The sequence below is a fragment of the Eriocheir sinensis genome, unplaced genomic scaffold (genome assembly GCF_024679095.1).
Source record: "Eriocheir sinensis breed Jianghai 21 unplaced genomic scaffold, ASM2467909v1 Scaffold650, whole genome shotgun sequence".
In the NCBI taxonomy this organism is placed as follows: domain Eukaryota; kingdom Metazoa; phylum Arthropoda; class Malacostraca; order Decapoda; family Varunidae; genus Eriocheir; species Eriocheir sinensis.
Window position 1 is genome coordinate 170932 of NW_026111999.1, and position 72089 is coordinate 243020.

Here is a 72089-nt window from a genome sequence, read left to right on the forward strand (position 1 = left end):
ATAATAAAGATTTGAATTCATCTATATTTTTTATTTGAAATATCAATATAGTATCGTTTTCGCCTATCGGGCTTATCGCTAGCTAGTATCGGAATTGTGGATTAATATCGGGTATCGGTTATCGCCTCTATTTGTGTTTCCAGTTAACGAATATCGGTTATTACCGATAAGATTTTCCATTATCAGTTGTCGGGAATAAGGTTTTCTGTTATCGTGCCCAGCTATGCTCATGTATGCTTCACCTCTGCTCTGCTCATTCCTTTCAAAACTTCCTTTACGTCCAAGCTCGTGAATCATTCTCCTCACTGCCAATGCTTCTGCCCATCTTAATTTGATCATGGCACGATGGGGTGTAGAATTTCCTCAAAGTTACGGTTAGCTATATGTTTCATCAAGTACATTAGTTCAGGTGACATAATGCTCTGCTGTCTTCACAAGAATGCCATGTGATCGCCACAAAGGAGGATAAGACAGCCTAATAGTGTTTTTTTTATCAATTCATTGTTTTTTAAATCTGCCACATCAATATATTGTGCCAGAAATAGGGTAAGTTTTTGACTGAAGAAATAAACCCAAAAAGTCAAAAGTAGCAGCAACATTTGGCTGATAAGTGGGAGATAACAATACAGATACACTGGGCCTGATAGAAATATTCCAGTATGTATTAAACTAAATCAAACCAGTCTAACTTATCATAATCAACATGAGCATTAACCACTGCATTATCATCACAGTAGTTTTTTATTATTTTTATTAAGTTAGCACATTAATTGTGGTTGAGTGCTCCATGAGAGGTAAGTTTTATTTTGTTTGGTATAAGAGGTATACTGAAACCTTTGGTTAATCATTATTTATCTAGGAACTAATCAACACAAAAGAACTTAGATGTATAGGTATGTCAACTAGCATGTTACCTGTTGCTATTTACATTTTTCAGATTTATCATAAACATAAGCTGCTTTTATTTATAACAAAAGAAAAGTGCATGATGCAATCCAGGCCTACATATGCCGCTGTGGTATGGTCATCATACAGAGATAAGTATATAGAAATAATAGAGGATTCAAATACTGAGGTCAGATTGATGCCTTGTCTAGCACAATAATTATATAGTGCATGAGGAGAGGTTGGTGAAATTTAACATTGGTCAGCAGATTAGAAATAAGAACAGACCAGTATGCTAGTGTGTTGCATGGCAAGCTTGATGGGTTGTATGATTTGGCTGGGATGTGGCAGATGGACCTCAATGCCAGGAAGTGTAGTATGAAGCTCAATGTCAGGAAGAGTATGCGAGTGTAGAAAGAAATAACCCCCAACAAAAATACTCTGACACTACCCTTAGCAAGTCTACTTGTGAGAGAGAGATACATTTTGTGAGCTCTGATCACTGTCCAACGAACCACTGCAATCATTCTAAAAATTGCTCAAATATAATCACGTCACGTCTATCAGCCTGCCCTGAAGTCTGCTCTTCTGAACTCAATCATGGTAGAGGCTGTGCTGTCCTCACTCCTGCCAGTATACTGGCCATGCCTGCCTCGATCCTCCCAGCCTTCCTTCTTCCAAGGTATTCCAAAATTTTCGGCTTGTTGTATACATTGTGAAAATCAGTCTGGAATTTTGGTGGTACAGAGATGACACAAGTGAACAAAGTCTACAAAATATATTGATTCATGGTACTTTCTACAGTGAAACTCAAAAATATGCAAAACCTCAATTTAATGGCAGCTGTCTCTAGATTTGAATTTTGATATAGTTATCTAACAATACAAATCATGATTAATATGCAGTAAAGAACAGCTGGAAATGTTTATAGGTCTTCAAAATTGTACTAAGTAATAACTCAGGCAGCCTCTGGAGAAATATTATTAGCATCTAGTTTCAAAAGATACAAATTATTTGAAGTTACAGCTTATTGAATGTATTTTGCAGTGACATAACAAACCTATAGTACACAGCTGTCCTGATAACTCACCTTTTTTTTCCAAATTTTGCAACATTCACGATCTTTGCTTCAGCTTCCATCCTGTAGAACATCATCTCTCTTCCTTTACCTCTTCTTCTTAACTGAAACACGGGTCTCTGGGGCTACTGACAGTAATCGTCAATAGTGATGGTAGGCTTTCTTGTGGGGTTTCTTGGACAACTCCAGTCCATTAGTGGCTGCCGTGATGGATGTCTCTCGCTATCGTCATCCTAGCTTTCAATCCAAGCTGGATGCTGCATCTTTGTATGCCAAGATGTCACTTCCTCTCGTGCCCATGACCTTGATCCTACAGAATTTTCCACCATTTGTCTAAGACTTCTGTCATACTCCATATGAGGACAGAAAAGACCCTTGTATGTGGACAGCATGTGTGAGGGGGAATAGAACTGGTGAAAACGATACAAATGCATAACCTCGAAGAATCTGATTTAGCAAGAGAGGAAATAAGTTTTCAGTTACTGTTTTGAGTTAAGGATAGACAGAAAATATTTAGTGTAGAGGAAGGGGACCGCTGAGTGTGGTCGAAGACTAGGGAATAGACGATGGAATTTGTTGAGTTGATAGGCGGAGAAATTGACTTTTTCCTCAGAGAGGGAGACAAAATAGTCGTACAGAATACAGGTGCTGAGAGGTTTAGGAGAAGACAGTGGCAGGATTACCACAGCATAGATAAATCAGCTTGAAAGGAAACACGAGATAAAAACAGAGGAATAGAATTCCGAACATCTGTTCCTTATTCTATGACAACTCTCGGCAATAAACATATTTGGTCTATCCTCAACTCACAATTTCATCTCACCTCTTCCTAAATCAGCTTCTTTGAAGTTGTGTGTTCTGTATTAGTCTTTCAGTTTTTTACCCCTCACAAATGATATCCAGGGGCCTTGTCTGTCCTCGTATGGAGAGCGCATTTCATATAGGAGGGGCTTCACTCACATAGCTGTTTTGGACTCGATGGAGTCAAACCTAAACTCTCTTCTTCTATAGCAAACTCTGCTGCAATGTTGCCCCTCTGTCTTCTATAGACATTTTCATGATGATTGCCCTTCTGAGCTTGCTAACTGCATGCCTCCACCTCTACTGTGGCCCCTCTTCACATAACATAAGAATATGGGGAAACTGCAAGAGGCCGGGTGGCCTACACAGGGCAGCTCCAGAATCCCCCCCACTACTCACGGTGGGTAAGGTGTAGTTACAGGGGTTACAGGTAGAGGCTTGATCCTCGTTATACCGGTGGTACTAGGCCGCATCCAGTACCCTGTCACCTTACTGCACCCACACCTCACTGCCACCTGTCGTCCTCGTCCATGGAGCTATCCAGTCTACTCTTAAAACAAGCTATCGTCCCTGCACTAACTATGTGATTGCTGAGTCTATTCCACTCCCCCACCACCCTATTACTAAACCAATGCTTGCCTATATCTCTCCTAAATCTATACTTTTCTAATTTAAATCCATTACTGCGAGTTCTATCCTGTTGGCTAATTCTCAGTACTTTACTTATATCGCCTTTGTTGTAACCCTTGACCCATTTGAATACTTCTATCAGATCTCCCCGCACTCTTCGTCTCTTTAGTGAATGTAAGTTTAGATGTTTCAGCCTATTTTGATATGGGAGGTCCCTCAGCCCCTGAATCATCTTGGTCATCCTCCTCTGAACTGATTCTAGCAAGTTGATGTCCATTCTGTAGTGTGGGCACCAAAACTGGACAGCATAATCTAAGTGTGGCCTAACTAACGCTAAATAGAGTCTGAGGATGACCTCTGCACTCCTGTTGGATAACGTCCTGTTAATAAAGCCTAATACCCTGTTAGCCCTATTCCTCGCACTAATACATTGCTTCCTTGGTTTTAGGTCAAAGTTCACTAACACTCCCAAATCCCTTTCACACTCAGACCTGCCTATCGCTGTGGAGTCTAAACTATACCCGTGTAATGGGTTGCGAGCTCCTACACTAAGTACGCTACACTTGGTGATGTTAAAATTCATCTGTCATTTCTCTGACCAAGCTGACAGTTTGTTGAGATCCTCCTGCAGTGCTCTAGCATCCTCCCCTGTCCTAATAGTGCGTCCTATTTTGGTGTCATCTGCAAATTTACCTATCTCACTTGTTATCCCATTGTCTATGTCATTGATGTAGATAATGAATAGAAGCGGGCCTAAAACTGAACCTTGAGGAACCCCACTGGTAACATTACCCCATTCGGATTTTTAGCGTTAATGGTAACTCTCTGTTTCCTGTCGCTAATCCACGCCTTAATCCAATCAAATACCTTCCCTCTTATCCCATGAGCCCTGACTTTATTTAACAGTCTCTGGTGAGGTACCTTATCGAAGGCCTTACTAAAATCAAGATAAACCACATCATAGCTCTCATTATTGTCAGCTGCCTCGTATACTCTATTGTAAAAGGATATAAGATTAGTGAGGCACGACTTTCCTTTAATAAACCCATGCTGTGAGTCGTGAATTAAATTATGTCTGTCTATATGGCCCCTAATACTATCAGCTATTATTGACTCAATCATTTTACCTATAACTGACGTCAAACTAATCGGCCTATAGTTCTCCATAGAAGACTTGTCTCCCTTCTTAAATATTGGAATAACGTGTGCCTGCCTCCATGAAACAGGCACCACCCCTGTGTCTAGTGACTTCCTAAATACTTCTGTTAGCTGCCCACTTATTTCAGTTTCGCTTTCCTTTATTACCCTGGGGAAAAGTTCATCTGGTCCTGGCGCCTTAGTGACTTTAAGTCTATCTATCTGTCTAATCACGAGCTCCCTACTTATGTTGATGTCGGTTAATTCTTCTACCTCTTCTCCCCTGTAGATCTGTTCTCCCTGAGGTATACAGTATCATCTAATCTTTCTTTGGTATATAAATACAGTTAAGAAATATCTATTTAACGCCTCGTTCATTTCCTCATCACTATCAATCAGTGATTCTCCTGACTTAAGCGGCCCTATCTTATCCCTAACCTTGGTCTTATAAAGCTGAAAGAAGCCCTTTGGATTGGTCTTTGCTTCCCTGGCAATTCTAATCTCATAATTACGTTTTGCCATACGTGTGTTCTTCTTTACTGCTCTAGCTAAATCGTTGTAACTATCCCTTAGGTGAGTTTCCCCCCTTTTAATTCTAACATATAGTCCTCTTTTCCTTCCTATTTCAGTTTTTAGCCTGTCTGTCATCCATCTCGGGTAATTACCTGTTGACCTGACTTCCCTGTGAGGTATAAACTGTTTCTGTCCTAATTTAATCTCCCTGACCAGACTATTGTACTCACCCTCCAAGCTACTGACCTGACTAGTGACCTCACCAGAGATTACCGCCCCTCCCTGCTCTGGGTCCTGACCTACTTCTGATCTCACTCCTCTAAGCCTCTGCAGCTGCTTTCTTAACCCCTCATAGTCTGCCTTCCTGAAGTCAGGTATTAATGTGTTGTTACTGCTTACTCTATCCTCCCATTTAATATTAAATCTAATTTCCTTATGATCACTGTTACCTAATGAATCCCCAACCTCAATGTTGCTTATTATGTCCTCTCTATTAGTTAACAACAAATCCAAAATATTTTCTTCCCTCGTTGGTGTTCTAATTAACTATTTAAGGAAACTATCCTGTATCACATCTAACAAATCCTGTGCCTCTTGGTCTCCGGATAAAGTATCCCACTCTATGTTCCTATAATTGAAATCCCCAATTACACACACATTCCTGTATCTTGACGCCCTACTAATTTCTTGTAAAAGGGGTTGGCTACTGTCCCTGGTAAGGTTTAAGGTTGGGCGGTCTGTAAAGTACTCCGATGACAAGCTTCTTCCTACCTATTGTTTCTGCCCAGAGGGATTCTGTATTGCTATCTTCCTTGATTGAGTTGTTAAGAACACACTTAAGATTGTCCCTGACGAGGTTGGAGGACGTTCTACTCGTCTCTATACCATCCTAATTCCTTATGCAGGTTAACTCCAGAGCAGCCTTCCTTCATTTATTTCCTCCTGCCTATCGAGACACTTCTCCATCTGAAATCAACCTCTCTCTTCTGGCCTCTCATTTTTTACTAATGCTGGAACAGAGAGGCAGTGGCTGAATGGTTAGTGTGCAGGTCCTGCGTTCACCATGTTCTGGACAATGCGGGTTCAAATCTTCTGCTACCACCTGGGATTTTTCAGTCATTGCCAAGTGGCATAAGGCTACCCACGTGCTGTCCTGAAGATCACCTATCAACCCCAACTCTAGAGGGACTGTCCAAGTGAATCAAGAATGAGCTCCGGCGGGCAGCATGAGCCAAGAATAAATGGTGCTGCTATAAACACTTGCCTGCGCCATGACGGGCTTGGGTCGACCACCAGGCCCCTGAAGAAAGCCTACCAGCGCTATAGGCCAGAGTGTAAAGAAAAAAAAAACTTGGCTCGGAGTTTGTCAGCTCTTTTGGGGAACAGTGCCAGATGTTTGACTGGCAACTGGATTGTCCTTACACTGTGAACTACACATCTCTATCCAGATTGGTACAGGTGCTTATTGGAGGGTTGCAACACCTGGCCACACCTGAAGGAAAGTAACACCAATATTAGAATAGCCCTCCACCCTCGACATGCTGCAATGTCATTAAAAACTTTAATTTGATTGTTACAAAGGTTTCACTAATGCATTTGTTATTCACTAATATACTGATGGGATAATTAATCTTGTTTTATTTTATAATTGTTCCAGTTCTTCTCCAGAGCCACTGACCTTTTTTTTTGTTAATCTTAGACCTACTCATATATTCCTTACCAATTTTTGTCACATAAGTAGCAACACTCCACTATCCCTATGCTCAGGGAAATGGCTTATTAAATCAATTTGTATAATCAAAATTTCTAATTAATGTGACTGGAGGAAATATAAGAAAAGCAAATGGCAAACTGACTAATGTTCCTGGAAATATACCCATGATCAGTGGCAGTAAACAAATGAAACAGAAAACCTGATGGAGTACAAAGATTAGGAAGAAAACTACGTAGATGACAGAGCTGGGATAACTGAGCTTAAAATTGTCTGACATCTGATCTAAATCTAGCATGGACAAGCTGGAAGAACAGCAGAAACATGAACACAACCAGTAGACTGGGCATTGGCAGATACCAGTTGTTTGCTCTTGTGAATGTCACAAATAATATGGAAGAGGTAGTTACGTACGTAAAGAGTTTGCCTACATGGAATTGTACAACAGTCAGGGTGGCCAAGAGGAAGGTGGCGAGTATGTTTTGCTGTATTTGGAAAGTCCCAGTTTAACTGTAGATAAGTAAATAAAGAAAACGAAATGTGGAGGAGTAAATCATGATGAGAAGCCTTTGAAAAGACCTTATAATTAGTTCAGAAATTCCTATACTTGAGTTTAATAAAGTAGCTCAAGTATATACAAAATGCTTTCAGAATCAGAATTCCCAAAGCCTGAATAAATGTTGGTGGGCAGGAACACATTCACATAAAGGCTGTGTACCGTGCGGGTTACCCAAAGTCTACTTCCCACGGTCTCCTGAATGTGTGTGCCTGTGTTAAAAACTCAGCCCACCTAGCTGTTCATCCTTCCTTTCAGGATGCTTGATAAATGGAAACCTGGGGAAGGTAAACTCTGGTTTTCATCATATTCATTCTCTAACCAATCATCAGGTTCTGTGTTGTTCCTCCACAACTACTGTTGCTATAGTCTTACTGAATTATTTTGAAAAAAAAATATCAAGGAGATTACACAGTTTGAAAGTATTCAGGTCTGAAGATAAATATGAAGAAAACTAATGACCCTCCTTCAAAGCCTGTATGCCGTCAGTATTACTAGGAATACAGTCTCCAGGAGTGACATGCAGTAATACTTGTATTTATAATAGTTTCACTAACAAAAATATACTTAAAAGGCCCTTGTTTGGGAACTATGACAAACTGCAACATATTGTTTTTGTTTCACTAACAAAAATACACTCAAAAGGCCCTTGTTTGGGAACTATGACAAATTGCAACATTGTTTTTGTTTCACTAACAAAAATATACTCAAAAGGCCCTTGTTTGGGAACTATGACAAACTGCAACATATTGTTTTTAAGTTACCATTTGCAAAGGTTAAGGAGGCATATATTATTAGTTATTGCCCTCTGACTGGTCCGTCTAATACTTAATGGCCCATATAATTATAAATGATCAGACGGGATGGCCCAGGCTAGGCACATCTGTGGTGTTGTGAACAATTATTAAGGTTGCGTCACCACACTAATAAATTTGCTAACATTGTCGTGTTCAAAATTCGAGCCAATTAACTTACGGTGCAACTGTGCCAAATTTGACCGGTCCAGCCCACTCCTGAGTCCTGACCCCCGGATTGCCACTCAAGTGTCGGTCCCTGGCAACAAGTACCTAACCATCTAGTTACTATCCTCTGGGAATAAACATGCATTGTACGGGATAGAAGGCCAGCAGTGCATGTCTATGTGTCATATGACAAGACCCAAACAGGTAAACAGCAATCGCGATGCTAACTTTGGTCCGTGTCGCAGTAAAGATTCCACTGTTCCAAAATGTCCCTGCCTAGACACACGACCCAGCTGGCCTATTCACACGAGCGAAATACAGCCCATGATCAGGATCACTGATAACCCAGGGCAATGATTAGATAACTATCTCCCTCCCTCGATGCACCTTCATAATGGCTGCTCAGCATTTCATGCAAATGAAGATAATGAACAATAAGCAAAATATATACTAGGGTAAAATTCTTTGTGTAATTAGATTTATATATTAATATTTTCACCTGGTTAGGTCTACCTCTTTATCAGTCTACCTACCTATAGAAAATCCACTTCCATACGTGTGTGTGTGTGTGTGTGTGTGTGTGTGTGTGTGTGTGTGTGTGTGTTAAGCAGTGACAATCACTAACCTGCAGCAACTGCTGGATCATTCAGTCCAGCCTGGCTGTCGTTCAGTCATCCCGGGGAGTGTCTGTTCAGCCGCTCGTCTGCTGGGGGTATATAAAAAAGTATATACCTGTGTGATATACCTATGTGGAGAAAAGGAATAGCCTATATGCTAGACAATCCTTCCAGGCTGTGTTATTGTATAAAAAACATTTATTCTAGAAAGGTTTTATTTTATGGTGTTTTTCACACACCATATATAAATGAAAAGCATATTCAGGAAATAAAATATACTGACAAGGAAAGGGTAACAGCGTGGCAACAAATCGACTCACTGGGGCCTCGCCCGCTGCACCCCGACATCTGAGCCAAGGAGGCTTGCCTACCCTTGATATAAACCGTTCACTGACGCACCGCTGAGCTACAGTCACCAGTCTCACACACACACACACACACACACACACACACACATCGATGTACGGGACACGACGGTCTGTTAGTGTTCTGGGAATGTCTTAAACTCACCCATATGTCTGCATCCCTAATTAATTAAGTCGCGTTGTGGTGTTTTTTGCTTTATTTTTTAGCACATATCGGCAGCAAAATGATGGAAGAGGTGCCACTCACCCATGCGGTCAGCAAATTATGATGGGCCGGGAGGGAGGACTACAGTTTAACGCAAAGCCAGGCACATTACCTCGCCAGTGCATCTGCAAGACTGTGGTCTGTTAACTGCAAGGATACTACATAGTCCCCATGCTTGGATGTAGAGCCTTCTAGAATTCTTGATTACCAGACATCTAGCAACTACCCACGAACCGAAGCTTCAACCACCGGTTCAGTTTCCGTTCGCCGCACGGCATCTCGCGTAGTGACTTGTCTGGGTGTTGTTATTAGGCTCTCAGTCGCCTGGAGAGGTGCCACAACACAGCAAATGATCGTACTGGATCTCTCAGTGTATGTTCAGAAGAGGACACAAAGGCTGCTTGAACATGGAAATTAGGCCTCTGCGAGGTTCCTTCCTTATCGCCCTTGTACTAGTGTGTGTGTGTAGGGGGGGGGGGGGTCGTAAGGACTGAATGGAGGATGTTGCCGTCTGACGATCATTAAAATGTTAATCTATTAACATTGTGCCAAGAAAGAGATTGACAAATATCCTAATATACAAAGTTCAAATATTAAAGTCGAACTATAGTGAACGGATAAGATATTTTCGAGAATAAGGCTTGTCAGCGTGAAGCGTGATGTTTTCTTATTAACATATAGACTACCTATTAAGTAAACTACTGGATTCATTCATATTATTTAACGGTTAATAACACCATCCGGCGTGCCTCGTTCCGCTGATTTACTGATTGAATAGTCAACATTCATTACTGTTGGCTTGTTAGGTATTTGGTTGGAACAGTTGCCATGACAACATAACGTCATATATAGACTGTGTGTGTGTGTGTGTGTGTGTGTGTGTGTGTGTGTGTGTGTGCCACGCACGCCAAACAAGCCTGATTGAGAATGACACGTGTAGAAAAGCTTAAAAATTCGGACACTTGAATCTTAGTCATGCGTACTTTTTCAATCAGTGCTAACATTGTCAAATCTTATCAAAAACATCTAAATAAAAATATAACTATTCAAACATATTAGCGTCCACCTGAATTCGATTAGCATTGAATATTCTATCAACAAAGATCAAGTACTGCGTGACTGTCACGGTGACTGCACAGGATGCTTCATAATGAAAAAACCTGCTCGGGACTCACCTGCTGGAAGCTGAAGGGCATGACGCGGGTGTCGGAGGAGCCGCCGCCCCGCCTGGAGCCGCGGTGCCGCCTCGCCGCTCGTCTCGTCGGGAATGAAGATTTACTTCCTCTTGAAGCGGTGCTCCAGGCCTGGGTCGAGCACCGATTCGAAAGTGTTAGTTGAACCCATAAAGAAAATTAGCAAGCTGTTTCTATTTTTAACTTTAATGCCCATCTTAGGTCCTCCCCTCCCATACACATACTCGTACATAAAAATGCCCCCTTGTGTGTTCAGACGTTCCCAGAATTATTGAGTAAGCGGCAAGGAGCACCTGATAGCTATGAATATAAGAGAGAGAGAGAGAGAGAGAGAGAGAATTATCCGTAGTTGGCAAAATAACATCATCTCAGGGCGCCTCCAAGCACACACACACACACACACACACACACACACACACACACACAGTCATATCCATGCGCCCTGAGGGAAGGGTGAGGGGGCCCCCATTCCGCCTCTTAATTGTGCGGCGAGTATAGCTACTTATAATTATAGTTGAATGGTTAGTTTAATAGATAGTTTAATAGTTAGTTTGTTAGATCGTTAGATGGTTAATTACTAGAAGTTAGTTAGTTAGGTAGTTAGGTAGGTAGACACTAGGAGATTCAAGGGAGTATACGCTACAGCTGAGCCTGGCCGCGGTGCTCATCTCCTCATTGGCTTCTGGGCTTGTGGTATATATATAAACCACAGTTTACCTTCTCCAGGTTTCTCCAGGTATGCACTCATTTGTCGACCAGCCAAAAAATTAGGGCAAACAGCAGGCTGGGCTGGGCGCCAATTACTTAGGCCGGGATTCGAACCCAGGCCCTCAGATTAGTAGTCAACCATTTTAACCAATTCACCACGAAGGCACCGATCATAGCTTTATTACAAGTGCATTACTGAATAAGAAAGATGTATTTCATATATATATATATATATATATATATATATATATATATATATATATATATATATATATATATATATATATATATATATATATATATATATATATATATATATATATATATATATATATATATATATATATATATATATATATATATATATATATATATATATATATATATATATATATATATATATATATATATATATATATATATATATATATATATATATATATATATATATATATATATATATATATATATATATAGATAAACTTCTCTCCGGACAGCGTACATGTAGCACGCTCGTGGGTGTTATGGGCATCACAGCAAGGTTTGTAGTTTCCAAGTTATCTCAGCTCGCCAGAGGAAAAATAACAGTCGTAGAAAACTGGTTGCCCCGTCCGTCATGCCCGTGAAGCTGCAACCTGTGGTTTGTGACGCAATTATGAGGCCACATCTAAGTGTAAATACAGTTGTTTGCCGAATATCAGCCTTTTGTATGACATATCGAAACAATGAATGTATGTATTTGTCATATAATAAAATTCGAAATATAGCAAAGATCTCACTTCATCCCTGAAATGACGAGGACCATGGAAATATTGCAGCAGTCGGACGGACGGAAGGACGGACGGACACACACACACACACACACACACACACACACACACACACACACACACACACACACACACACACACACACACACACACACACACAGGGCAGTAGATGTGTTTCTAAAGTCGGGATGTGTTTAGAATATATTAGTCGGTCTGTCAGAAATGTCGCTCCACCGGCGGTCACTCGTGGTGACAGCAAAAGACCTTATCTAAGGGAGTCACAAAGGGAGCAAGCGGTCGTGACGCTGTGGGTGACTCCCGAGCTGGTCACCGCGTACTTGTAGGCGGCCTCGCGGCTCCCTGTGGATACCAGTGAGAGGATTGGTGAGGGAGAACAGGTGAGGGCCTTCAGAGGTGCACCATCGCTCACCGCACTGAACTGTTCGTATTTGTCAATAACTAACCTGACATCTATTAATATTTTTGTTTTTTAGAAGCATAGCTGTCATAGTTCACAAGAGATTAATACACTAGGAACTTTCCTTTGTTGAGAAAAAAATGTCAAGGAAGCCTTCAGCCATCCAGGTAACCACACCAAGAAGTCATTGTATATTCTTTTCCGTAGATCAACACAACTGAGTTACGACAAATCAGATCATGTTCGCTGTTACCTATTTATGAATTCCTAAAAAAAACTAATTAACATCAAGACAATTATTTGATTCCAAGTCATTCTTTACGTGTAATGCGGCGTTCGGAAGAAGCGGGTGAAGGACTGCTGCCCCAGGCCACCGGTGCGGCAATAACCCAGCAATGCCACATTCAAGGGCGGCCTGTCTGCGTGTGTTTGCCTTTTTCGTCATAATCACCGGGCGGCCCCTCGATGGTGATGTCCCGAGGGCTGATGGCGGGAGCAGCAGCACTGAAGAGTTCTGTGGCGTTATGTTTAACGTCTTGGCTCCACGAGATTATATGCCGAAAATGACCCACAGTTTGCTGCCTGCACTTTATGTCAGGCATGTATGGCGTCGCAGAATCACAGAAGTCATGTGAGGTATTCTCGTCACAGATTTCATGCGGATACTTGCTGATGGGCCGTTACAACGCCAGAAAACGGGCACACAGATAAAGAAACCCAACCGGTTCTGGCACCAGCGCTACGAGTGATTTAGATATAAAATTGTAGGGGACGCGTGGCTGGTGGGGCTGAGGCCGGCCATTAAGGGGGTGACTGGGCGGCCACTTTTGATGCTCACCCAACTAGCTCCTTCAAGGCATGACACTTATTACTAATAAATTTTACTTTCGGTGCAATGATGGCCACGCTGACCACACACTGGCTCCCTCCCCTCCCCTCAGAGATGGGTGTGGCCAGCGCTGGCGGAAGTCGAGAGTGAACTCAGAAAGACCCAGTATTTATATATTTTGCATCTTACGAATGCTGTTAAAGTTGTCTGATAATGTGAAAACATACATGAACTTTAGCGTTCATAATTAATGTGTTCAGTTAATGTGCATCTGCCACTGAAAGAGGAGCTGCGCCCCCAGCACAAACTACGCCACCGGGCGGATGGCAGGGCGGGTGTTTTCTTGTCCCCGGCCATACAGGCTTCGTGATGCGACAAATGATCTGGTTCAGTCCGGGGCCCCATCCTGCCCTGCTCAACTCACTCCCCTTGGTTTTTGTAAGATAATGTCCGCGGGCAGCGAGCCTCATTGGTGGCTTTTGTGCCAGATTCCCTCCGTTAGAAAAGGATCATCCAGGAGAATGTACCGTAACTGATTGTTAAGACTGGTGGCACAAAAGACTTTCTTCATTGACTGTCCACAACGCTTTCACAACGAGGGGGTGCAGGCCAGTCCCTGAATAGTGAACATGTCACGCAGTAAATCGGTCTGCAGATCATCTTCGAGAGGAGTTTTGAGCAAGTTGAAAGTTATATGAACACGGACACGTAGTTGATAAACACTCATAACAAACCTGCTCATCTTGTAGGAAGGTTTACGAGAAGAGTGTTGATCAGTGAAGAAATATGGCAAGCTGACCATGTCCTGGGGGGATCTTAACAGGCTAATGGACCTTTGAATTGGGTTTTAGAGAACAAAAATGACAATCGGTACAAAACGAGGATTACATGCTATTGCGTAAACAAATAGAGCTGAGGGCAAAGAAGGAGATAAGTAGGGGGAACAGGGGCTCAGGCAGGGAGCAGTGAAAGAGACGTGAAAAGAAATGGTGCGCACGTGTTGAGGGGACGAAGCAACCCTTGTGGGGCGCTGTGTGCTCACCCTTGCCCGGCGGCGGGAGAATAATGGGGACACGGTCGCTGAGAGCCTCTGGGAGCGGGGATGGCTTGCTGATATGTCGCAAGGGTTAATCCCATGCTCAAGTGCGGAGAAAGGTTACATATACCTTCCCCTCCACGACAGCTTAATGGTCAGGGATGCAATGCAGTACCTCGGATGTCACGCTGGCTCGTGTCCCGCGGTGATGGGTTCGTAACCACTACAGGCTCAAGGACCAATGCGACGGATATGTATACCGAGGCCACGCTCAGCTACACCGGATGTCCCCAAATATACCTTACTTCTATGTAGCCATTTATGCCTGATCTGTACCGAGATGTGTGAATTAATCCCGGAATACGTGCTCTCGCGGCGGTGAAAATCAACTTCAGAGCATAATGATATGTACGAGAAGTGTAAATACTCTTGCTGGGTGTTGTCTTCAGCCTCCCGGGTGTGACGTGAGCCGCGCATCGCAGGGATAGGAGATTGTCAGCTCGTCAGTGCATCTTAAGACTAAATGAATAAAAGTATCAGTGTATCTTTAACTTAGTAACTTACTGTCGAGAGAGAGAGAGAGAGAGAGAGAGAGAGAGAGAGAGAGAGAGAGAGAGAGAGAGAGAGAGAGAGAGAGAGAGAGAGAGAGAGAGAGCATCCTATCATCGTGTACTACCACAAAACTCATTCTTCGCGATCCTCCATGAATTTTTAATGAATTTCTTTTCTCCTATTTTGGGCAATCCTAGTCACAGGGCGCCTCGTTTGTTTGTTCTCCGTCCCGGGATGGCCTGGCATAAGGGGCGGGGCGGGTGTAGAGCGGGGCAGGGCGGAGCGTTGCCGGGGGGGGGGAGGAAGGGTCGGCGGGGTAGGGCGAGAGTTGGTGTCGGAGGGAGGGTGGAGCCTTGGGTGGACGATGGGTGGAAGTTATTAGTGGGAGGAAGTGGATGCTGTGGACGGGTAGACGTTGGTGAAGGGATGGAGGAAGGGAGAGACTGATAGTGGAAGATGTAAATAAACGTAGGGTGGAGGTTGTTGGTGGAGGGATGGATGGATCGGTGGAAGGTGGTGAAGTGAGAGTGATGGTCGAGAAGCCGTAGCGATCGCGTAAAAAAAAAAAAATAAACATGAAACCACTGTTATCCAAGAAATCTAGTCCTTGTTATGCCACGCTAGGGCTTCAGGAAAGGCATGCTCAGGTAAAATGTTTTCCGTACATTTCCAGGTAGGCACACCTCTAGGAAGCCAGGGGTACGGACGCCCTCCGCTGCCTGAAGCTACAACTTCCTTAACTTATTTGAAGCCATCATCGCATCGCCTGGGCAGAAAAAAAGGGCCTAGCAAACCACGGAGCCTTGGTGTGGAGGCAGTTTTCCACCTATACGCTTTATTATCGTCCGCCTCCTTCCACGTAGGTCATATCAGAAACCGATGTTACTGTTGTGATTTTAACCAATGCATAGGAACATTGATATAGTCCTGATAAAGTTTACATATTTCGTTTTAACATTATTTCATTATTATACTTAATAAAAAATTCAACTTTCCAGTGTAGTGTCTTTTCTTATGAGAGCTAATTGGTCTGGTGCGTACAAATTGGCAACAATATCCCACTGCAAGACTCCACTGAGCGCACACGACGCCCCAGCACTGCGTAGCGACAGACTATACGCATCAGATCGTTACTTCTACGTACAGACAACTAAACGCCAAATGGCGGGAAGCACACAGCTCCTGGCATTGTTCGGAGGCTTTCAAATTGGTCAGAAAGATGACACTTGAAATAAAACGCGGTCGCAGTACGAAAAAATTAACACTGATTTTCTGGACTCCTGAGGCAGGGGCGGGGCGGGGCGGGGCGGCGCGTCACCTGCCCCATACATGTGTTGGGGTGCCAGGGAGGGGCGGCGAGGCCCATAATATCTCACCGCTGAGGCTCCCCGCTGTGACCACCAAATACCTGGACAAATTGTTTCCTGTAGGCCTGTCGGGGGCGCAGTCGGTCATGGGCACAGGCGGTGGTATCTCTACGCCGGGGCTGGACGACGAGTAATTAGCTCATAATTGCTGTTGATAACGGTTACGAAGCAATCATGACGAGAGGCGTTACCTGCTAAGTGGTCTCTCGCGTACCTCTTGTGACATGATGATAACACCCACACGCACGCACGCACATGCCCGCAGTTACACACGCACACACACACACACACACACACACACACACACACACATAAAAAAAAAAATGCTCCCTTGGTGTTGTGGTTAAATTCTCAGTCTGCCATCACAGTATATCGAGGTTCGAGCCTTTCTCAGGTCGAAAGCTGCTTCTGCTGACAAGGATTGGCTGCTGTCCCCTCAGGAGGAAGGGAGATGAACTGGTAGGCGAGGTCCCACGTATACTCAAAGGTCAGTTAAATGAGATCAAAGCTCTCTGGGAGGGTATCGATTGGTCTTCAAGAGTCCATCACGTGATCAGACCGTGAGTAAGTTAAACACACACACACACACACACACACACACACACACACACACACACACACACACACACACACACACACACACACACACACACACACACACACACACACACACACACACACACACACACACACACACAAATATAGTACTTTTAATTGAGTGGTATATAACAATGCTTAAGAATAACAATGTTTTGGCATAAAACTAAAACGTTCTAGCTCTCTTCGCAGAAACTGTTTTTTGGAACAATCAAATTCTACATAAATGCCTAAGCTGAAATTGTTTTCCAGACGGACTGGCAAGAGAAACGCCAAGGCATCTCCATAGCCACCCTGCCCTAAAATTACATCATTGAGACGGCCACACGGCGCCCATCAAGTCCAAGGCCACGGCCGCCCCTATCCCGCCGCCCTGACCCGTGGCCGCCGCCGCTCCTTGTCAACACACGCCTCAGGCACGTCGGTGGAATGCCTGGTACTCAAGTATGTCCGGCCTGACCTGAATGCGGCAGAGAACACATACTGGTCATTCCGTAACACACTGGGATGCATTCATCAACGTCGTAGCATATAAAATTACCGGAAAAACACGCACCCACGTCGACAATTACACTCATTGGCATTATTTATGGCATAACTTTACACTCTAATGTAACTTTCAGTTCTAATTTGGGATTTTTACATAAACTGGAGTTAATGGAGCTGTAAGCTGCACTGTCAATGTTACGATATTCTTAGTATATTTACCTCTGTCATGCCTAAACTCCGGAGCATGGCCCGGCTGATGCGTGTTTGCTTACCTGACAACCGCCCTTTGTTCCGCCTACTGAAGGGTATCTCACAAACTCTGGCCGCCAGACTTATGAGAGGCAGCGCCAGTAATAGTACAGCACTGGAGACAACGTGCGGAATTTTATGTCATACACGGAATGAAAACTATTTACCCAAGAAAAACTCATCACTAATATGCAAGAATATAGCTTCAGCACCATTGCGATGTACAGTAAGATGTAAAGACGTCCAATTTTGAAACTTTAATAACCATGTGCTAAGACAGAAGAATCGAATTGCCGATGAAAAACGAGTTTATTGCATTTTTTTTTACACTAGAGGAAACAACTCAAGGACAAAAAAAGTAACAAATTCACATGTAAGTGTAAACATGATTAAGTGAATAACAAAGGAATACTTCTATGTGACAGAGAAAGATACGTCCAAAGAAATGTTCTTTAATTAGTGTCCTGGCGGTCTTATATGATGGTACACAACAGTGGAGGACGAATAGAAAAAAAAAGCATTATGGAGAAAATAAAGGCCGGCAGGAGTATCATGACGGAGTCGAGTTGACCACAAGATACTATACACTAACGATAGGATATATTATGCATGAGTAAGTTACGTTATGCGCCAAAAAATTATAAGTACATAAATTAAGAGTCTGCAAGAGGCCAGTAGGCTTAAAGAAGGCGACTCCTGTAAACCTAACCCCACGTAACCTAACTATCCAAGACAGAAACAACAACTTATATAGAAATGTTAAAAAAAGGAGAAAGAAGCCCCGTTAGACACACGCTGAGAAACAATGAACTCATAATGTGCCCCAAGGAAAAGTGAAACAGACCAACAACAGGCAGGGATGAGTAACGGGAGGAGGGTCTCGCCACGACACGCCGAGAACGCAACTGAATGCCCAACAATGCCATGTGCCCCCCGGCCTGCCCTCGCCCGCCTGCACGCACACCACATACATACACACACACACACACACACACACACACACACACACACACACACACACACACACACACACACAGACATTGAGAAGAAGAGGAAGCGAAGGAAATGCAGGTGAAAAAGGAGATAATGCCTTGTCAAGATGAAGAGACTAATAGTTATAATCTGTGGTGGAGTGTGCGGAAGCGAGGGGCAATATAAACAATGAAAGGAGGACAGAACGCTAAAGAAAAGAAGCAACAGTAATCGAACATATGTACCGTACGTGTATCTTCATTAGCTCGATTATCCTCATTAGAAAGCAGAGTTTTTAATGATGAGTCTTCCAATTACAGACAGTCTTCCAGGTACAGAGGTCATTCCTCTCTCTCTCTCTCTCTCTCTCTCTCTCTCTCTCTCTCTCTCTCTCTCTCTCTCTCTCTCTCTCTCTCTCTCTCTCTCTCTCTCTCTCTCTCTCTCTCTCTCTCTCTCTCTCTCTCTCTCTCTCTCTCTCTCTCTCTCTCTCTCTCTCTCTCTCTCTCTCTCTGTCAATTTCTCCTCCTCCTCTTCCTCCTCTCACTGGTGTTGAGATTATTCATTACACAAGTTCATGAACACTCCCTAATCAAGCAGGAAACATGGAAACATGGAAACAAGCATAAGGAGGAGGAGGCGGTAGAGCTCTTTTTATGAATTTTCTGCTTCTTCTTGTTCCTCTTCTTCTTCTTCTTCTTCTTCTTCTTCTTCTTCTTCTTCTTCTTCTTCTTCTTCTTCTTCCTCCTCTTTCTCCTCCTCTTTGAGAAGTAATAACAGACTTATAGAAATGGTTAGGGACTCGTTCCTCACACAAGTTGTAACTCAACCGACAAGAGAAAACAATCTGCCGGATTTGGTATTAGTAAGCGACCCCGACCTCATTCCCGACTGTGAAAATGGTGAGAAAATTCATGGTTGCGATCACCACTAAATCCGTTTTAATGTCAACATATGTCACAAACTCGTAGACAATCTGTCAGTGATACCAGACTACAAAAAATCAAATTTCAACCTAGCCCGTGAGCTGCTTCCTCCTGCGACCTGGGACCAACTTAACCTCACCGACAATACAATCGACAACGTGTGGAACGACTTCAAAGATAAGCTTTTGGGAGTAGAGAAGGCTACAGTGCCTACGAAACCCAGGCGAGTAAATAGTGCCGTAGATCCACCGTTAATGTCCAGAGAATTAAAAAGGGCGGTAAACTTAAAAAAAAAGAAGTTATAATCTAATGAAAGAGAATGACACTGCCGAAGCCCGCACACAGTACCACACCAGCCTAAAAGCTTGTCGCACCCTTATTAGAAGGTGGTAAACGCAACTATGATAAACAAATAGCGCGCAACATCAAGACCAACTCCAAAAAATTATTCACCTACATCAGATCGAAAAACATATATCCAATACTGGTCCCCTGACAGACGAGACTGGATCAGTAACTCAGGACAGTAAACAGATGGCCAGAACCCTCAACACTAACTTAGCATCCGTATTCACAGTCGAGGACATCGAAACCATTGCTGAGGGCCCTGACCCGCGGAGAAGTGAAAAAGTATTTGGACAAACTCGACACGAACAAGTCAGCGGGGCCTGACAGTTTGTCCCCGCGATTATTAAAAGAGCTTAAACAACAAATAATTCAACCACTCACTAATATGTTCATCCGGTCAGTTCAACTGAATAAGGTCCCGGAAGACTGGAAGATGGCGAACGTAACACCGATCTTCAAAAAAGGAGAAAAAAGCGTAGCATTCAACTACAGGCCCATAAGTTTGACATCAGTGGCAGGAAAAATACTCGAAAAGATCATTAGAAACAAACTTGTTAAGCTTCTAGAAGACAATAATGCAATCTCCGACACCCAGTAAGGCTTCAGAAACAAGCGCTCCTGCCTAACGAATTCATTAGACTTCTTCCAAGGTATATATAAGAACTGGGATGCCCACATCCCAAGTGATGTTATATACCTGGACTTTCAAAAAGCCTTCGACAAGGTACCGCACGAGCGACTCCTTAAGAAACTCCACTCGGCGGACATTGGAGCCAATCTGATCGCGTGGATGAGATTGGCCTACCAGCATAAAACAACGAGTACTACTCAACGGACAGCCTTCCGATTGGCTTCCAGTCACTAGTGGAGTGCCTCAAGGGTCAGTGAGGGAACACATTTTCTTTATCATGTATATATATATATATATATATATATATATATATATATATATATATATATATATATATATATATATATATATATATATATATATATATATATATATATATATATATATATATATATATATATATATATATATATATATATATATATATATATATATATATATATATATATATATATATATATATATATATATATATATATATATATATATATATATATATATATATATATATATATATATATATATATATATATATATATATATATATACAGAGGGGGCATGGAGTCTCGCGGTTTGAAGCCACTAAACTGTCAGTCGGCCATATTGTTCAAGCCGGAGAGGAGCTGCCAAACGGATGTACCTCCATGAGCGGCCGGCCAGACCACGCAGACTGGCAGTACATGCTTGCCGATTACAGTTTTCTAACTTGTATTTGTAAAGGAGACCGCACATCTTGGTGATGAACTGTCCTCACCGCGTTTCTTTGTTATCATGAATACATTACCGCGCTTCTTGGATATCATGTACAGTACTTTCTTACCTGTTACAGTATATTTACACTAATAAATTACGAAATTATTTTAATTTCATCCGCCTCCATGTTAAAGTGCTGGAAAACAGTAAGAAGATAAAATAAAAACATTACGGTACTCCATGGATGCGGTGCTCTAAGGGCAAGCGGCCACCATGTTAGGCGCGCTACACCCTCGTATTCGTACCTCACGGCTTGAACAATATGGCGGCCGATTTGACAGTACACCCTCGTATTCGTACCTCACGACTTGAGCAATATGGCGGCCGATTTGACAGTACACCCTCGTATTCGTACCTCACGGCCTGAGCAATATGGCGGCCGATTTGACAGTACACCCTCGTATTCGTACCTCACGACTTGAGCAATATGGCGGCCGATTTGACAGCTGAGGCCACGAAAACTGCCTTCACTCACCAGTACAGCGCGCTCGGGGCTGTGGGCCTCTACACCCTTAATACCTCCACGTGTATATATATATATATATATATATATATATATATATATATATATATATATATATATATATATATATCTATATATATATATATATATATATATATATATATATATATATATATATATATATATATATATATACTATATATATATATATAATTATATATATATATATATATATATATATATATATATATATATATATATATATATATATATATATATATATATATATCAATGACCTCGAATCAGGACTGAAATCCACAATATCGAAATTTGTTGATGACACCAAGGTGAGTGGAAAGGCCCTTACAAAGACCGACTGCGAAATCATTCAGAAAGACCTCAATTAAATTATCGAATGGTCGGAAAAATGGCAAATGTCCTATAATGTTGACAAATGCAAAAGCATGAACATTGGGTCCAGAAATAATAACTGCAATGCACATTGGGTCCAGAAATAATAACTGCAAATACATCTTGAATGGGAAACCTCTGCAGGCGATGCAGGAGGAAAAGGATCTTGGAGTCACTATCAGGAATGACCTGAAACACGTGAATCACTGTAAAAAGAAAGCATATAACAAAGCCAACACTATGCTCGGAATCATAGCGAGAAAGTTCGAGTGCAAGGCGCCAGACGTGATGCTATCCTTGTATAATTCCATGGTAAGACCGCACCTCAAGTATGCAGTACAGTTCTGGTCTCCTAATTACAGAAAGGACATTGTTTTACTGGAAAGGATTCAACGACGCGCCACGAAGATTATTACAACCTTAAGGGCCTAACCGTACGAGGAACGACTCAAACGACTCAATCTCTTTACACTGGAGAAAAGACGTCTACGAGAGAATATGATTCAAGTCTTCAAGTACCAGAAAAAGTTCAATAGCGTCGACTACTCCAATTCTTTGAACTGCAAACCAACTCAAGAACTATAAATAACGGTTTACCCATTCAGTCGAGTCGATGAAATAGACATTGGAAGGAGTTTCTTTTCAATCCGGGTCATCCACCACTGGAAATATCTTCCCTAAGAATAAGTAAACTCCAATACCGTCAACTCCTTCAAATATAGAATCGACCGTCATTTCGCTGCGTCGGGAGCAAACTGAATATCGTGGTGCTTTCATCTGCTCTTCAATATCGAGGTGCTTTTATCTGCTCCTCAATATCGAAGTGCTTTCATCTGCTCCTCAATATCGAGGTGCTTTCATCTGCTCCTCAATAACGAGGTGCTTTCAATTGCTCATCAGTATCGAGGTGCTTTCATCTGCTCCTCTATATCGAAGTGCTTTCACCTGCTCCTCAATATCGAGGTGCTTTCATCTGCTCCTCAATATCGAGGTGCTCTCATCTGCTTCTCAATAACGAGGTGCTTTCATCTGCTCCTCAATATCGAAGTGCTTTCATCCGCTCCTCAATAACGAGGTGTTTTCATCTGCGCCTCAATATCGAGTGGCTTTCATCTGCTCCTCAATATTGAGGTGCTTTCATCTGCTCCTCAATATCGAGGTGCTTTCATCTGCTCCTCAGTATCGAGGTGCTTTCATCTGCTTCTCAATATCGAGGTGCTTTCATCTGCTCCTCAATAACGAGGTGCTTTCATCTGCTTCTCAATATCGATGTGCTTTCATCTGCTCCTCAATATCGATGTGCTTTCATATGCTCCTCAATATCGAGGTGCTTTCATCTGCTCCTCAATATCGAGGTGCTTTCATCTGCTTCTCAATATCGAGGTGCTTTCATCTGCTCCTCAATATCGAGGTGCTTTCATCTGCTCCTCAATAACGAGGTGCTTTCATCTGCTCCTCAATATCAAGGTGCTTTCATCTGCTCCTCTATATCAAGATGCTTTCATCTGCTCCTCAATATCCAGGTGCTTTCATCTGCTCCTCAATATCGAGGTGCTTTCATTTGCTTTTCAATATCAAGGTGCTTTCATCTGCTCATCAATATCGCTGTGCTTTCACAAGCTCCTCAATATCGAGCTGCTTTCATCTGCTTCTCCATTTCAAGGTGCTTTCATCTGCTCCTCAATATCGATGTGCTTTCACCTGCTCCTCAATATCGAGGTGCTTTCATCTGCTTCTCAATATCAAGCTGCTTTCATCTGCTCCTCAATACCGATGTGCTTTCGTCTGCTCGGCAATATCGATGTGCTTTCATGTGCTCCTCAAAATCAGGGTGCTTTCATCTGCTCCTCAATAACAAGGTGCTTTCACTTGCTCCTCAATATCAAGGTGCTTTCATCTGCTCCTCAATATCAAGGTGCTTTCATCTGCTCCTCAATATCAAGGTGCTTTCACTTGCTCCTCAATATCGATGTGCTTTCATCTGCTCCTCAATATCGAGGTGCTTTCATCTGCTCCTCAATATCGAGGTGCTTTCATCTGCTCCTCAATATCGAGGTGCTTTCATCTGCTCCTCAATATCGAGGTGCTTTCATCTGCTCCTCAATATCGAGGTGCTTTCATCTGCTCCTCAATAACTAGGTGCTTTCATCTGCTCCTCAATATCGAGGTGCTTTCATCTGCTCCTCAATATCGAGGTGCTTTCATCTGCTCCTCAATATCGAGGTGCTTTCATCTGCTCCTCAATATCGAGGTGCTTTCATCTGCTCCTCTATATCAAGGTGCTTTCATCTGCTCCTCAGTATCAAGGTGCTTTCATCTGCTCCTCAATATCGAGGTGCTTTCATCTGCTCCTCAATATCGAGGTGCTTTCATCTGCTCCTCAATATCGAGGTGCTTTCATCTGCTCCTCAATATCAAGGTGCTTTCATCTGCTCCTCAGTATCAAGGTGCTTTCATCTGCTCCTCAATATCGAGGTGCTTCCTCAATATCAAGGTGCTTTCATCTGCTCCTCAGTATCAAGGTGCTTTCATCTGCTCCTCAATATCGAGGTGCTTCCTCAATATCAAGGTGCTTTCATCTGCTCCTCAGTATCAAGGTGCTTTCATCTGCTCCTCAATATCGAGGTGCTTCCTCAATATCAAGGTGCTTTCATCTGCTCCTCAGTATCAAGGTGCTTTCATCTGCTTCTCAATATCGAGGTGCTTCCTCAATATCAAGGTGCTTTCACCCGCTCCCCAATATCAGTGTGGTTTCATCTGCTCCTCAATATCGATGAACTTTCGTCTGCTCCTCAATATCGACGTGCTTTCATCTGCTCCTCTATATCAAGGTGCTATCATGTGCTACTCAATATCAAAGTGCTTTCATGTGCTACTCAATATCGATGTGCTTTCATCCGCTCCTCAATACAGAGGTACTATTATGTGCTCCTCAATATCAAGGTTCTTTCATCTGCTCCTCAATGTCGAGGTGCTTTCATCTGCTTCTCTATATCAAGGTGCTTTCATCTGCTCCTCAATATCAAGGTGCTTTCATCTGCTCCTCAATATCAAGGTGCTTTCATCTGCTCCTCAATATCAAGGTGCTTTCATCTGCTCCTCAATATCAAGGTGCTTTCATCTGCTCCTCTATATCAAGGTGCTTTCATCTGCTCCTTAATATCATGGTGCTTTCATCTGCGCCTCAATATCTAGGTTCTTTCATCTGCTCCTCAATATCAAGGTGCTTTCATCTGCTCCTCAATATAGAGGTGCTTTCATCTGCTCCTCAATATCAATGTGCGTTCATATGCTCCTCAATATAGAGGTGCTTTCATCTGCTCCCTAATATAAAGGTGCTTTCATCTGCTCCTTAATATCAAGGTGCTTTCATCTGCTCCTCAATATCGATGTGCTTTCATCTGCTCCTCAATATCGATGTGCTTTCATCTGCTCCTCAATATCGATGTGCTTTCATCTGCTCATTAATATCGAGGTGTTATCATCTGCTCCCCAATATCGATGTGCTTTCATCTGCTCATCAATATCGAGGTGATATCATCTGATCCTCAATAACGAGGTCCTTTCATCTGCTCCTCAATATTGAGGTATTTTCATCTGCTCCTCAGTATCAAGGTGCTTTCATCTGCACATCAATAACAAGGTGGTTTTATCTGCTCCTCAATATCTATGTTCTTTCATCTGCTCCTCGGTATCGAAATGCTTTCTTCTGAACTCAATATTAAGTTGCTTTCATCTGCTCCTGAATATCGAGGTGCTTTCATCTGCTCCTCAATATCAAGGTGCTTTCATCTGCTCCTCAATATAATTGCTTTCATCTGCTCCTCAATATCAAGGTGCTTTCATCTGCTCCTCTATATCAAGGTGCTTTCATCTGCTCCTCAATATAATTGCTTTCATCTGCTCCTCAATATCTAGGAGCTTTCATCTGCTCCTCAATATCGAATTGCTTTCAAATGCTCCTCAATATCGATGTGCTTTCACCTGCTCCTCAATATCGATGTGCTTTCAAATGCTCCTCAATATCGAGGTGCTTTCATCTGCTCCTTAATATCAAGGTGCTTTCATCTGCTCCTCAATATCTTGGTTCTTTCAACTGCTCCCCAATCTCGATGTGCTTTCACCTGCTCCTGAATATCGAGGTGCTTCTATCTGCTCCTCAATATCAATGTGCTTTCATCTGCTCATTAATATCGAGGTGCTATCATCTGCTCCTCAAAAACAATATGCTTTCATCTGCTCATCAATATCGAGGTGCTATCATCCGCTCCTCAATAACGAGGTGCTTTCATCTGCTCCTCAATAATGACTGTTTTATCTGCTCCTCAATATCAAGGTGCTTTCATCTGCTCCTCAGTATCAAGGTGCTTTCATCTGCTCCTCAATATCGAGGTGCTTTCATCTGCTCCTCAATATCAAGTTGCTTTCATCTGCTCCTCAATATCTATGTGCTTTCATCTGCTCCTCAATATCGATGTGCTTTCATCTGCTCCTCAATATCGAGGTGCTTTAATCTGCTCCTCAATATCGATATGCTTTCATCTGCTCATCAATATCGAGGTGCTTTCATCTGCTCCTCAATATCGATGTGCTTTCATCTGCTCCTCAATATCGAGGTGCTATCATCTGCTCCTCAATATCAATGTGCTTTCATCTGCTCCTCAATATCAATGTGCTTTCATCTGCTCCTCAATATCGAGGTGCTTTCATCTGCTCCTCAATATCGAGGTGCTATCATCTGCTCCTCAATATCGATGTGCTTTCATCTGCTCCTCAATATCGATGTGCTATCATCTGCTCCTCAATATCGATGTGCTTTCATCTGCTCCTCAATATCGAGGTGCTTTCATCTGCTCCTCAATATCGATGTGCTTTCATCTGCTCATCAATATCGAGGTGCTATCATCTGCTCCCCAATACCGATGTGCTTTCATCTGCTCATCAATATCGAGGTGCTATCATCTGCTCCTCAATATCAAGGTGCTTTCATCTGCTCCTCAATATCAATGTGCTTTCATCTGCTCCTCAATATCTATGTGCTTTCATCTGCTCCTCAATATCGAGGTGCTATCATCTGCTCCCCAATACTGATGTGCTTTCATCTGCTCCTCAATATCGATGTGCTTTCATCTGCTCCTCAATATCGAGGTGCTTTCATCTGCTCCTCAATATCGATGTGCTTTCATCTGCTCCTCAATATCGATGTGCTTTCATCTGCTCATCAATATCGAGGTGCTTTCATCTGCTCCTCAATATCGATGTGCTTTCATCTGCTCCTCAATATCGAGGTGCTTTCATCTGCTCCTCAATATCAAGGTGCTTTCATCTGCTCCTCAATATCGATGTGCTTTCATCTGCTCCTCAATATCGAGGTGCTTTCATCTGCTCCTCAATATCAAGGTGCTTTCATCTGCTCCTCAATATCGATGTGCTTTCATCTGCTCCTCAATATCGAGGTGCTTTCATCTGCTCCTCAATATCGAGGTGCTTTCATCTGCTCCTCAATATCGATGTGCTTTCATCTGCTCCTCAATATCGAGGTGCTTTCATCTGCTCCTCAATATCGAGGTGCTTTCATCTGCTCCTCAATATCGAGGTGCTTTCATCTGCTCCTCAATATCGAGGTGCTTTCATCTGCTCCTCATTAACGATGTGCTTTCATCTGTTTCTCAATATCAAGGTGCTTTCATCTGCTCCTCAATATCGAGGCGCTTTCATCTGCTCCTCAACATCAAGGTTCTTTCATCTGCTCCTCAATATCGAGGTGCTTTCATCTGCTCCTCAATATCGAGGTGCTTTCATCTGCTCCTCAATAGCAAGGTGCTTTCATCTGCTCCTCAATATCTATGTGCTTTCATCTGCTCCTTAATATCGAGTTGGTATCATGTGCTCCTCAATATCGAGGTGCTATCATCTGCTCCTCAATATCGAAGTGCTTTCATCTGCTCCTCATTAACGATGTGCTTTCATCTGTTTCTCAATATCGAGGTGCTTTCATCTGCTTCTCAATATCAAGGTGCTTTAAAGGAGCTTTCACCTGCTCCTCAATATCAAGGTGCTTTCATCTGCTCCTCAGTATGGAGGAGCTTTCACCTGCTCCTCAATATCGAGGTGCTTTCATCTGCTCGTCAATATCGAGGTTCTATCATCTGCTCGTCAATATCGAGGTTCTATCATCTGCTCCTCAATATCGAGGTGGTTTCAACTGCTCCTCAATATCGATGTGCTTTCATCTGCTCCTCAATATCGATGTGTTTCCATCTGCTCCTCAATATCGATGTGCTATCATCTGCTGATCAATATCGACGTGGTATCATCTCCTCCCAAATATCGATGTGCTTTTATCTGCTCATGAATATCGATGTGCTTTCATCTGCTCCTCAATATCGAGTGGCTTTCATCTGCTCCTCAATATCAAGGTGCTTTATTCTGCTCCTAAATATCAAGGTGCTTTCTTCTGCTCCTCAGTATCGATGTGCTTTCATCTGCTCCTCAATATCAAGGTGCTTTCTTCTGCTCCTCAGTATCGATGCGCTTTCATCTGCTCCTCAATATAGAGGTGCTTTCATCTGCTCCTCAATATAGAGGTGCTTTCATCTGCTCCTCAATATCCTTGTGCTTTCATCTGGTCATCAATATCAAGGAGCTTTCATCTGCTCATCATTATCGAGGTGCTTTCATCTGCTCCTCAATATCAAGGTGCTTTCATCTGCTCATCAATATCGAGGTGCTATCATCTGCTCCTCAATATCGATGTGCTTTTATCTGCTCCTCAATATGAAGCTGCTTTCATCTGGTCATCAATATCGAGGTGCTATCATCTGCTCCTCAATATCGATGTGCTTTTATCTGCTCCTCAATATGAAGCTGCTTTCATCTGGTCATCAATATCGAGGTGCTATCATCTGCTCCTCAATATCGATGTGCTTTCATCTGTTCCTCAATATCGAGGTGCTTTCATCTGCTCATCAATATCGAAGTGCTATCATCTGCTCTTCAATATCGATGTTCTTTCATCTGCTCTTCAATATCGAGGTACTTTCATCTGCTCCTCAATATCAAGGTGCTTTCATCTGCTCATCAATATCGAGGTGCTATCATCTGCTCCTCAATATCGATGTTCTTTCATCTGCTCTTCAATATCGATGTGCTTTCATCTGCTCTTCAATATCGGGGTGTTATCATTTGCTCCTCAATATCGATGTGTTTTCATTTGCTCCTCAATATGAAGCTGCTTTCATCTGGTCATCAATATCGAGGTGCTATCATCTGCTCCTCAATATCGATGTGCTTTCATCTGTTCCTCAATATCGAGGTGCTTTCATCTGCTCTTCAATATCAAGCTGCTTTCATCTGCTCATCAATATGGAGGTGGTATCATGTGCTCTTCAATATCGAGGTGCTATCATGTGCTCCTTAATATCAAACTGCTTTCATCTGTTCCTCAATATCGAGGTGCTCTCATCTGCTCCTCAATATGGAGGTGCTTTCATCTGCTCCTCAATATGGAGGTGCTTTCATCTGATCCTCAATATCGAGGTGCTTTCATCTGCTCCTCAATATCAAGGCGCTATCATGTGCTCGTCAATAACGAGATGCTTTCATCTGCTCATCAATATGGAGGTGCTATCATCTGCTCCTCAATATTGAGGTGATTTCATCTGCTCCTCAATATCGATGTGTTTTCATCTGCTCCTCAATATCGATGTGCTTTCAAATGCTCCTCAGTATCAATGTGCTTTCACCTGCTCCCCATAATTGAGGTGGTATCATCTGCTCCTCAATATCGAGGTGCTTTCATCTGCTCCTCAATATCGAGGTGCTTTTATCTGCTCATGAATATCGAGGTGCTTTCATCTGCTCCTCAATATGGAGGTGCTATCATCTGCTCCTCAATATTGAGGTGATTTCATCTGCTCCTCAATATCGAGGTGCTTTCATCTGCTCCTTAATATCGATGTGCTTTCATCTGCTCCTCGATATCGATGTGCTTTCATCTGCTTCTCAATATCGAGGTGCTTTCACCTGCTTTCCAGTATCGATATTCTTTCACCTGCTCCTTAATATCGAGGTGCTTTCATCTGCTCATCAATATCGAGGTACTTTCATCTGCTCTTAAATATCGAGGTGCTATCATGTGCTCCTCAATATCGATGTTCTTTCATCTCCTCCTCAATATCGAGTTGCTTTCATCTGTTCCTCGATATCGAGGTACTTTCATCTGCTCTTAAATATCGAGGTGCTTTCATCTGCTCCTCAATATCGATGTTCTTTCATCTCCTCCTCAATATCGATGTGCTATCATGTGCTCGTCAATATCGAGGTGCTTTCATTTGCTCCTCAATATCGATATGCTTTCATCTGTTCCTCAATATGGAGGTGCTTTCATCTGCTCCTCAATATCGAGGTGCTTGTATCTGCTCCTCAATATCGATATGCTTTCATCTGCTCCTCAATATCAAGATGCTTTCATCTGCTCCTCAATATCGAGGTGCTTTCATCTGCTCCTCAATATCAAGATGCTTTCATCTGCTCCTCAATATCGAGTTGGTATCATGTGCTCCTCAATATCGAGGTGCTTTCATCTGCTCCTCAATATCGAGGTGCTTTCATCTGTTTCTCAATATCGAGGTGCTTTCATCTGATCCTCAATATCGAGGTGCTTTCATCTGCTCCTCTTTAACGATGTGCTATCATCTGTTTCTCAATATCGAGGTGCTTTCATCTGCTCCTCAATATCAAGGTGCTTTCATCTGCTCCTCAATATCTATGTGCTTTCATATGCTCCTCAATATCAAGGTGCTTTCATCTGCTCCTCAGTATGGAGGAGCTTTCACCTGCTCCTCAATATCGAGGTGCTTTCATCTGCTCCTCAATATCGATGTGCTTTCATCTGCTCCTCAATATCGAGGTGCTTTCATCTGCTCATCAGTATCGAGGTGCTATCTTCTCCTCCTCAATATCGAGGTGCTTTCATCTGCTCATCAATATCGAGGTGCTATCATCTGCATCCAAATATCGATGTGCTTTCATCTGCTTATCAATATCGAGGTGCTATCATCTGCTCCCCAATATCGATGTGCTTTCATCTGCTCATCAATATCGAGGTGCTATCATCTGCTCCTCAATATCGATATGCTTTCATCTGCTCCTCAATATCGAGATGCTTTCATCTGCTCCTCAATATCGATATGCTTTCATCTGCTCCTAATTATCGATGTGCTTTCATCTGCTCATCAATATCGAGGTGCTATCATCTGCTCCTCAATATCGATATGCTTTCATCTGCTCCTCATTATCGAGGTGCTTTCATCTGCTCCACAATATCGAGGTGCTTTCATCTGCTCCTCAATATCAAGGTGCTTTCACCTGCTCCTCAATATCAAGGTGCTTTCATCTGCTCCTCAATATCGAAGTGCTTTCATCTACTCCTTAATATCGATGTGCTTTCATCTGCTCCTCTATATCGATGTGCTTTCATCTGCTCCTCTATATCGAGGTGCTTTCATCTGCTCCTCAATATCGAAGTGCTTTCATCTACTTCTTAATATCGATGTGCTTTCATCTGCTCCTCAATATCGAAGTGCTTTCATCTACTCCTTAATATCGAGGTGCTTTCATCTGCTCCTCAATATCGAGGTGCTTTCATCTGCTCCTCAATATCGAGGTGCTTTCATCTGCTCCTCAATATCGAGGTGCTTTCATCTGCTCCTCAATATCGAGGTGCTTTCATCTGCTCCTCAATATCGAGTTGCTTTCATCTGCTCCTCAATATCGAGGTGCTTTCATCTGCTCCTCAATATCGAAGTGCTTTCATCTGCTCCTCAATATCGAGGTGCTTTCATCTGCTCCTCAATATCGAGGTGCTTTCATCTGCTCCTCAATATCGAGGTGCTTTCATCTGCTCCTCAATATCGATGTGCTTTCATCTGCTCCTCAATATCGAGGTGGTATCATGTGCTCCTCAATATCGAGGTGCTTTCATCTGCTCCTCAATATCATAGTGCTTTCATCTGGTCATCAATATCAAGGAGCTTTCATCTGCTCATCATTATCGAGGTGCTTTCATCTGCTCCTCAATATCAAGGTGCTTTCATCTGCTCATCAATATCGAGGTGCTTTCATCTGCTCCTCAATATCGAGGTGCTTTCATCTGCTCCTCAATATCGAGGTGCTTTCATCTGCTCCTCAATATCGAGGTGCTTTCATCTGCTCCTCAATATCGAGGTGCTTTCATCTGCTCCTCAATATCGAGGTGCTTTCATCTGCTCCTCAATATCGAGGTGCTTTCATCTGCTCCTCAATATCGAGGTGCTTTCATCTGCTCCTCAATATCGAGGTGCTTTCATCTGCTCCTCAATATCGAGGTGGTTTCATCTGCTCCTCAATATCGAGATTCTTTCATCTGCTCTTCAATATCGATGTGCTGTCATCTGCTCCTCAATATCGAGGTGCTTTCATTTGCTGCTCAATATCAGGATGCTTTTATCTGCTCCTCAATATCGAGGTGCTTTCATCTGCTCCTCAATATCGATGTGCTTTCATCTGCTCCTCAATATCGATGTGCTTTCATCTGCTCCTCAATATCGAGGTGCTTTCATCTGCTCCTCAATATCGAGGTGCTTTCATCTGCTCCTCAATATCGAGGTGCTTTCATCTGCTCCTCAATATCGAGGTGCTTTCATCTGCTCCTCAATATCGAGGTGCTTTCATCTGCTCCTCAATATCGAGGTGCTTTCATCTGCTCCTCAATATCGAGGTGCTTTCATCTGCTCCTCAATATCGAGGTGCTTTCATCTGCTCCTCAATATCAAGGTGCTTTCATCTGCTCCTCAATATCGAGGTGCTTTCATCTGCTCCTCAATATCGATGTGCTTTCATCTGCTCCTCAATATCAATGTGCTTTCATCTGCTCCTCAGTACCGAGGTGCTTTCTACTGCTTCTCAATATCGATGTTCTCTTATCTGGTCCTCCATATCGAGGTGTTTTCATCTGCTCCTCAGTGTCGAGGAGCTTTCACCTGCTCCTCAATATCGAGGTGCTTTTATAATCTCCTCAATATCGATGTGCTTTCATCTGCTCCTCAATATCAAGGTGCTTTCATCTGCTCCTCAATATCGACGTGCTTTCATCTGCTCCTCAATATCGATGTGCTTTCATCTGCTCCTCAATATCGAGGTGCTTTCATCTGCTCCTCAATATCGAGGTGCTCTCATCTGCTCCTCAATATCGATGTGCTTTCATCTGCTCCTCAATATCGAGGTGCTTTCATCTGCTCCTCAATATCGAGGTGCTTTCATCTGCTCCTCAATATCGAGGTGCTTTCATCTGCTCCTCAATATCGATGTGCTTTCATCTGCTCCTCAATATCGAGGTGCTTTCATCTGCTCCTCAATATCAAGGTGCTTTCATCTGCTCCTCAATATCGAGGTGCTTTCATCTGCTCCTCAATATCGAGGTGCTTTCATCTGCTCCTCAATATCGAGGTGCTTTCATCTGCTCCTCAATATCGATGTGCTTTCATCTGCTCCTCAATATCGAGGTGCTTTCATCTGCTCCTCAATATCGAGGTGCTTTCATCTGCTCCTCAATATCGAGGTGCTTTCATCTGCTCCTCAATATCGAGGTGCTTTCATCTGCTCCTCAATATCGAGGTGCTTTCATCTGCTCCTCAATATCGATGTGCTTTCATCTGCTCCTCAATATCGAGGTGCTTTCATCTGCTCCTCAATATCGATGTGCTTTCATCTGCTCCTCAATATCGAGGTGCTTTCATCTGCTCCTCAATATCGAGGTGCTTTCATCTGCTCCTCAATATCGAGGTGCTTTCATCTGCTCCTCAATATCGAGGTGCTTTCATCTGCTTCTCAATATCGAGGTTCTGTCATCTGCTCCTCAATATCGATGTTCTTTCATCTGCTTCTCAAGATCGAGTTGTTTTCATCTGCTCCTCAATATAGAGGTGCTTTCATCTGCTCCTCAATATCGAGGTGCTTTCATCTGCTCCTCAATATCGAGGTGCTTTCATCTGCTCCTCAATATCGATGTGCTTTCATCTGCTCCCCAATATCGAGGTGCTTTCATCTGCTCCTCAATATCGAGGTGCTTTCATCTGCTCCTCAATATCGAGGTGCTTTCATCTGCTCCTCAATATCGAGGTGCTTTCATCTGCTGCTCAATATCGAGTGCTTTCATCTGCTCCTCAATATCGAGGTGCTTTCATCTGCTCCTCAATATCGAGGTGCTTTCATCTGCTCCTCAATATCGAGGTGCTTTCTTCTGCTCCTCAATATCTGTGTGCTTTCATCTTCTCCTCAATATCGAGGTGCTTTCATCTGCTCCTCAATATCGAGGTGCTTTCATCTGCTCCTCAATATCGAGGTGCTTTCATCTGCTCCTCCATATCGAGGTGCTTTCATCTGCTCCTCAATATCGAGGTGCTTTCATCTGCTCCTCAATATCGAGGTGCTTTCATCTGCTCCTCAATATCGAGGTGCTTTCATCTGCTCCTCAATATCGAGGTGCTTTCATCTGCTCCTCAATATCGAGGTGCTTTCATCTGCTCCTCAATATCGAGGTGCTTTCATCTGCTCCTCAATATCGAGGTGCTTTCATCTGCTCCTCAATATCGAGGTGCTTTCATCTGCTCCTCAATATCGAGGTGCTTTCATCTGCTCCTCAATATCGATGTGCTTTCATCTGCTCCTCAATATCGAGGTGCTTTCATCTGCTCCTCAATATCGAGTGGCTTTCATCTGCTCCTCAATATCGATGTGCTTTCATCTGCTCCTCAATATCGAGGTGCTTTCATCTGCTCCTCAATATCGAGGTGCTTTCATCTGCTCCTCAATATCGAGGTGCTTTCATCTGCTCCTCAATATCGAGGTGCTTTCATCTGCTCCTCAATATCGAGGTGCTTTCATCTGCTCCTCAATATCAAGGTGCTTTCATCTGCTCCTCAATATCGAGGTGCTTTCATCTGCTCCTCAATAACGAGGTGTTTTCATTTGCTCCTCAAGATCGAGGTGCTTTCATCTGCTCCTCAATAACGAGGTGCTTTCATCTGCTCCTCAATATCGAGGTGCTTTCATCTGCTCCTCAATATCGAGGTGCTTTCATCTGCTCCTCAATAACGAGGTGCTTTTCTCTGCTCCTCAATATCGAGTGGCTTTCATCTGCTCCTCAATATTGAGGTGCTTTCATCTGCTCCTCAATATCGAGGTGCTTTCATCTGCTCCTCAATATCGAGGTGCTTTCATCTGCTCCTCAATATCGAGGTGCTTTCATCTGCTCCTCAATATCGAGGTGCTTTCATCTGCTCCTCAATATCGAGGTGCTTTCATCTGCTCCTCAATATCGAGGTGCTTTCATCTGCTCCTCAATATCGAGGTGCTTTCATCTGCTCCTCAATATCGATGTGCTTTCATCTGCTCCTCAATATCGAGGTGCTTTCATCTGCTCCTCAATAACGAGGTGCTTTCATCTGCTTCTCAATATCGAGGTGCTTTCATCTGCTCCTCAATATCGAGGTGCTTTCATCTGCTCCTCAGTATCAAGGTGTTTTCATCTGCTCCTCAATATCGAGTGGCTTTCATCTGCCCCTCAATATTGAGGTGCTTTCATCTGCTCCTCAATAACGAGGTGCTTTCATCTGCTCCTCAATAACGAGGTGCTTTCATCTGCTCCTCAATATCGAGGTGCTTTCATCTGCTCCTCAATATCGAGGTGCTTTCATCTGCTCCTCAATATCGATGTGCTTTCATCTGCTCCTCAATATCGAGGTGCTTTCATCTGCTCCTCAATATCGAGGTGCTTTCATCTGCTCCTCAATATCAAGGTGCTTTCATCTGCTCCTCAATATCGAGGTGCTTTCATCTGCTCCTCAATATCGATGTGCTTTCATCTGCTCCTCAATATCGAGGTGCTTTCATCTGCTCCTCAATATCGAGGTGCTTTCATCTGCTCCTCAATATCGAGGTGCTTTCATCTGCTCCTCAATATCGAGGTGCTTTCATCTGCTCCTCAATATCGAGGTGCTTTCATCTGCTCCTCAATATCGAGGTGCTTTCATCTGCTCCTCAATATCGAGGTGCTTTCATCTGCTCCTCAATATCGATGTGCTTTCATCTGATCCTCAATATCGAGGTGCTTTCATCTGCTCCTCAATATCGAGGTGCTTTCATCTGCTCCTCAATATCGAGGTGCTTTCATCTGCTCCTCAATATCGAGATGCTTTCATCTGCTCCTCAATATCGAGGTGCTTTCATCTGCTCCTCAATATCGAGGTGCTTTCATCTGCTCCTCAATATCGAGGTGCTTTCATCTGCTCCTCAATATCGAGGTGCTTTCATCTGCTCCTCAATATCGAGGTGATTTCATCTGCTCCTCAATATCGAGGTGCTTTCATCTGCTCCTCAATATCGAGGTGCTTTCATCTGCTCCTCAATAACGAGGTGTTTTCATCTGCTCCTCAATATCGAGTGGCTTTCATCTGCTCCTCAATATTGAGGTGCTTTCATCTGCTCCTCAATATCGAGGTGCTTTCATCTGCTCCTCAATATCGAGGTGCTTTCATCTGCTCCTCAATATCGATGTGCTTTCATCTGCTCCTCAATATCAATGTGCTTTCATCTGCTCCTCAATATCGAGCTTTCATCTGCTCCTCAATATCGCAGTGCTTTCATCTGCTCCTCAATATCGCGGTGCTTTCATCTGTTTCTCAATATCGCGGTGCTTTCATCTGCTCCTCAATATCGAGGTGCTTTCATCTGCTCCTCAATATCGAGGTGCTTTCATCTGCTCCTCAATATCGAGGTGCTTTCATCTGCTCCTCAATATCGAGGTGCTTTCATCTGCTCCTCAATATCGAGGTGCTTTCATCTGCTCCTCAATATCGATGTGCTTTCATCTGCTCCTCAATATCGAGGTGCTTTCATCTGCTCCTCAATATCGAGGTGCTTTCATCTGCTCCTCAATATCAAGGTGCTTTCATCTGCTCCTCAATATCGAGGTGCTTTCATCTGCTCCTCAATATCGAGGTGCTTTCATCTGCTCCTCAATATCGAGGTGCTTTCATCTGCTCCTCAATATCGATATGCTTTCATCTGCTCCTCAATATCGAGGTGCTTTCATCTGCTCCTCAATATCGATATGCTTTCATCTGCTCCTCAATATCGAGTAGATTTCATCTGCTCCTCAATATCGAGGTGCTTTCATCTGCTCCTCAATATCGAGGTGCTTTCATCTGCTCCTCAATATCGAGGTGCTTTCATCTGCTCCTCAATATCGAGGTGCTTTCATCTGCTCCTCAATATCAAGATGCTTTCATCTGCTCCTCAATATCGATGTGCTTTCATCTGCTCCTCAATATCGAGGTGCTTTCATCTGCTCCTCAATATCGATATGCTTTCATCTGCTCCTCAATATCGAGGTGCTTTCATCTGCTCCTCAATATCGAGGTGCTTTCATCTGCTCCTCAATATCGAGGTGCTTTCATCTGCTCCTCAATATCAAGGTGCTTTCATCTGCTCCTCAATATCAAGGTGCTTTCATCTGCTCCTCAATATCAAGGTGCTTTCATCTGCTCCTCAATATCAAGGTGCTTTCATCTGCTCCTCAATATCAAGGTGCTTTCATCTGCTCCTCAATATCGAGGTGCTTTCATCTGCTCCTCAATATCGAGGTGCTTTCATCTGCTCCTCAATATCAAGGTGCTTTCATCTGCTCCTCAATATCAAGGTGCTTTCATCTGCTCCTCAATATCGAGGTGCTTTCAACTGCTCCTCAATATGGAGTGGCTTTCATCTGCTCCTCAATATCGAGGTGCTATCATCTGCTCCTCAATATCGAGGTGCTTTCATCTGCTCCTCAATATCGATGTGCTATCATTTGCTCCTCAATATCGAGGTGCTTTCATCTGCTCCTCAATATCGAGGTGCTATTATCTGCTCCTCAATATCGAGTGGCTTTCATCTGCTCCTCAATATCGATGTGCTATCATCTGCTCCTCAATATCGAGGTGCTTTCATCTGCTCCTCAATATCGATGTGCTATCATTTGCTCCTCAATATCGAGGTGCTTTCATCTGCTCCTCAATATCGATGTGCTATCATTTGCTCCTCAATATCGAGGTGCTTTCATCTGCTCCTCAATATCGAGGTGCTTTCATCTGCTCCTCAATATCGAGGTGCTTTCATCTGCTCCTCAATATCGATGTGCTTTCATCTGCTCCTCAATATCGAGGTGCTTTCATCTGCTCCTCAATATCGAGGTGCTTTCATCTGCTCCTCAATATCGAGGTGCTTTCATCTGCTCCTCAATATCAAGGTGCTTTCATCTGCTCCTCAATATCGATGTGCTTTCATCTGCTCCTCAATATCGATGTGCTTTCATCTGCTCCTCAATATCGATGTGCTTTCATCACCTCATTAATATCGAGGAGCTTTCGTCTGCTCCTCAATATCGATGTGCTTTCATCTTCTCAATATCGAGGTGCTTTCATCTGCTCCTCAATATCGATGTGCTTTCATCTGCTCCTCAATATCGAGGTGCTTTCATCTGCTCCTCAATATCGAGGTGCTTTCATCTGCTCCTCAATATCGATGTGCTTTCATCTGCTCCTCAATATCGAGGTGCTTTCATCTGCTCCTCAATATCGATGTGCTTTCATCTGCTCCTCAATATCAGGGTGCTTTCATCTGCTCCTCAATATCGAGGTGCTTTCATCTGCTCCTCAATATCGAGGTGCTTTCATCTGCTCCTCAATATCGAGGTGCTTTCATCTGCTCATCAATATCGAGGTGCTTTCATCTGCTCCTCAATATCAAGGTGCTTTCACCTGCTCTTCAATATCGATTTGCTTTCATGCTCCTCAATATCAGGTGCTTTCATCTGCTCCTCAATATCGAGGTGCTTTCATCTGCTCCTCAATATCAAGGTGCTTTCATCTGCTCCTCAATATCGATGCTTTCATCTGCTCCTCAATATCGAGGTGCTTTCATCTGCTCCTCAATATCGAGGTGCTTTCATCTGCTCCTCAATATCAGTGCTTTCATCTGCTCCTCAATATCGAGGTGCTTTCATCTGCTCCTCAATATCGAGGTGCTTTCATCTGCTCCTCAATATCGAGGTGCTTTCATCTGCTCCTCAATATCGATGTGCTTTCATCTGCTCCTCAATATCGAGGTGCTTTCATCTGCTACTCAATATCGAAGTGCTTTCATCTGCTCCTCAATATCGAGGTGCTTTCATCTGCTCCTCAATATCGAGGTGCTTTCATCTGTTCCTCAATATCGAGGTGCTTTCATCTGCTCCTCAATATCAAGGTGCTTTCATCTGCTCCTCAATATCAGTGCTTTCATCTGCTCCACAATATCGAGGTGCTTTCATCTGCTCCTCAATATCGAGGTGCTTTCATCTGCTCCTCAATATCGATGTGCTTTCATCTGCTCCTCAATATCGAGGTGCTTTCATCTGCTCCTCAATATCGAGGTGCTTTCATCTGCTCCTCAATATCGAGGTGCTTTCATCTGCTCCTCAATATCGAGGTGCTTTCATCTGCTCTCAATATCGATGCTTTCATCTGCTCCTCAATATCGATGTGCTTTCATCTGCTCCTCAATATCGAGGTGCTTTCATCTGCTCCTCAATATCAAGGTGCTTTCATCTGCTCCTCAATATCGATGTGCTTTCATCTGCTCCTCAATATCGAGCTGCTTTCATCTGCTCCTCAATATCGATGCTTTCATCTGCTCCCCAATATCGATGTGCTTTCATCTGCTCCTCAATATCGAGGTGCTTTCATCTGCTCCTCAATATCGAGGTGCTTTCATCTGCTCCTCAATATCGATGTGCTTTCATCTGCTCCTCAATATCGAGGTGCTTTCATCTGCTCCTCAATATCGAGGTGCTTTCATCTGCTCCTCAATATCGGTGCTTTCATCTGCTCCTCAATATCGAGGTGCTTTCATCTGCTCCTCAATATCGATGTGCTTTCATCTGCTCCTCAATATCGAGGTGCTTTCATCTGCTCCTCAATATCGATGTGCTTTCATCTGCTCCTCAATATCGATGTGCTTTCATCTGCTCCTCAATATCGATGTGCTTTCATCTGCTCCTCAATATCAAGGTGCTTTCATCTGCTCCTCAATATCGAGGTGCTTTCATCTGCTCCTCAATATCGAGGTGCTTTCAGCTGCTCCTCAATCTCTAGGGTCTTTCAACTGCTCCTCAATATCCAGGTGCTTTCATCTGCTCCTCAATATCGAGGTGCTTTCATCTGCTCCTCAATATCGATGTGCTTTCATCTGCTCCTCAATATCGAGGTGCTTTCATCTGCTCCTCAATATCGAGGTGCTTTCATCTGCTCCTCAATATCGAAGTGCTTTCATCTGCTCCTTAATATCGAAGTGCTTTCATCTGCTCCTCAATATCGATGCTTTCATCTTCTCCTCAATATCGAGGTGCTTTCATCTGCTCCTCAATATCGATGTGCTTTCATCTGCTCCTCAATATCGAGGTGCTTTCATCTGCTCCTCAATATCAAGGTGCTTTCATCTGCTCCTCAATATCGATGTGCTTTCATCTGCTCCTCAATATCAAGATGCTTTCATCTACTCCTTAATATCGATGTGCTTTCATCTGCTCCTCAATATCGATGTGCTTTCATCTGCTCCTCAATATCAAGATGCTTTCATCTACTCCTTAATATCGAGGTGCTTTCATCTACTCCTTAATATCAAGGTGCTTTCATCTGCTCCTCAATATCAAGGTGCTTTCATCTGCTACTCAATATCGATGTGCTTTCACCTCCTCCTCAATATCGAGGTGCTTTCATCTGCTCCTCAATATCGAGGTGCTTTCATCTGCTCCTCAATATCGATGTGCTTTCATCTGCTCCTCAATATCGAGGTGCTTTCATCTGCTCCTCAATATCGATGTGTTTTCATCTGCTTATCAATATCAAGGTGCTTTCATCTGCTCCTCAATATCGAGGTGCTTTCATCTGCTCCTCAATATCAAGGTGCTTTCATCTGCTCCTCAATATCGAGGTGCTTTCATCTGCTCCTCAATATCGAGGTGCTTTCATCTGCTCCTCAATATCGAGGTGCTTTCATCTGCTCCTCAATATCGAGGTGCTTTCATCTGCTCCTCAATATCGAGGTGCTTTCATCTGCTCCTCAATATCGAGGTGCTTTCATCTGCTCCTCAATATCGAGGTGCTTTCATCTGCTCCTCAATATCGAGGTGCTTTCATCTGCTCCTCAATATCGAGATGCTTTCATCTGCTCATCAATATCGAGGTGCTATCATCTGCTCCTCAATATCGAGGTGCTTTCATCTGCTCCTCAATATCGAGGTGCTTTCATCTGCTCCTCAATATCGAGGTGCTTTCATCTGCTCCTCAATATCGAGGTGCTTTCATCTGCTCCTCAATATCGAGGTGCTTTCATCTGCTCCTCAATATCGAGGTGCTTTCATCTGCTCCTCAATATCGAGGTGCTTTCATCTGCTCCTCAATATCGAGGTGCTTTCATCTGCTCCTCAATATCGATGTGCTTTCATCTGCTCCTCAATATCGAGGTGCTTTCATCTGCTCCTCAATATCGAGGTGCTTTCATCTGCTCATCAATATCGAGGTGCTATCATCTGCTCCTCAATATCGATATGCTTTCATCTGCTCCTCAATATCGAGGTGCTTTCATCTGCTCCTCATTATCGATGTGCTTTCATCTGCTCATCAATATCGATATGCTATCATCTGCTGATCAATATCGAGGTGCTATCATCTGCTCCCCAATATCGATGTACTTTCATCTGCTCATGAATATCGAGATGCTTTCATCTGCTCATCAATATCGAGGTGCTATCATCTGCTCCTCAATATCGATATGCTTTCATCTGCTCCTCAATATCGAGATGCTTTCATCTGCTCATCAATATCGAGGTGCTTTCATCTGCTCCTCAATATCGATATGCTTTCATCTGCTCCTCAATATCGATGTGCTTTCATCTGCTCATCAATATCGAGGTGCTATCATCTGCTCCTCAATATCGATATGCTTTCATCTGCTCCTCATTATCGATATGCTTTCATCTGCTCCTTAATATCGAGGTGCTTTCATCTGCTCCTCAATATCGAGGTGCTTTCACCTGCTCTTTAATATCAAGGTGCTTTCACCTGCTCCTCAATATCAAGGTGCTTTCACCTGCTCCTCAGTATCAAGATGCTTTCATCTATTTCTCAATATCAAGGTGCTTTCATCTGCTCCTCAATATCGATGTGCTTTCACCTGCTCCTCAATATCGAGGTGCTTTCATCTGCTCCTCAATATCAAGGTGCTTTCATCTGCTCCTCAATATCAAGGTGCTTTCATCTGCTCCTCAATATCGAGGTGCTTTCATCTGCTCCTCAATATCAAGGTGCTTTCATCTGCTCCTCAATATCGAGGTGCTTTCATCTGCTCATCAATATCGAGGTGCTTTCATCTGCTCCTTAATATCGAGGTGCTTTCATCTGCTCCTCAATATCGAAGTGCTTTCATCTGCTCCTTAATATCGAGGTGCTTTCATCTGCTCCTCAATATCGAGGTGCTTTCATCTGCTCATCAATATCGAGATGCTTTCATCTGCTCCTCAATATCGATGTGCTTTCATCTGCTCCTCAATATCGAGGTGCTTTCATCTGCTCCTCAATATCGATATGCTTTCATCTGCTCCTCAACATCGAGGTGCTTTCATCTGCTCCTCAATATCAAGGTGCTTTCATCTGCTCCTCAATATCGAGGTGCTTTCATCTGCTCCTCAATATCGAGGTGCTTTCATCTGCTCCTCAATATCGATGTGCTTTCATCTTCTACTAAAAATCGAGGAGCTTTCATCTGCTCCTCAATATCGAGAGCCTTTCATCTGCTCCTCAACATCAAGTTCCTTTCATCTGCTCCTCAATATCGAGGGTCTTTCATCTGCTCCTCAATATCGATGTTATTTCATCTGTTCCTCAATATCAAGATGCTTTCATCTGCTCATCAATATCAAGGTGCTTTCATCTGCTCCTCAATATCGAGGGTCTTTCAACTGCTCCTTAATATCAAGATGCTTTCATCTGCTCCTAAATATCGATGTGCTTTCTTCTTCTCAATATCGAGGTGCTTTTATCTCTTCCTGAATATCGATGTATTTTCGTCTGTTCCTCAATATCGAGGTGCTTTCATCTGCTCCTCAATATCAAGCTGCTTTCAACTGCTCATCAATATGGAGGTGGTATCGTGTGCTCTTCAATATCGAGGTGCTATCATCTCTTCCAATATCGATGTGCTTTCATCTGTTCCTCAATATGGAGTTGCTTTCATCTGCTCCTCAATATCGAGGTGCTTTCATCTGCTCATCAATATCGAGGTGCTATCATCTGCTCCTCAATATCGAGGTGCTTTCATCTGCTCCTCAATATCGAGGTGCTATCATCTGCTCCTCAATATCGAGGTGCTTTCATCTGCTCTTCATTATCGATTTGCTTTCATCTGCTCCTCAATATCAAGGTGCTTTCATCTGCTCCTCAATATCGAGGTGCTTTCATCTTCTCAATATCAGGTGCTTTCATCTGCTCTTCAATATCGATTTGCTTTCATCTGCTCCTCAATATTGATGTGCTTTCAAATGCTCCTCAATATCGAGGTGCTTTCATCTGCTCCTCAATATCAAGGTGCTTTCATCTGCTCATCAATATCGAGGTGCTTTCATCTGCTCCTCAATATCGAGGTGCTTTCATCTGCTCCTCAATATCGAGGTGCTTTCATCTGCTCCTCAATATCGATGTGCTTTCATCTGCTCCTCAATATTTAGGTGCCTTCATCTGCTCCTCAATATCGATGTGCTTTCATCTGCTGCTCAATATCGAGGTGCTTTCATCTGCTCCTCAATATCGAGGTGCTTTCATCTGCTCCTCTATATCAAGGTGCTTTCATCTGCTCCTCAGTATCAAGGTGCATTCATCTGCTCTTCAATATCGAAGTACTTTCATCTGCTCCTCAATATCAAGGTGCTTTCATCATCTCCTCAATATCGAGGTGCTTTCATCTGCTCCTCAATATCGATGTGCTTTCATCTGCTCCTTAATATCGAGGTGCTTTCATCTGCTCCTCAATATCAAGGTGCTTTCATCTGCTCCTCAATATCAAGGTGCTTTCACCCGCTCCCCAATATCGATGTGCTTTTATCTGCTCTTCAATATCGATGTGCTTTCATCTGCTCCTCAATATCGATGTGCTTTCATCTGCTCCTCAATATCAAGGTGCTTTCATCTGCTCCTCAATATCAAGGTGCTTTTACCCGCTCTCCAATATCGATGTGCTTTCATCTGCTCCTCAATATCAAGGTGCTTTCATTTGCTCCTCAATATCGATGTGCTTTCACCTGCTCCCCAATATCGATGTGCTTTCATCTGCTCCTCAATATCGAGGTGCTTTCATCTGCTCCTCAATATCGAGGTGCTTTCATCTGCTCCTCAATATCGAGGTTCTATCATCTGCTCCTCAATATCGAGGTGATTTCATCTGCTCCTCAATATCGAGGTGCTTTCATCTGCTCGTCAATATCGAGGTTCTATCATCTGCTCCTCAATATCGAGGTGATTACATCTGCTCCTCAATATCGATGTGCTTTCATCTGCTCCTCAATATCGAGGTGCTTTCATCTGCTCCTCAATATCGATGTGCTTTCATCTGCTCCTCAATATCGATGTGTTTTCATCTGCTCCTCAATATCGATGTGCTTTCAAATGCTTCTCAATATCAATGTGCTTTCACCTGCTCCCCAAAATTGAGGTGCTTTCATCTGCTCCTCAATATCGAGGTGCTTTCATCTGCTCCTCAATATCGATGTGCTTTCATCTGCTCCTCAATATCGAGGTGCTTTCATCTGCTCCTCAATATCGAGGTGCTTTCATCTGCTCCTCAATATCGATGTGCTTTCATCTGCTCCTCAATATCGAGGTGCTTTCATCTGTTCCTTTATATCGAGGTGCTATCATCTGCTCCTCAATATCGTGGTGCTTTCATCTGCTAATCAATAGGGAGCTGTTTACATCTGCCCCTCAATATCAAGATGTTTTCATCTGCTCTTCAATATCAAGGTGCTTTCATCTGCTCCTCAATATCGATGTGCTTTCATCTGCTCCTCAATATCGAGGTGCTTTCATCTGCTCCTCAATATCAAGGTGCTTTCATCTGCTCCTCAATATCAAGGTGCTTTCATCTGCTCCTCAATATCAAGGTGCTTTATTCTGCTCCTCAATATCAAGATGCTTTATTCTGCTCCTCAATATCGATGTACTTTCATCTGCTCCTTAATATCGAGGTTCTTTCATCTGCTCCTCAATATAGAGGTGCTTTCATCTGCTCCTCAATATCCTTGTGCTTTCATCTGGTCATCAATATCAAGGAGCTTTCATCTGCTCATCAATATCGAGTACTTTCATCTGCTCCTCAATATCAAGGTGCTTTCATCTGCTCATCAATATCGAGGTGCTATCATCTGCTCTTCAATATCGATGTGCTTTCATCTGCTCTTCAATATCGGGGTGCTATCATTTGCTCCTCAATATCGATGTGTTTTCATTTGCTCCTCAATATGAAGCTGCTTTCATCTGGTCATCAATATCGAGGTGCTATCATCTGCTCCTCAATATCGATGTGCTTTCATCTGTTCCTCAATATCGAGGTGCTTTCATCTGCTCCTCAATATCAAGCTGCTTTCATCTGCTCATCAATATGGAGGTGGTATCATGTGCTCTTCAATATCGAGGTGCTATCATGTGCTCCTTAATATCAAACTGCTTTCATATGTTCCTCAATATCGAGGTGCTTTCATCTGCTCCTCAATATCAAGGTGCTTTCATCTGCTCCTCAATATCGAGGTGCTTTCATCTGCTCCTCAATATCAAGGTGCTATCATGTGCTCGTCAATAACGAGATGCTTTCATCTGCTCATCAATATCGAGGTGCTTTCATCTGCTCCTCAATATCGAGGTGCTTTCATCTGCTCCTCAATATCGAGGTGCTTTCATCTGCTCCTCAATATCGATGTGCTTTCATCTGCTCCTCAATATCGATGTGCTTTAATCTGCTCCTCAATATCGAGGTGCTTTCACCTGCTTTCCAGTATCGATATGCTTTCACCTGCTCCTTAATATCGAGGTGCTTTCATCTGCTCATCAATTTCGAGGTGCTATCATCTGCTCCCCAATATCGATTTGCTTTCATCTGCTCATCAATATCTAGGTGATATTATCTGCTCCTCAATATCGAGGTGCTTTCATCTGCTAATCAATATGGAGCTGTTTACATCTGCTCCTCAATACCAAGGTGCTTTCATCTGCTCCTCAATATTGTTGTGCTTTCATCTGCTCATCAATATCGAGATGCTTTCATCTGCTCCTCAATATTAAGGTGCTTTCATCTGCTCCTCAATATCAAGGTGCTTTCATCTGCTCCTCAATATTAAGGTGCTTTCATCTGCTCCTCAATATCAAGGTGCTTTCATCTGCTCCTCAATAAAAAGGTGCTTTCATCTGCTCCTCAATATCGATGTGCTTTCATCTGCTCCTCAATATCGATGTGCTTTCATCTGCTCCTCAATATCGAGGTACTTTCATCTGCTCTTAAATATCGAGGTGCTATCATCTGCTCCTCAATATCGATGTTCTTTCATCTGCTCCTCAATATCGAGGTGGTATCATGTGCTCCTCAATATCGAGAGGCTTTCATCTGTTCCTCAATATCGAGTTGCTTTCATCTGCTCCTCAATATCGAGGTGGTATCATGTGCTCCTCAATATCAAGGTGCTTTCATCTCCTCCTCAATATCGAGTTGCTTTCATCTGCTCCTCAATATCGAGGTTCTATCATGTGCTCGTCAATATCGAGGTGCTTTCATCTGCTCCTCAATATCGATGTGCTTTCATCTGTTCCTCAATATGGAGGTGCTTTCATCTGCTCCTCAATATCGAGGTGCTTGCATCTGCTCCTCAATATCGATGTGCTTTCATCTGCTCCTCAATATCGAGGTGCTTTCATCTGCTCCTCAATATCAAGATGCTTTCATCTGCTCCTCAATATCGATGTGCTTTCAGCTGGTCCTCAATATAGAGGTGCATTCATCTGCTCCTCATTATCGGTGTGCTTTAATCTGTTTCTCAATATCAAGGTGCTTTCATCTGCTCCTCAATATCGATGTGCTTTCATCTGCTCCTCAATATCAAGGTGCTTTCATCTGCTCCTCAATATCGATGTGCTTTCATCTGCTCCTCAATATCGAAGTGCCACTCTAATACAGGAGATTGGCAGGGCGAGTAGAAGTAAAAATGTCTGCGTAATGGGGGACTTAATTATAGGAATGTAGACTGGGAAGACCTAGTGTTTGACCTGGAAGTAGAGGATTTTCTTGAAGTTATACAAGATAACTTCCTTAAGCAGGCAGTTACTGAGCCTACCAGAGGGGATAACATATTAGACTTAGTCCCAACAAATAATGGAAACTTCCTACATGAGCTGGATGTGGGCGGAGAGATAGAAATAGTGACCACAAAACGGTTCGTTTTAGCTTTGACTGGGCAGTATCCCGCGAACCAAACCCAGTGTTAGTGCCAGATTTTAGACGAGCAAATTACGAGGGGCTTCGAAGACATCTTGAAGGGATATACTGGGGTAATTTAGGGATACATGAGAGCCAGGAGAACCAGGTAGAAATGTCTTACAATAATCTAGTTAGAGTAATAGCAGAGGGGCAAGGACAGCATATACCACAGCGAACACTTAAAAAAGAAAACAATGATCCTAAGTGGAAGACTCGTGGACTAAAACACGAGATAGGGTTAAAGAAGGGAATTTATCAGTAAATAACGAATGGTGAGACACATCTCAGGGGCCGGTATGTTGAACTATCTAGATTAGTGAAGAAAAACACCAGGATAGCAAAAAGGAATTATGAGATCAAAGCTGCAAATGAGGCGAAAAGTAAGACTAAGGGCTTCTTTCAGATGTATAGAACAAAAACACGGGAGAAAATTGGACCGCTGTAAACAAACACAGGGGAGCTAGTAGAAAATTACGAAAATATGAGCACATTGTTGAACGACTACTTCCTTTCAGTATTCACACAAGAGGATCAAACGACTATTCCGGGAAGGGTTCAGGAGTACGAGGGCGGGGATGGCGATAAATTGAGGGATATAATCATTACCAGGCAAATAGTTCAGGATGAGATAGATAAGCTTAAGAAGAACAAGTCGCCAGGTCCTGACGGGATATTTCCGAGGGTATTAAAGGAATTAGGTGATGTACTCAGTGACCCACTAACCGACATCTTTAAGATGTCGGTAAACACTGGCTATGTGCCCAGCTTATGGAAAGTAGCTAATGTGACGCCGATTTTCAAAAAGGGGGACAGGTCGGCTGCTTCAAACTATCGCCAATTAGCTTAACATCGGTTATAGGCAAGATGCTGGAGTCCATAATAGCCAGGAACATTCGGGAGCATCTAGAGAAGCACTGCTTAATTCATGACTCGCAGCATGGGATCACGAAAGGTAGGTCATGCCTCACTAATGTCTTGTCCCTCTACAGTAAAGTATTTGAGGCGGAAGACAGAGATGAAAACTATGATGTAATCTATCTTGATTTTAGTAAAGCGTTTGACAAAGTTCCTCACCAACGACTGTTGCTTAAATTACAGGCTCACGGTGTAGAGGATAAGGTTTTGAACTGGGTCAAGGCGTGGCTTAGCAATAGGAAGCAAAGAGTGCAAATCAATGGTAAAATATCTGACTGGGGATGTGTTAAGAGTGGGGTCCCACAAGGTTCGGTATTAGGTCCACTCTTTTTTATTATTTATATCAATGATTTAGATACAGGAATTAGTAGTGATGTCAGTAAATTTGCAGATGATACCAAGATCGGTAGTGTAATTGAGTCGGATCAGGACGCTAGTATTCTCCAGGATGAACTAAACAGATTGTATGACTGGGCGGATAAATGGCAGATGGAGTTCAATATCAGGAAGTGCAGTATTCTGAGTGTAGGTAGGAACAACCCCTCTCACAACTATTGCTTAAATGACACTCTCATAAGCAGGTCTGGGTGCGAGAGAGATTTAGGGGTCTTAGTGAGCTCTGATCTCCGTCCAAGGGCACAATGCATTCAAGCTAGAAATCGAGCAAATAGGGTACTGGGATTTATTTCAAGGAGCGTAAGCAACAGAAGCGCCGAAGTCTTCCTCAAACTATATTTAGCATTAGTTAGACCTCATCTTGACTATGCGGTTCAGTTCTGGTCACCTTACTATAGAATGGATATCAAAATGTTAGAATCAGTGCAGAGGAGGATGACTAAGATGATTAAGGGTTGAGAAACTTGCCATACGAGGAAAGACTCAAACAGTTAAACTTGCATTCTCTAGAAAGGCGAAGGGTGCGTGGAGACATGATCGAGGTTTATAAATGGATGAAGGGCTTTAATAAGGGAGATATTCATAAGGTTTTGTTGGTAAGAGAACCGGGTAGGACACGAAGTAATGGGTTTAAACTGGATAAATTCAGATTTAACAGGGACATAGGCAAAAATTTGTTTACCAACAGGGTTGTGAATGAGTGGAATAGGCTTAGCAGTCATGTGGTGAGTGCCAATACAATTGTCACATTCAAAAATAGATTAGATAAATTCATGGACAGCGATACTAGGTGGGGTTAGATACACGGGAGTTTAGGGTCAAGGGAACTGCCTTGTATAGGCCTACCAGCCTCTTGCAGATTCCAACGTTCTTATGTTCTTATGTTATCTGACTGGCGAGATGTCAAAACCGGTGTTCCACAGGGGTCGATGTTGGGACCTGTTCTGTTTTTAGTGTACGTAAATGACATTGACGAGGGGCTATCGTGTAAAATATCGAAATTTGCCGACGATACAAACATAGCCAGCAGAGTCACTACGACAACGGATAAAGAACACTTCCAAGCTGATCTCGATCGTTTGAGCAGTCCTAGTAGCTAAATTATATTGTTTGTTATAGGGTTGTTTATTTATTTATTTATTATGTTGTTTTAATTTGTTTTATTTTGTTTTGTTTTTGTTTTGTCTTGTTTTGCTTTGTTTACTTTGTTCTTTTCTTTTCCTTTTCTTTTCTTTTCTCTTGATGTTTTCTTTTCTTTTCTCATGATGTTTTCTTTTCTTTTCTTTCTGTTGGTGTTGCTGGCTGTGGATGAGCCTCCTCCTCCCCAGAAGACTCACCCGTCACCCGCCCTGCGGCCCCAGGGGCCGAAAGCTCGATGACTTTTTAGTTATTTTCTTGATATTGTAATTTCATTTTCTTTTCTCGATGATTTAATTTCCTTTCTCTAGCCTCTATCTTGACTGTGTGGGTTAGCCTCCTTCTCCCCAGAGGAGATTCACCCGTCACCCACCCTGCGGCCCCAGGGGCCGAAAGGTGGATGACTTTTCTGTTTTCCTTTTCTTGATGTTTCTATCATCCTTTCTGGTGTTCCTGGGTCTGAACGAGCCGCTTTCCTCCCAGAAGAGACTCGCCCATAATTTTGTGATGTTGGTTTGGGCCGAAAGGTGGATGATTCTTTTCATTTCCATTTTCATTTTTCTAGTGTTACTTCTCTGCATTTTCCTTCCGGTGTTACTTCACATTTCTTCTTCTTGTGTTATTTATCTTCAAATTCCTTCTTCTTGTGTTACTCTTTTCAAATTCCTTCTTCTGTGTAACTCTTTTCAATACCTTCTTCTGTGTTACTCTTTTCAATACCTTCTTCTGTGTTACTCTTTTCAATACCTTCTTCTGTGTAACTCTTTTCAATACCTTCTTCTGTGTAACTCTTTTCAATACCTTCTTCTGTGTAACTCTTTTCAATACCTTCTTCTGTGTAACTCTTTTCAATACCTTCTTCTGTGTAACTCTTTTCAATACCTTCTTCTGTGTAACTCTTTTCAATACCTTCTTCTGTGCTACTCTTGTCAATACCTTCTTCTGTGTTACTCTTTTCAATACCTTCTTCTGTGTTACTCTTTTCAATACCTTCTTCTGTGTTACTCTTTTCAATACCTTCTTCTGTGTAACTCTTTTCAATACCTTCTTCTGTGTTACTCTTTTCAATACCTTCTTCTGTGTAACTCTTTTCAATACCTTCTTCTGTGTTACTCTTTTCAATACCTTCTTCTGTGTTACTCTTTTCAATACCTTCTTCTGTGTTACTCTTTTCAATACCTTCTTCTGTGTTACTCTTTTCAATACCTTCTTCTGTGTAACTCTTTTCAAATTCCTTTTTCTTGTGTAACTCTTTTCAAATTCCCTCTTCTTGTGTTACTCTTTTCAAATTCCTTTTTCTTGTGTTACTCTTTTCAACTTCCTTCTTCTTGTGTTACTTCATATGCCTTCTTCTAGTGTTACTTCTCTTCATTTTCCTTCTTCTGGTGTTCCCTTCTTCCCCTTCCTTCTCTCGGTGTTTCCATGTCGTCTTTTCCTGGTTTTGTATGTTGGAACGCGTTAGTCTCCTTCTCCCCAGAGAAGACCCGCCATACAAACATACAAGACGCTTTAAACAAAGCAAAACAAGACAATTTTTTTTGGATTTTTTGTTTATGGATTTTTTTTGGATTTTTCGTTTTTTATCGTAGTTGGCATGACACTTGCCTTGCTTAGGGGAATTGTACCTCCCCATGCGTCGAACCTTCCATTGGAACGTGTCATTAACGCGTCGTCTGGCTAATAAGAGGTCAGTAACTGCATGTCTTGCTGCCACTTCAAGCCGCCCCAACCCCCCGGACCCCGGGATCTCCGACACCTCCGTGGACGCTCCGGGGGAGCTGAGGCGCCCTGCCGGAGCCCTGAGCCCTGCGACGCTCGCCAGGAAGGCCTGTTCCGTTACTTTACTTCCCTGATTTGCTCACCACGGCCTTCGCCTTTGCTGTCCTTCATCTTCCACCTTTGATTAGATAGTTAGTGTAGCTTATCACAAACAGCCTCGTAAGGACCAGCAGGCCTGCTGTTGTTTGTTCTCTCTTTGTGTTTCTTTGTTCCTCCTCCTCCTCCTTTACAAAGAAAAAAAAAACAGACCTCGTGGTTGCCTTATATGAGGTCTGTAAGAGAAAAGTTACCTCCTCCTCCACCTTCACCTCCTCCTCCTTCTCCTTCTCCACCTCCACTTCCACCTCCACCTTCACCTCCTCCTCCTTCTCCATCTCCACCTCCACTTCCACCTCCACCTCCACCTCCACTTCCTCCTCCCTCTCGTTTCTCCACAAACCTCATAGTTTCAAAAATATTAACAGAAACACATCAAAACACTATACATATTACTTAATCTTGAGAGAGAGAGAGAGTAAAGTAGGAATCGATTAATGAGTTGGGTTTGTAAACGCATTAGAACGGGACTAATTGTCAATAATATCGCGATCTAAGGATTATGGGGATTAAGGGAGTGACGATTATGGGATTAAGGGAGTGACAGTGGCTGGGAGGGACGGAGGGTTGGGAGGTGAGAGAGAGGATTGAGGGAGACCGGGAATGGGACAGAGAGAGAGGGAGAGCAGTGGAGAACGAGGTGAAGGAAATAACACGGATACACAAGGATATGAATGGACTATTAACCCTGTAGCCACAGGGATCATGTTTCTTAATGGTCCTTCTGAGCGAGAAAAAATGAGAAAAAAATCATCACTCACACAAATCATTTCATAATATATACCAAAGCGTTTTGTGATCGGTTTATGCATCATCTATTTTTGGTGGGGTCTATATCATGGCACAAATTTGGCCCGTCGCTGCTACACGGTAAAGCCACAAATTTGGCCCGAGGGGCCATATTATAGGTTCCTTGCCAATTGCAAAATGAACGGAGAACAAAGCTCACAAAATAGAACTGTTTTTATCGGGTCAAGTGTAGCGAGGGTATCGGTAAAAAGACACTGATAAAATGTTGTCAAGAAATCCTTGCATCTGTCTCATGGGCTGGACCTTGGCTACCGCTACCTTCCCTCCCCCTCTCTCACCCGCTTCCTCTCTACCAGGGAATAATGGCCCGGGGCAACCCGAGGTCCACAGGGGGTCACCCGGTGACCTTGACCATAGACATGACAACGTCGCTGGGTAGCACACGGTTGAATTCATTTCCATACATAAATCATCGTTACTATTCTAAAATTCGATACATTCACAACATAATATAGACTTGTTTTACCATATACAAAAATTTAAAAACTATATCAAATACTAAACAACCGACATATGAAATTGTATGCCTTGTTGTGGTTGAAGCGACAATGCTGCCGGGTAGGGAATTCCCGCACCTGCTCCACCCAAAGTATCTTGATATTTGCATCAGACTTAGTACCTCGAACCCAATCCCATTATCCCCATGTACTACCTGAACCCAGAACTCTGCTTCCTGTCACTGAACCACACCATGATCCATCTACCTTCAAACCCGTGGGCTTTAATTGTTGTCAAAGTTATTGGTGAGGTTCTTTGTCGAATGCTTTACTAAAATTAAGATATACAATATCATAACTGTCGTCCTTACGTATTTGCCACTTTTTGTAAAAATAAAAAAATAAATAAAGTCAGACAAGATCTAGCCTTGATTAATGAACCCAAGGTGGGGGCCATTGATCAGGCTGTTTCTCTAGGACTAGGTGGTCACGGATATTTTCATCTATAATAGACTCGAATGTTTTTACTGCCACCGACGTTAAACTAATTGCAGCCTCTTCCTTTCCCTCGCACGATACCCCCGCCACAGTCTCCTCCTGTCCTTCGCACGCCACTCCCGACAACACCTCCTCCTGTTCCTCGCACACCACCCACGCCATGGGCTCCTCCTGTCTCTCGCACGCCATCCCCGCAGCCGTCTCCTCCTGTCCCTCTCACGCCAACCCTGCCAGCGACTCCTCCTGACTCTCGCACTCCACCCCCGCCTCCGCCTCCCCTGTTTTTCGAACGCCACCCACGCTGCCGCCTTCTCCTGTCCCTCGCACGCTAACCCCGCCACCGCCTCATATGGTTCCTCGCACGCCACCCCCACCACAGCCTCCTCCTGTCCCTCGCACGCCAACCCCGCCGCCGCCTATTATTGTCCTTTGCATGCCACCACCACCGCCGCCTCCTCCGGTCTCTCGCACGCCGACCGCACCACCGCCTCCTTCAGTCATTCGTACGCCATCCTCGCCACCGCCTCCTCCTGTCCCTCGCACGACGACCCGGCCACCGCCTCCTCCTGTCCTTCGTACGCAACCCCCGTCACCGCTTCTTCCTGTTTCTCGGACGGCAAACCTGCCAACGAATCCTCCAGTCCATTGCACGCCAACTTCGCCGCCGCCTCCTCCTTTCCCTCGCACGACACCCCCGCCGCCAGCCTCCTCTTTTCCCTCGCACGACACCCCCGCCGCCGCCTCCTCGTTTCCCTTGCACGACACCCCCGCCGCCGCCTCCTCCTTTCCCTCGCACGAAACCCCCGCCGCCGCCTCCTCCTTTCTCTCGCATGCCACCCATGCCACCGTCTACTCCTTTCCCTCGAACGTTATCCCCGCCACCGCTCCTCCTTTCCCTCGCGCGCCAACCCTGCCATTGCATCCTCCTTTCCCTTGCACGATCCTCCGCCACCGCCTCTTCCTTTCCCTCGCACGCCACGCCCGCCACCGCCTCCTCCTGTCTCTCGCACGCCATCTACGCCACAGCCTCCTCCTGCCCCTCGAACGCCACCCACGCTATCGCCTCCTGTCCCTCGCACACGATCCACGCCACGGCCTCCTCCTGTCCCTTGAATGTCACCCACGCCACCATATCCTCCTGTCCCTCGCTCGCCAACCCTGCCATTACATCCTCCTGTCCCTCGCACGCCACCCTCACAACCCCCTCCTCCTTTCTATCGAACGTCGCCACCGCCTCCTACTGTCCCTCGCACGCTACCCACGCCACCGCCTACTCCTGTCCCTCGCACGCCACCCAAGCCACTGCCTCCTCCTGTCCCTCGCACGCCACCCACACCACCGCCTCCTTGTGTCCCTCGCACGCCACCCACATTACCGCCTCCTCTTGTCTCACGCATGCCACCTACGCCTCCGCCTCCTCCTGTCCCTCGAACGCCACCCACGCCACGACGTCCTCCTGTCCCTTGCACGTCATCAACGCCACCGCCTCCTCCTGTCCCTCGCACGCCAACCCAGACACCGCCTCCTCCTATCTCTCGAACGCCATCCCCGCAACCGCCTCCTACTGTCCCTCGCACGCCACCCCCGCCACAGCTTCTTCCTGTCCCTCTAACGTAAACCTCGCCAGCGCCTCCTACTGTCCCTCGAACGCCAACCCGGACACCGCCTCCTATCTATCGAACGCCATCCACGCCATCGCCTTCTACTGTCCCTCGCACGACACCCCCGCCACCGCTTCCTCCTGTCCCTCTAACGCAAACCCCGCTACTGCCTCCTACTGTCCCTCGAACGTCACCCCCGCCACCACCTCCTCCTGTCATTCGCACGCCACCCCCGCCACCGCCTCCTACTGTCCCTCGAACGTTAACCCCGGTACAGCCTCATAATATTCCTCGCACGCCACCCCCGCCACCGCTTCCTCCTGTCCCTCCCACGCCTCCCACGCCACCGCCTCCTACTGTCTCTCGAATGCCACCCCTGCCACCGCCTCCTCCTGCCCCTCGCACAATAACCCGGCCACCGCCTCCTTCTGTCCCTCCCACGCCACCCCCGCCAATGCCTCTACCTGTCCCTCGCACTCCAACCCCGTCACTGCCTCTTCCTCTCCCTCGCACGCCACCCCCGCCACCGCCTCCTACTGTCCCACGCACGGCACCCCCGCCACCGCTTCCTACTGTCCCACGCACGCCACCCCCGCCACCGCCTCTTCCTGTCCCTCCCACGCCAGCCCCGCCTCCACCGCCTACTGTCCTTCGCACGCCACCGCCGGCACCGCCTCTTCCTGTCCGTCGCACGCCACCCTCGCCACCGACTCTTTCTGTCCCTTGCACGCCACCCCCGAATCCGCTTCCTCCTGTCCCTCGCACACCACTCCCGACAACGACTCTTCCTGTCCCTCGCACACCACCCACGCCATCCCCGCAGCCGCCTCCTCCTGTCCCTCGCACGCCAATCCTGCCACCGACTCCTCCTGACTCTCACACTCCACCCCCGCCTCCGCCTCCCCCTGTTTTTCGAGCCCCACCTACGCAGCCGCCTCCTCCTGTCCCTCGCACGCTAACCCCGCCACCGCCTCATATGGTTCCTCGCACGCAACCCCCGCTACCACCTCCTCCTGTCCCCCGCCGCCCCCTCCTATTGTCCTTTGCATGCCACCGCCGCCGGCTTTTCCTGTCTCTCGCACGCCGACCGCGCCATCGCATCCTTCAGTCATTCGTACGCCATCCCCGCCACCGCCTCCTCCTGTCCCTCGCACGTCGACCCGACCACCGGCTCCTCCTGTCCTTCGTACGCCACCCCCGTCACCGCTTCTTCCTCTTTCTCGGACGGCAAACCTGCCACCGCCTCTTCCAGTCCATTGCACGCCACCTTCGCCGCCGCCTCCTTTCCCTAGCACAACACCCCCGCCGCGGCCTCTTCGTTTCCCTCGAACGCCACCCCCGCCGCCACCCTCCTCCTTTCCCTCGCACGACACCCTCGCCGCCGCCTCCTCATTTCCCTCGCACGACAACCCCGCCGCCGCCTCCTCCTTTCCCTCGCACGACACCCCCGAGACCGGGTCCTCCTTTCCCTCGCACGCCATCCATGCCACCGCCTACTCCTTTCCCTCGAACGTTATCCCCGCCACTGCCTCCTCCCTTCCCTCGCACGAGACCCCAGCCACCGTCTCCTTCTGTCCCTCGAACGTCGCCCCGTAACCGCCTACTCCTGTCCCTTGCCCGCCATCCCTGCTATTCCATCCTCCTGTCCCTCGCACGCCACCCCCGCAACCACCTCCTCCTATATATCGAACGTCGAAACCACCTCCTACTGTCCCTCGCACGCCATCCTCGCGACCGCCTCCTCCTGTCCCTCGCACGCCACCCACGCCACCGCCTCCTCCTGTCCCTCGCACGCCACCCACGTTACCACCTCCTCATGTCTCTCGCATGCCACCTACGCCACCGCCTCCTCCTGTCCCTCGAACGCCACCCACGCCACGGCCTCCTCCTGTCCCTCGCACGCCATCCACGCCACCGCCTCCTCCTCTCCCTGGAATGAAACCCACGCCACCACATCCTCTTGTCCCTCGCATGCCACCGTCGCCACCGCCTCCTCCTGTACCCAGCACGCCATCCCCGCCGCCGCCTCCTCCTCTCCCTCGCACGCCAACCTCTCCACCGCCTCCTCCTGTCCATCGAACGCCAACTACGCCACCGCCTCCTCCTGTTCCTCGAACGCCAACCTCGCCACCGCCTCCTCCTGTCCCTCGCACGCCAACCCGGACACCGCCTCCTCCTATCTATCGATCGCCATCCCCGCCACCGCCTCTTACTGTCCCTCGCACGCAACCCCCGCCACCGCTTCCTCCTGTCCCTCTAACGCAAATCACGCCACTGCCTCCTACTGTCCCTCGAGCGTCACCCCCGCCACCACCTCCTCCTGTCATTCGCACGCCACCCCCGCCACCACCTCCTCCTGTCATTCGCACGCCACCCCCGCCACCGACTCCTACTGTCCCTCGAACGTTAACCCCGGTACAGCCTCATACTGTCCCTCGCACGCATTCCCCGCCACCGCTTCCTCCTGTCCCTCCCACGCCTCCCACGCCACCGCCTCCTACTGTCCCTCGAACGCCACCCTCGCCACCGCCTCCTCCTGTCCCTCGCACGCCGCCCCGGCCACCGCCTCCTCCTGTCCTTCGTACGTGACCCCCGTCACCGCTTCCTCCTGTTTCTCGGACGTCAAACTCGCCACCGCCTCCTCCAGTCCATTGCACGCCACCATCGCCGCCGCCTCCTCTTTTCCTTTGCACGATACTAACGCCGCCGCCTCCTCCTTTCTCTCGCACGACACCCCCGCCGCCGCCTTCTAATGTCAGTCGAACGTCACCCCGTAACCGCCTCCTCCTGTCCCTAGCACGCCACCCCCGCCTCCACCTCCTCCTATCTATCGAACGCCGCCACCGCCTCCTAATGTCCCTCGCACACCACCCCCGCCACCGCTTCCTCCTGTCCCTCCCACGCCGCCCCCGCCACCGCCTCCTTTTGTCCCTCGCACGCCACCCCCACCACCGCCTCCTCCTTCCCCTCGCACGCCATCCCCGCCACCTCCTTCTCCTCTCCCTCGCACGCCACCCCCGTCACCGCCTCCTCCTTTTCCTCGCACGCCACGCCCGCCACCGCCTCCTCCTTTCCCTCGCACGCCACACCCCGCCATCGCCTCCTCCTTTCCCTCACACGCTACCCCCGCCAGCGCCTCGTCCTTTCCCTTACACGATCCTCCGCCACCGCTTCTTCCTTTCCCTCCCACTCCACCCCCGCCACCGCCTCCACTTTTCCCTTGCACGATCCTCCGCCACCGCTTCTTCCTTTCCCTCGCAAACCACCCCCGACACCACCTCCACATTTCCATTGCACGATCCTCCGCCACCGCCTCTTCCTTTCCCTCGCACGCCACCCCCGCCGCCTCCTCCTATCCCTCGCACGCCAACCCCGCCACCGCCTCCTCCTGTCCCTCGCACGCCAACCCCGCCACCGACTCCTCCTTTCCCTCGCACGCCACCCCCGCTACCGCTTCCTACTGTCCCTCGCACGCCACCCACGCCACAGTTTCCTCCTGTCCCTCGCACGCCACCCACGCCATCGCATCCTCCTTTCCCTTGCACGATCCTCCGACACAGCCTCTTCCTTTCCCTTGCACGATACGCCCGCCACCGCCTCATTCTGTCTCTCGCATGCCACCTACGCTACCGCCTCCTCCTGTCCCTCAAACGCCACCCAAGCCACCGCCTCATCTTGTCCCTCGCACACGATCCACGCAACGGCCTCATCCTGTCCCTCGAATGTCACCCACGCCACCACATCGTCCTGTCCCTCGCTCGCCACCCCCGCCACCGCCTCCTCCTTTCCCTCGCATGGCACCCGCGCTGCCGCCTCCTACTGGATCTCGCACGCCAGCCACGCCACCGCCTACTCCTGTCCCTCGCACGCAACCCACGTCATCGCTTCCTCCGTTCCCTTGCACGATCCTCCGCCGCCGCCTCTTCCTTTCCCTCACACGCCACCCCCGCCACCGCCTCCTCCTGCCCCTCGCACGCCAACCCGGCCACCGCCTCCTCCTGTCCCCCGAACGCCACCCACGCCATCGCCTCCTCCTGTCCCTCGCACACGATCCACGCCACGGCCTCCTCCTGTCCCTTGAATGTCACCCACGCCACCACATCCTCCTGTCCCTCGCTCGCCAACCCCGCCACCGCATCCTCCTCTCCCTCGCACGTAACCCCCGCCACCGCCTCCTTTTGTAACACGCACGCCATCCCCGCCGCCGCCTCCTGCTGTCCATCGCACGCAAACCTCTCCATCGCCTACTCCTGTCCCTCGAACGCCAACCACGCCACCGCCTCCTCCTGTCCCTCGAACGTAAACCCGGCCACCGCCTCCTCCTGTCCCTCCCACGCCACCCCCGTCAATGCCTCTTCCTGTCCATTGCACTCCAACCCCATCTTAGAGTCGCTCGCAAGCAAACCCCGCCACCGCCTCTTCCTGTCCCTCCCACGCCAACCCCGCCACCGCCTCCTACTGTCCCTCGCACGGCACCCCTGCCACCGCTTCCTCCTGTCCCTCGCACACGATCAGCGCCACGGCATCCTCCTGTCCCTCGAATGTCACCCACGCCACCTCATCGTCCTATCCCTCGCACGCCACCCCCGCCACCGCCTCCTCCTTTCCCTCGCACGGCACCCCTGCTACCGCTTCCTACTGTCCCTCGCACGCCACCCACGCCACCGCCTCCTCCTGTCCCTCGCACGCCACCCACGCCATCGCATCCTCCTTTCCCTTGCACGATCCTCAGCCACCGCCTCTTCCTTTTCTTACACGCCACGCCCGCCACCGCCTCCTCCTGTCTCTCGCACGCAATCTACGCCACCGCCTCCTCCTGTCCCTAGAACACCACCCACGCCACCGCCTCCTCCTGTCCCTCGAACACGATCCACGCCACGGCCTCCTCCTGTCCCTCGAATGTCACCCACGCCACCACATCCTCCTGTCACTCGCAAGCCACCCCCGCCACCGCCTCCTTCTGTCCCTCGCACGCAACCCCCGCCACCGCCTCCTCCTGTAGCACGCACGCCATCCCTCTCCATCGCCTACTCATGTCCCTCGAACGCCAACCTCGCCACCGCCTCCTCCTGTCCCTCGAACGTAAACCTCGCTACCACCTCCTCCTGTCCCTCGAACGCCAACCTCGCCACCGCCTCCTCATGTCCCTCGAACGTTAACCCCGCTGGAGCCTCATACTGTCCCTCGCACTCCACCCCCGCCACCGCTTCCTCTTGTCCCTCCCACGCCTCCCACGCCACCGCCTTCTACTGTCCCTCGAACACCACCCCCGCCACCGCCTCCTCCTGCTCCTCGCACGCCAACCCAGCCACCGCCTCCTCCTGTACCTTCCACGCCACCCCCGTCAATGCCTCTTCCTGTCCCTCGCACTACAACCCCGCCACCGCCTCCTCCTGTCCCTCGCACGCAACCCCCGCCACCGCCTCCTCCTGGAACACGCACGCCTTCCCCGCCGCCACCTCCTGCTGTCCCTCGCGCGCAAACCTCTCCATCGCCTACTCCTGTCCCTCGAACGCCAACCTCGCCAACGCCTCCTCCTGTCCTCGAACATAAACCTCGCGACCACTTCCTCCTGTCCCTTGAACGCCAACCTCGCCACCGCTTCCTCCTGTCCCTCTATCGTAAACATCGCGACCGCCTCCTCCTGTCCCTCGAACGCCAACCTCGCCACCGCCTACTCCTGTCCCTCGAACGTTAACCCCGCTACAGCCTCATACTGTCCCTCGCATGCCACCCCCGCCACCGCTTCCTCTTCTCCCTCCCACGCCTCCCACGAAACAGCCTCCTACTGTCCCCCGAACGCCACCCGCGCCACCTCCTCCTCCTGCCCCTCGCACGCCAATCCGGCCACCGCCTCCTCCTGTCCCTCGCACACGATCCACGCAACGGCCTCCTCCTGTCCCTTGAATGTCACCCACGCCACCACATCCTCCTGTCCCTCGCTCGCCAATCTCGCCACCGCCTCCTTCTGTCCCTCGCGGGGGGCCACCGCCTCCTTTTGTAACACGCACGCCATCCCCGCCGCCGTCTCCTGCTGTCCCTCTATCGTAAACCTCGCGACCACCTCCTCCTGTCCCTTGAACGCCAACCTCGCCACCGCTTCCTCCTGTCCCTCTAACGTAAACCTCGCCACCGCCTCCTTCTGTCCCTCAAACGCTATCCTCGCCACCGCCATCTCCTGTTCCTCGCACGCCAACCCGGACACCGCCTCCTCCTATCTAACGAACGCCATCCCCGCCATCGTCCCCTACTGTACCTCGCACGCCACCCCCGCCACCGCTTTCTCCTCTCCAACGCAAACCCCGCCACTGCCTCCTACTATCATTCGCACGCAACCCCCGCCACCGCCTCCTACTGTCCCTCGAACGGTAACCCCGCTACAGCCTCATAATGTCCCCGGCAAGCCACCCCCTCCACCGCTTCCTCTTGTCCCTCCCACGCCTCCCACGCCACCGCCTCTTACTGTCCCTTGAACGCCATCCTGTGGTGCCCCGAGGGCTGCGACACCACTCGTGTCATCATCATCTTCACCGGCAATATTTTCCGATGACAACAGCGGTATCGACCGCTAAAACACAACACGGACTCCAACACATGATTGTCCCCACTGTTCATTTACCAACCTATACACAATTGTAATTGCCCATTAACGCACCCGCTTATCTCTCTAAGCCAAAACACAATCACGGCCTAAAAACACGATCAGCCGCGGAACTAAATCTTATGAAAACAAAGCTGCGTCACCGCGTGAATTAAGCATGTCGGTTAGGTAGATTATTGTATGAGCTCGGTGTGAGTTTGATGTATGACTCACACGCCTGACGTATTACCCTCGCGATGTCTGCCTATATAAGAAGCATTTTCTCCAGGCTTGACCTCAGATTAACCAGCACTCTGTTCGTTGCTGGACACTCAGTTGTCCTTCCCTAGACAACATGGGTAGAACATTCATCGTTGCTACTGTGAGTATGGAGTGAAGAATTACCATAGAGGAAAGCGTATCTAACATATCTATTGTGTTCTATTATCTTAGTTTTACTTAGGATTATATTTCTATGATACTTTATTGTGTGAGTTTTTACTCAATATTATACCAGTGTTAACGTCAGTAACCAATAGTGAAAGAAAACCTGAAGACTCATTGAGTCTAGTGCCAGTCGCTGGTTTAAACAATATTTTTACCCTCTGTAATATTAAGTAGTATTAAGGTAGAATAAAATACATATAAGAAAGGCGACACCGTTTCATCACCCCATTTACGAACTCCTTTAAATACTCCTAAAGTACTAGAATTTTAAGTCAAGTGTCACTAATACAAACAGTGTGTCGTCCCCTGTGTGACCCGGATTACGGGTTACAACATTGGTGTCAGGTGTGGGGTGGTGAAACATGTGGTGAAACATGTGGTGAAACATGTGGTGAAACATGTGGTGAAACATGTGGTGAAACATGTGGTGAAACTTGTGGTGAAACTTGCGATTTTTATTGGTTTATATTGGTATTGTACTGGTGTATGTCCACATCCGAAAGCGAGGGAGAAGAAAGTTATTCTTGGAATTACAGGAATAAGACTTTAGAGTTAAAATGCCAGACGAAGGCAAGAACCTCCCCAAAAGAAGATGGAAAATCGATCACCCTTGCCCATGCTGATCTTGTCACGCTACTTAGCCGTCATACCTTGAATAATTTTAGTAGAGTGCAGGGACTCTTATATTTTTGTGGTGGAGAAGAAAAAAGTAGCAAAGCACCAAACCTCCCATGCCATAAGCTAGCAAAGAAATGGATAGAGGATATTGAAAGCCGGACACAGGCAAATTGGGACACTACCGGAAAGATTGAGTTAGCCAAACAATATGCCCTGGGAGCAGCGCGCGATCATCTCCTCGGTTGTATCACTAGATGTGGACAGGATTGGGAAAAAGTAAAGGAAGACTTCCTACGTGTGTTTCCCACAGTAAGGACCTTTCGGTCCTCCAGAAAGAATTGGGAGAGGCAAAACGGCGGACAGGAGAAAACATCCGCACCTTCCTCATCCGCCTGGAGACATTGAGAGACGAGTTGATCGCTCTCAAGCCTGACAATGCCAGTTTCTAACTGAGATAACCGCTTTACGGCTCAGAGAGGCTTTCCTCCGGCCCTCTTACTCATCCTAACGGAGGAAGAAAAGGGGGACCCACAGAAGGTATTAAAGAAAGGGTATGAGTATATTAAAGCTTATCCAGAGTCGAAGCTATCCGATGCCGATATCGCCAAAGAAATAAAAGTGCTGAACGTCTGTTCCACCCAGGCATCCGGACCCAAACATGTCTCACAAGCCCGTCCTCCACGCCCTCCAGGCCAGTCACGTTACCCGATACCCCAAAGGGGAGGACGGCACGCCGCGCCACCTACACGCCCATATGGGAACGCGCCCACGCCACCTACATGTTATGCTTGTGGGTATGTAGGACACATGGCTCGCGATTGCACATATGGAAGGCAGTATAGGGTGCCTACCACCCACCAACGGGCTCTCGGTATCCTCAGTACCAGCCCACTCGAAACAGGCGTCAGCCTGTCTCGCCTTGCGCTGCCTGGCGCCCGGAGTACACGGCCGGTCCCTCACCCCGTAGCTCCTGGGTTAACCCTGACCACGAGAAGAACAAAAAAACGACCCCAGAGTAGCTGCGGCAGTCCACGGCCCTACCAACGCCCTCACGTTGAGATTGTGCGTAGGCGCTAATGCACAAAGGAGATGGTTTACGCAATGCTGAACACAGGAGCAGGAGCGTCCCTAATAGAAGAAGATTTATTTAGGAAGGTAGGCGGGAAGATGATAGTTACAGAACCTCTCTCCATACAAGGGTAGATCGGACTCAATCCCTAATAAAGGAATAGCCGAAGTAGTAGTAGACTTTGGGCACGGAGAAATTATAGAAAAGTTTGTAGTAATATCACAAGGTATAGTGTTACCAACAGCAGTTTTGTTGGGCCTAGAATTTATGTGGAGACAAAATGTGGTAGCTGCACCGCTGGACACACCTGGGCAGTTTAGTGTAATGGTGGGCGCCTACCCAGTGGAAGTACATTCCCTGGCTGCGGACGATATGAGCCCGTACCCAGAAGATCATAAACCTACTTTAGACGAGATGGAGGAAGTACCAGTGAAAGCATACGCTATTAACGTGGCGTCCTTGCTCCCAGGCACGGCAGGGTATGTCACTCTGGAGGCAGAGATTGGCAGAGCCCAGCAAGCCTTATTTCTCCCAAGGTCCAATGATATCCCTTCTTCATTTTTATTTCCCGGGTTAGTAACCTTAACTCCTAACGTCAAACAAACCAAAGGTAAATTCATCATTCCCTATGCTAACCCAACTGAAGAAACTATTGAGATGCCAACAGGTGAAGTGATGGGACACATTTATTCTTGTCACTCAGAATACTATCAATCATCGACTAATGAATGTGTAGCGGCTGTCACAAAAACAGCTACAAAGCCGCCTGTCACCCAGTCAAGTAAGCAGATGGTACTCGATAAGCTGATAGACGAGCTATTTTTACCCTCACAACGGGAAAATTGCTGTCTGAAGGGCTTAACCCGCAAGTATCCTGATGTGTTTGCTCTAAAAAACGAGCCACTCACTATTACCCCCTATTATGTTCACACTTTAAGGCTAAAAAATGACAAGCCTATATATAAAAAGCCATACCCAATACCAGTAAAATATCATAAAGAAATAGAGATTCAGCTCAAGGACCTTGAGGCCCAGGGTATTATACGCCCTAGTGCGTCACCCTACAGCGCACCTCTAGTCCCTGTTGCTAAAAAGGATGGTGGAGTCAGACTTTGTCTCGACTTCCGCGCTCTGAACGATGAATTGATTGATGACAAACATCCACTCCCTAACATTAACCTCATTTTGCAACAGTTAGGGGAAAGTAAAGTATTCACCTCCCTTGATTTACCACCAAGTCCCATTGGCAGAGGAATCTAAACACTTGACAGCCTTCACGACACCTTATGGCCTCTATGAATTCACTACAGTCCCCTTTGGATTAAAAACAGCACCTGCAGCCTATCAACGGATCATGAATCAAGTTCTCATAGGTCTGACAGGAAGAATTGTACATGTATACCTTGATGATTTGATAGTACAAGGGAAAGACATGGACCATCACCTAAAGAACCTCCATGCCGTCTTGGACAGACTGCAGAAGGCTCACCTGTCCTTAAGACTAGATAAGTGTTCCTTTTTCAAAGAGCAAGTAGATTATCTGGGTCACATTGTTAGTGCTTCTGGCTTGAAGCCTCAGCCCTCAAAGGTACAGGCGGTGCAACAACTCACTCCTCCGAAAACAGTCAAAGAACTTCAAGGTTTCCTGGGATTGGTTAACTTTTATAGGAAATTCATTAAAGACTTTGCCAAGATAGCATCCCCACTTAATAATTTACTCAAAGGGAGGAAAGTAACCAAGAATGATAAGACACATCTGGAGTGGAATGAAGAGGCATTGCATGCATTTAGCACACTAAAGAACAGTCTAACGACTGACATTGTTTTAGCCTTTCCGGATTTCCGGAAGCCTTCAATCTCACCACAGATGCGTCAGATAAGGCAATAGGTGGTGTGTTGCAACAAAAGGATGAAAATGGTAGTTTACGTCCCATAGCATATTTTAGTAGAACCCTGAATGGAGCAGAACGTAACTACTCAGCGGTAGAGAGAGAAGCTTTAGCAGTCATCTATGGCCTCAGTACTAACCGACCCCTTATCTTGGGTTATAGGATACACATCCTGTCGGACCATAGACCACTGACTTGGCTGTTAAAAAGCACAGTACCTAGCAGCAGGATTGCACGCTGGCAGACACTTCTAGGAGAATTTGACTTTAGTATTGATTATCTCCCAGGCTCCAGCAACATGGTAGCAGATTTTTTGTCAAGGATTAGGAATCAGGAGAGTGACGTGATAGAAGGCGAATTGATGCTCGAATTATGTCTGTCACCCTTACGGGTGGACAGGACATGTCTGTCGCCTCTCCGGAGGGACATGACAAACAGGATAAGTTTCTCCATTGGAGTCTTGCTGGACTCATGGAGCACCAGGATCGCGATCCTGAACTGAGAATTGAAGCATGCTTTTGAACAAACCACCGGTGGTAACGGACCTGAGCGAGCTGAGAGAAAGGTTGCAGAGAGGAGCAATGTAACGTTAAATGCAGCTAAGAGGCACTTCAAAAAACTGCCTCTTAGTGAAGTGTGTGTAGAGAACGGCATTCTCTACCGCGATGTTTGCGATGAATACAACAAGCAGAAAAGACTGGTTATCGTTCCACCAAGCTACATTCCTAACGCGTTAGCTTTGGCGCATTCCATGCTACCTGCAGGGCATGGAGGCACTAAGGTTACGTTGGCACGCTGTCGCAAGTTTGCGTACTGGCCGGGAATGAAGGCGGACGTGGAGCAATATGTCAGATCTTGTCCTGTCTGTTGTCGGTTTAAGAAGAGGGATCCCGCCAGCTCCACTTATGAGGTATCCAGAGGTTGGCCAACCGTTTGACAGAGTCCATATGGATATTGTCGGACCTTTGTCTGTTTCAGACGAAGGCTATAGGTATGTACTGACAGTGATAGACGTCCTGTCACGCTTCTTGGTAGCAACCCCTTCGTACGAAGGCAGCCAAAAGTGGCAGCTGCGTTCTACAAGAACGTAGTCTGTGTACACAGCATCCCGCCGATTCTAGTCACGGATCAAGGAAAGGAGTTCGTCAACACTCTCTTACGAGAGTTGACTCAGTTGTTACAGATTGATCATCTAACTCCTTATCACCCGTCTGCAAACGGTGTGATAGAAAGGCCTAATGGCACCTTAATAAATATCTTGAGAACTTTGTGCGAGGACAATCGCGGTATCTGGGACCAAATGCTTCCGGTTGCAACACACGCCTACAACACTGCCTACCATCGTGTTCTGAAAGATTCACCATTTTCTTGCTTTTCTCTCGGGACCCAAATGTTCCTTTTGAAGTGCTTGAGAATAAACTCCAACCTTGTTATGATGTTGACAGCTATAAAGCATTTACTTCTAGTGTCGCGCAGCGGACCTATAAACTATGTCAGACCAATATAGATATAGGATGGCAGGAGTCAGAAAGAATGTTTAGGAAATCCAAACCCAAACAGGTGGTAGTAGGAGATCGGGTCTACTTAAGGCATGTATGTACAAAGGGCGAACCAAAGAAGCTCCAGCCCTTGTTCAATGGACCTTTAGGGTGCTAGAAAAATAAGCCCTGTAGTCTTACGACTGCGTCATGTTAGAGGTGGTAAGATCAAGACAGTTCACACAAATAATGTTCAGGTCGTTCACGAGGACTCTCTTGGCTTCCATGACTCTCTAATGTCAGGCGTGCATACCCTCTCCCTGATCAAGTAGTAAGTGGACCCACTCCCCATGACTTAGTCCCCGAGGAGCCGCTGCCATTGTCCTTTCCAGCTCCTTCCGAGCTCTCCTCACCGGCTCCTGTCTCCTCAGATGCTTCAGAGGTCCCCTCATTGGTTCCCTCAGCTCCTTCAGAGCCCTGTGTCAGTCGCTCATTACGATCCAATACGGTACCCCTTCTCTCCCCAATGTGATGGACCGCCCTCTTGGTATCGCCAACGACCAACGAACTGATGCCCCTATAATTACAGATCCTGGGTGTTGCCCTCTCCTTGTCTTCCCTTGATCCCTCCATGTATCAACCCATTCGTACCGGCATCGTCTTCTCCCCATTCTTTTAGATGCTGTTGACAGGACGGTACTATGTTGGCCCCGTCGTCATCAAGACGGACGACATACAACGTCCTATCATCAAATATAACAGCGGAATTTTCATGGTCTATTGAACATATGAATCAATCGTTCCCACTGTTGGTCTGCTCAGGCGCACTCTAGACTCTTTTCACATTGAGTTTGAGAAGTTATTCAAAGATCTTAACAGCTTTCTGTCGGCTATGAGTGGTAGAGATGGAAGCCCGTTTCGGACTCGCCAGAAGCGAGGAGCCGTGGATTTCCTTGGCTCGGTAGCAAACCTCCTTCCGGTACGGCCACTCAGGCCCAAATAGATGTGATACACGGGAAGCTCTCCCAGCTCTACACTCTGTCCACAGAAGAGAGACGTCAACTTAACCTCAATCAGGAAGTCCTCAACGCCAATGTTCTGTTCCTACTTAATATTCATTATGCCATATCCCGTCTAGAGTCCTCCTCGGCTTTTGCCTCAGCTATTATCATTCAGTTCTCACTCAAAACATTGAAAATTGAAGAAATGCGTATTTTGGAGACTATCCTTCTCATTCAGTTGGCACATAGTGACCTAAATCATGATACTCTGAATATCAAGCTTGGCCTTCAGCAGCTTTACCAAACGCAGGTTTCAACTCTCATCCTTCAAACTGATGTACTATTTCTTGTGATCAGCAATGAGTAACTCCATTACCCAGGCTTACTTTTCCCTGCAGCACATGAATATTTAGCATTGTATAGAGATGTCTCTAGGGTTATTTCTAAAGGTACGCTTTCCTCAGGAACCCTTCACTTCTACTTACAAATCCCCATGAAAGGGGATCCTCTGACGTGTTCGATGTGTTTAAAATGGACGCGTTGCCTTTTCATCTTGATGGCACGCCATATTTTCTGCACACCGACACGCTTTCCACTTACCTTGCGGTTTCTGAAGACCGCACTCACTATATGCTCTTGGACTCCTTGGACCGCTGTACTAAACACCACCTGCTCTATGTATGTCCCCTGTCGCCCCTGTCTACTCGACTTCTGTCCAGCGCTGCGAGATCGCTCTCTTTCTCGATCGCCCAGACGCCCTCTCGCTGTGTTCTAAGTCTCTCCTCAGAGTCTTCCCCAGTCTTCATCCCGTCTCCTGCAGGCTGGGTCTTCGCTACCGATACTCCCCAGGTGGTCACCATGGTCTGCCCAGACAGCCCGGTCTCCAAATACAGGCAGACCATCAACGGACAGGTCTCCTCCGCCTCGGTATGGGCTGTAGTGCCCCTCCGACGCCTTCAGCCTCCCTGCCTCTGCTACTATGGACGGTGACGCCCCATGACGGTTCATCGCGCCCCTTCCACATCGGACGTGACGTGGTCTCATCGCTCCTGGCCAAGACTCCCCTTGGCCCTTCCCTCCCGCCGCCGTCGCCCGGGTCGTCTCTGGCCCCCCTGAACCTCCCTCCAGCACTTCACGCGCTCCAGGAATCCGTCTCCGGTCCCCGCCTTCGACCCCTTCCTCCCTTGGTAGGGGTGGCTGCTCCTCCTCGGCGTCGTCTTCGTCGCCGGTGGTAACCTTCTTCTGTCTCTTCCGTCTCTCGCAGGCCTCCTCCCCACGATCCCGCCATCCCCGTCTTGGCCCTCCATGGTCGTCCGCCGGGCGGAACGCTTTGTGCCACGAGGACGTGGCGTGGTTTTAACGGGGGTATGTGGTGCCCCGAGGCTGCGACACCACTCGTGTCATCATCATCTTCACCGGCAATATTTTCCGATGACAACAGCGGTATCGACCGCTAAAACACAACACGGACTCCAACACATGATTGTCCCCACTGTTCATTTACCAACCTATACACAATTGTAATTGCCCATTAACGCACCGCTTATCTCTCTAAGCCAAACACAATCACCGCGGCCAAAACACGATCAGCCGCGGAACAAAATGTATGAAAACAAAGCTGCGTCACCGCGTGAATTAAACATGTCGGTTAGGTAGATTATTGTATGAGCTCGGTGTGAGTTTGATGTATGACTCACACGCCTGACGTATTACCCTCGCGATGTCTGCCTATATAAAGCATTTTCTCCAGGCTTGACCTCAGATTAACCAGCACTCTGTTCGTTGCTGGACACTCAGTTGTCCTTCCCTGAACAACATGGGTAGAACATTCATCGTTGCTACTGTGAGTATGGAGTGAAGAATTACCATAGAGGAAAGCGTATCTAACATATCTATTGTGTTCTATTATCTTAGTTTTACTTAGGATTATATTTCTATGATCCTTTATTGTGTGAGTTTTTACTCAATATTATACCAGTGTTAACGTCAGTAACCAATAGTGAAAGAAAACCTGAAGACTCATTGAGTCTAGTAAGCCAGTCGCTGGTTTAAACAATATTTTACCCTCTGTAATATTAAGTAGTATTAAGGTAGAATAAAATACATATAAGAAAGGCGACACCGTTTCATCACCCATTTACGAACTCCTTTAAATACTCCTAAAGTACCAGAATTTTAAGTCAAGTGTCACTAATACAAACAGTGTGTCGTCGCCCTGTGTGACCCAGATTGCGGGTTACAACAATCCCTCCGTCCCTCCAGTCCCTCGCACTCCACCCCCGCCACAGCATCTTCCTGTCCCTCCCACGCCACCCCGCCACAGCACCTTCCTGTCCCTCGCACTCCACCCCCGCCACTGCCTCTTCCTGTCCCTCGCACGCCAACCCCGCCACCGCCTCTTCCTGTCCCTCCCACGCCACCCCCGCCACCGCCTCCTCCTGTCCCTCGCACGCCACCCACGCCATCGCATCCTCCTTTCCCTTGCAGGCCACCACCGCCACCGCCTCGTCCTGTCCCTCCCACGCCAGCACCGCCACCGCCTCCTTCTGTCCCTCGCACCCCATCCCCGCCACCGCCTCCTCCTGGCCCTCGAACGCCACCCCCGCCACCGCCTCGTCCTGTCCCTCGCACGCCACCCCCGCCACCGCCTCTTCCTGTCCCTCCCACGCCAGCACCGCCTCCGCCTCCTTCTGTCCCTCGCACCAGTCACGCCACTGCCTCCTCCTGCCCCTCGCACGCCCCCCCCCCCACCGCCTCCTCCGGTCCGTCCCACGCCACCCCCGCCACCGCCTCCTCCTGTCCCTCGCACGCCACCCCCGCCACCGCCTCCTCCTATCCCTCTCACGACAACCAGGCCACCGCCTACTCCTGTCCCTCGCACGCCACCCCCGCCACCGCCTCTTCCTTCCCTCACGCACCACCCGCCACCGCCTCCTCCTGTCTCTCACATGCCACCCCCGTCACCGCCTCCTCCTGTCCCTCGCACGCCAGCCCCGCCTCCGCCTCCTCGTGTCCCTCGCACGCCACGCCACGGCCTCCTCCTCTCCCTCGAACGTCACCCCCGCCACCCCCTCCTCCTGTCCCTCGCACGCCACCCCCGCCACCGCCTCCTCCTGTCTCTCGCACGCACCCCCCACCGCCTCCTCCTGTCCCTCGCACGCCACCCCCGCCACCTCCTCTTGTCCCTCGCACGCCACCCCGCCACCGCCTCCTCCTGTCCCTCGAACGCCAACCTCGCCACCGCCTCTCCTGTCCCTCGCACGCCATCCGACCACCTCCTCCTGTCCCTCACGCCACCCTCGCCACCGCCTCCTCCTGTCCCTCGAACGTCACCCCCGCCACCGCCTCCTACTGTACCTCGCACGCCAACCCGGACACCGCTTCCTCCTGCCCCTCCCACGCATCCCACGCCACCGCCTCCTCCTGTCCCTCGATCGCCACCCACGCTACCGCCTCTTTCTGTCCCTCGCACACCACCCCCGCCACCGCCGCCTCCTGTCCTCCCACGCCACCGCCACCGCCTCTTCCCCTCCCTTCGCC

At 46.6% G+C, this 72089-nt stretch overlaps 2 long non-coding RNA genes across 8 annotated transcripts; both read right to left on the reverse strand.

The window, feature by feature from the left end:
- Window positions 1–4911: 4911 nt before the first annotated feature.
- On the reverse strand, window positions 4912–10810 carry LOC126993652 (uncharacterized). 2 transcript variants are annotated; one of them, XR_007748100.1, is made up of 3 exons: window positions 10636–10810; window positions 8899–8976; window positions 4912–6536 (listed from the first exon to the last, which is right to left on the reverse strand). It is a non-coding gene; the product is annotated as an uncharacterized LOC126993652 (long non-coding RNA). The 2 variants fall into 2 exon arrangements; XR_007748099.1 differs by having other exon boundaries at window positions 8899–8979; window positions 10636–10808.
- A 40099-nt stretch (window positions 10811–50909) lies between these two features.
- LOC126993656 (uncharacterized) lies at window positions 50910–51961 on the reverse strand. 6 transcript variants are annotated; one of them, XR_007748112.1, is made up of 2 exons: window positions 51264–51961; window positions 50910–51155 (listed from the first exon to the last, which is right to left on the reverse strand). It is a non-coding gene; the product is annotated as an uncharacterized LOC126993656 (long non-coding RNA). The 6 variants fall into 6 exon arrangements; XR_007748113.1 differs by having other exon boundaries at window positions 50910–51128; window positions 51237–51961; XR_007748110.1 differs by having other exon boundaries at window positions 51237–51961.
- Between the last annotated feature and the right edge of the window lie 20128 nt (window positions 51962–72089).